The sequence below is a fragment of the Coregonus clupeaformis genome, unplaced genomic scaffold (genome assembly GCF_020615455.1).
Source record: "Coregonus clupeaformis isolate EN_2021a unplaced genomic scaffold, ASM2061545v1 scaf2470, whole genome shotgun sequence".
In the NCBI taxonomy this organism is placed as follows: Eukaryota; Metazoa; Chordata; class Actinopteri; order Salmoniformes; family Salmonidae; genus Coregonus; species Coregonus clupeaformis.
Window position 1 is genome coordinate 1664 of NW_025535924.1, and position 72089 is coordinate 73752.

The window sequence follows — 72089 nt, forward strand, 5'->3', positions numbered from 1 at the left end:
AGCAGCATCTGGTCTCCCATCCAGGGACCGACCAGGACCAACCCTGCTTAGCTTCAGAGGCTAGCTAGCAGTGTGATGCAGGGGAGTATATTGCTGGCAAATATTAATTAGAGCCTATTGAGCATAGGCTATAATATCTCAGACACCCAGAGCATCCACAAGGGATCCCAACCTTTGTCACAGTTGTTAATAAATTGGATGCAGCTGAGAAGCAAAAAAAGAAGATGGTGAATTTAGTGGAAACCTGCCCATTTGTAACCAGCATGGTAACAAGCATTCATTGGTACACTTCTGTAATTACAGACCACAATTACTACCTGGTACATGTTATTACATTGTAACTATGTGTCGTTACAGTTAACTACAATACTTGTTTACAGTGTAGTTACACATGTAATTACACTGTAATAAGGACCCCATAAAAGGAAGTGTTACCGGCATCTCTTCTTTATGTATACGTTGATGTGCTTTAAGAAACCCTAGAGCACCCCTGTGGAAATCAAATTAGCATCATAATAACAATCCCCATCAAAATCTGTCTGTTTAAGCTAGAGATGTATTTATTGCATGGGCTGCGTCTCAATCAACCACATCCGCTGATGTCGGCCTTCCTCATCTGCGGTGGAAAAACGACAGTGTTGTTTGTCAGACCAGGAGACTTCTGTCTGTAGCGTCCGAAAAGTTTGGCCTACACATCTAAAGGTGAGACTCACCAACAAGTTAATGTCTGTTGCTTCGCTCTAGGACGCCTACAAGTGTCTGAAGGTAGCAGGTACCAGTTTAAAACATTTGTGGAAGTAAATATTGAAGTACTGAGTGCCCAAAAAAGGTGTTAAATACAGGTAAATATATATATATATTTACTTATCTTTCTTAATATAGGACAGAAACTTCAAAACCAACTTCCCTTTGAAAATGATTAGCAATATCATCCCCCAATCACTATCACAAGGGTTAGCAAATGTCAGGGTCAATCCCATTTCAATTCACAAAATAACTCAAATTCCAATTCCACATTCCACAAAAGTATTGAAGAGTATTGGAATTGGATGTCAGAATTACAAAATTCAACCTAGCAATAGACTGGGTAATTTATCAAGATAATTTATAGATAGATATAACCTGCTCTTACCATGAGAAACAGATTTCCCAATCTTCTCCTCCTCTTCTTCATCATTAATGTTGACATTCAGCTCCAGTGTTTGACTGCAGTCTTCCAGCTTCACTGATGCCATCTCTAGATCCTGCAGTGCAAACTGGGTCACAATCAGTGTGGAGGGAGGCAGGCTGGGTTTGTCCTCACTGTCAATCTGGTAACTCTGAATAGGATCCCAGTACTAAATAGTACTGAGATCAACTTCCTGGTCCTCCCCCCTACATGCCACAACCCCTCCCATTGTACTGTATGCATGAACACATTTGGAACAATGGCTGCCTAAAATGCTGTAGTTCTACTAACACAATAGGAAAGGTTGTGATAGACGTGGGCCATCACAGGTGAGTTCACAGCTCTTTCTGTTCATAAATGTCAATGACTCACCCTCAAATGGCCCATCAATACCAGAGCTCTACAAAACTATTTACGGTAACGCTTCCTTTTATGGGGTCCTTATTACAATGTAATTACATGTGTAACTACATCGTAACAAGACTATTTACATTATCAACTGGACATTTGAACAGTCTGACCCTCAATATAGTCCTGTGCATATATTGAGCTCCAACAATGGGGGATGGAAAGGGTCTGTTGAGATGAATACTATTGTGGTGTGAGAAAGGTAACACAATCTTCCTCTCTGGTTCCACTCCCCAATAGTAAGTGGGTCATTGTTGATTTGTTGTGGTAATGCTGTCCCTGGACTTTGGTACCGTATAAAACACTTTAAAATGACACTACTTTTCCCCCCATTTTATTTCACTGTTATTTAATAAGAAACATATGTAAGTCCTTTATACTGCAAAACATCTATTTGTATGCATTGTAGCAAATAATGGTGGCCAGCAAATTGGCTTGTCCCAATGGTGATGTGTAAAGGTGTAGTGACATGTTTTGACTAGATAATAGACATGTAAATTATTTTGAATGCCATGAATTAAACAAAAACATTGTATTTTCTGTATAGATAAACCAAAAAACAAAGGTTGACCAGCACAAATTAATGTAGAATGTTTATTTTTCATTACAAGATCAATTACGTTCATTACAGTTATCCAAATATATTTATCAATGACAAAAAGAATGAATGTAGTTTTAAAAGACAATTTAATAAACACATGTAGTCGTTTCATAGCCTGTGTATCATTAAACAAAAGTGATGTAGTAAAAACTAATCCACCCAAAGTAATGGTGAAAACTGATCATCATACCATCTCTATCTGATGCATGTGTCTACGAGCTCATTCCCACAGAATACTGCAGAGGGACAACTTGGTGTCAGAGAAAAATTTACTATATGTTACAAAAAAACATACCACTCAATATAGTATGATACAGTATGTTATGTTACATTACATTGGCCTATGAATGTAATACGATTTCTAGGATGTATAGTATGTTACGAATTACAATTCGTTCAATATGTTACGAATTTGTGATATGTATGATATTTTACAAATTCCAATTTGTTGTTTTTAACATTAATTTACATGCTAAGTAGTATCATGTTAAGCTAACATGCAAAGTACACTACATATACAAAAGTATGTGGACACCACTTTAAAATAGTGGATTCGGCCATCTCAGCCACACACGTTGCTGACAGGTGTATAAAATGGAGCACACCGCCATGCAATCTCCATAGACAAACACTGGCAGTAGAATGACCTCACTGAAGAGCTCAGTGACTTTCAATGTGGCATCGTCACAGGATGCCACTTCTCCAACAAGTCAGTTGGTCCAATTTCCGACCAACCCCCCTCCTTTTGTTTTAGCCTTAAAGGGACATTTCTAAATGTTTCAACTCCATGTTCATCATCTCCAGCACCACCCCAACATCAACATATGTGAAAATTGCGCGTTTCTATGTTTTGTACTAAAAAAATATGGAGAAAATATAATTTCCAGTGACATTCTATATTCCCATCAGCATGAAACAGCAGGAAACGGGATTCATCAGACCAGGCTGTTTTTCTATTTTTCCGGTGTCTAGTGTTTTCATTCCTCAGCCCACTGCAACTGCAGTTTCTTGTTTTCTGCTGAAAGCTAATGGGGATCCATAATAAATACACCACAACTACATCATTAAGGATCATAGCTTTCACCTGGGTTCACCTGGTCAGTCTATGTCATGGAAAGAGCAGGTGTCCTTAATGTTTTGTCCACTCAGTGTATGTTGTGTCTACTAGCTCATTCCCACAGAAAACTGCAGAGGGAAGCAGTACAACCCAGTCAACCATCAGACTCCATTGTGAGACGCCTCAAATAGGATATTCAACCCTAAGGGCAAATCCAAACCCTAGTCCTCCCATCCAAGGTCATCTCAATATCTTTACAGTAGAAGCTATCTAAACACAGCAAAACTGACAAGGTGCAACACTGATCAGTAAAGTAAAGAGAGGCTAACATTCTATAACGCGCTCTTTCCTCTGCACAGTTCTCTCACAGTGAGAAAAATAGGATTACAAGTGTTCTACGCCTTCTTTATTTGATCCAATTAACGGTTACCACTTTTTTTTATGAGATGAGAATTAAGTGGCGTGACTAATCTTAGCTGGTCTGAGAACTGATGAAGCTTCTCTCCTTTATGTATACTTTGGTGTCTTTTTAAATGGCCCAATCTGTAGAATCTCGTCTCACAGTCAGTGCAGTGATAAGTCTTCTCTCCAGTGTGTAACCGTTGGTGTGTTTTTACGTTGCCCAATCAGGAGAATCTCTTGCCACATTAAGATCAGAAGTAAGGCTTCTCTCCTGTGTGTGTTCTCTGATGACCTTGCAGCTTAGCTGTTGTTTTTAGATCAGTGGTAAGGCTTCTCTCCTTTATGTATAAGTTGGTGTCTTTTTAACTGGCCCATTTTAGAGAAACTCTTTCCACAGTGTGTGTGTTCTGCGATGAACTTTTAGTTCAGTTGATGTTGTGAAGCATTTTCCACAGTCAGAACAGGAGTAAGGCTTCTCTCCTGTGTGTGTTCTCCGATGAACTTTTAGTTTAGTTGATGTTGTGAAGCATTTTCCACAGTCAGAGCAGGAGTAAGGCTTCTCTCCTGTGTGCACCCGTTCATGTGTTTTTAAGCGGCCCAGTCGAGAGAAACTCGCCCCACAGTCAGAGCAGGAGTAAGGTTTTTCTCCCGTGTGCACTCTGTGATGAACTGTCAGAGCCTTTGATGTTGTGAAATTCTTCCCACAGTCAGTGCATGAATACAGATTCTCTCCTGAGTGTATTGTTAGGTGTACTTTTAGCTTTGATAGAATTGAGAAACTCTCCTCACAATGTGGGCAGTGGTGAGACCTCTTAGCTCTGTGATCTTCCTGCTGTTGCTCGCTGGATGTAGAGAATGTCTCAACATGGTCTCCTGTGTGAACAACATCAGAAGAACCAGTCAGTTGGTGTGATATACATGTCAATCAAATGTATTTTATGAAGCTCTTTTTACATCAGCAGCTTTAAAGAAACCCAGTCTAAAACCCAAAAGAACAAGCAATGCAGATGTAGAAGCACAGTGGCCACGAAAAATTCCCAGAAAGCAGGAACCTTGGAAGAAACTTAAAGAGGAACCAGGCTCAAAGGGGTGACCAGTCCTCTTCTGGCTGTAGCAGGTGACATAATAATAATAATATGCCATTTAGCAGACGCTTTTATCCAAAGCGACTTACAGTCATGCGTGCATACATTTTTGTGTATGGGTGGTCCCGGGGATCGAACCCACTACCTTGGCGTTACAAGTGCCGTGCTCTACCAGTTGAGCACGGCACTATTCATATCAGTAGGCTGTACAATACAAATGGGGATTAAAACTATTCTAAAAGCAGGTAAGAGTTGAAAGCTAAAAAGGGTCAAAAGTCATGAAAATGATGAGCCATATCATCCTCCACTCACTATCACAAGGGTTAGTAACTACACAGACTCATTTCATAGTACTTTAAAACACTGGCAGTTTGTCTACTGTCAGAGGAATTCTATAGGAAGAGAGACTGCAGATTATTTCAAACAACAATTTCATAAATTTCGCAAAAATGAAGAAATCAACCAGTTGAAAGCTTAACAAATATAGTCGGTCTCTGCTTTTATAGAAAAAGTCCAACCTCTTGTCTATGTGGCAGTTTAGCAGATATGTGGAAACAGGAACATAGTGGAAAAGGCCATTGGTTTGTCTGTGCAGATGAAGACAGCCCGAGGTTGATAGTGGAAAAGGCCATTGGTTTGTCTGTGCAGATGAAGACAGCCCGAGGTTGATAGTGGAAAAGGCCATTGGTTTGTCTGTGCAGATGAAGACAGCCCGAGGTTGATAGTGGAAAAGGCCATTGGTTTGTCTGTGCAGATGAAGACAGCCCGAGGTTGATAGTGGAAAAGGCCATTGGTTTGTCTGTGCAGATGAAGACAGCCCGAGGTTGATAGTGGAAAAGGCCATTGGTTTGTCTGTGCAAATGAAGACAGCCCGAGGTTGATAGTGTAAAAGGCCATTGGTTTGTCTGTGCAGATGAAGACAGCCCGAGGTTGATAGTGTAAAAGGCCATTGGTTTGTCTGTGCAGATGAAGACAGCCCGAGGTTGATAGCACGAGGGCTCAACCGTATAACTGTGTTGTCACAGTTCACACTAAATGTGCTCCTTCCTGCAAGGTTCCACACACCTGACTTCCTGCAGATAGTAAACCCACGATATGTCTCACATGCTGATGTCGCACCTAAACGGATCTTAGCTATACGCCCAGTCTTATGACTAAGTCACACAAAGACAAGTTTATATCAGATTCGAAAAAACACTAGCATATAACAAGAGACTATTCTTTAAGCAGTAAAACATGACTAACTATGACATTTTCCACGACACTACTTCACTTCTTTAGTCTACTCTCTGATCACTCCAGATAGCCCAGTGAATAAAACAAATGCTGGCAATACTGGTGTCAAACCATGCAAGTCTCAGTAGCATGAAATAACATCTACCTTTTCATACAAACCGTTAAAAATGAAACAGTTCTACTGGAAATGTTCATGCAGTGGTAAGTTGGAATGAATAACACAAACTTAGTTAGATAGAATCTGCTCTTACCTTGAGAAACAGATTTCCCAATCTTCTCCTCCTCTTCTTCATCTTTAATGTTGACATTCAGCTCCAGTGTTTGACTGCTGTCTTCCAGCTTCACTGATGCCATCTCTGGATCCTGCAGTGCAAAGTGGGCTCCACTGTCACAATCAGCACCCAGACTGTAGGTTTGGACTCAGTGTGGAAGGAGAGAGGCAGGCTGGGTTTGTCCTCACTGTTGATGTTACCGGCCTCAGATTTAATTATAGTCGTCCTGTAGTAACAATGAGAAACAGACACAAAAAGTTATTGTCTTGACAGTTCTGGCACTTTCTTTATTCTCTAAAAATATATTATATTTCTTCTTGTTAAATCATCTAATTCAGTGCTTGACTTGGACTGAAATAGGTGCCGGTACTCATTTTGGGTGCCGGTACTGTTTATATTTAGGTGCAGGAGCTCCACAATACTGTTGAGCTAACATTCTATAAGAGGAACATGAGCTCAAGCACTATATATTTGAGGTGCCGGTACTTAACCTATAGCAGATTTTCCCAAATTCACATACAGTACCAGTCAAAAGTTTTAGGACACCTACTCTTTCCAGGGATTTTCTTTATTTTTACTATTTTCTACATTGTAGATTACAAAGATTCTACAAAGCTGTCATCAAGGCAAAGGGTGGCTACTTTGAAGAATCTAAAATATATTTGATTTGTTTACACTTTTTGGGTTACTACATGATTCCATGTGTCATTTCATAGGGTAAATGTCTTCACTATTATTCTACAATGTAGAAAATAGTAAAAATTAAAAAAAAAACTTGAATGAGTAGGTGTGTCCAAACTTTTGACTGGTACTGTAAATGCATAAATTACAAAAGCAATTTAGTACAAGGTTACAGTTTGTTTTAGGCAGCACTATGTACTATTTTCCTGAATAACCTTGTCTTTAATGTATTACTTCAATCAAAAACCAATTGTATTTCCTGTTCACACCATATTAACATTTATCGATAAATACAGAAACAACAGAATGTGTCTGAATATTAGTACACATGTAGAAAACTGATAATCATTACATTCAGCTTCAAAACAGTAGTGCAACCGTGAAATTGTCTCTCTGCACTGCACTGAAGTCCGTTGACGCTGACCGAGTGGGCTGCACTATTTTACCAGCTTGTTAATTTTACACAAAACCAAAAATGCAAAAAACAAACTCGGAAATCTAAAATAAATGGATTTACGCCTGTATCTCTCACAGAAATAAAATGACATTCACTTTCTATGATCTCTCTCCCTCTCTGTGCTGTTATAGACATAAGCCGGCAACTCTCTTCTCTCCAGCATTGCACTTCATCATTTATCTCCTAATAGAATAATAGCTGTGGGAAGTGTGCTGGAGGTGCTGGAGCACTCTGCAGTCTGTTTAGAAAGAAATTAAATAATTCCCAATACTACATCATGAGTAAGCCTAGAACTTCGCCACAGAGGATCCATAGCTATTTTAAAAAAATAGCCTAGCTGTGGATTGTGTGTAGCCAAATCACAAGGCATGCCTAACGTGTGGCAAATCTGTCAGTTAACAGCATGCAGCCAAAACAGGCCTTTCACAAATATTTATAATACAGTCGCTGGAAAACACAGGTTGTAAAGCAAATGGATCCTGCTGAAAATAAAATACTAATGTCTCTATGTTACCAAGTTATCAACTTCCAAATAGGCCTATTGAGCGAACAGCATTGTTTAAAAAAGTAAAGCAAGAGAGAGATAAGCTTTTGGCCGGTGAGTGAGCTGCTCATCATTGGGTGAGTCAGTGAAACCGGAAAGCTTTTTTAGGACTGTATCTTCCTGCTCATATTATACAATGTGTTTCTCTGCACACTTAGGGGCCTCGGCTATTGATGGATTATAGACAAGGTCGTTTTTATTGATCTCAGATTCTCAGTGTCAAAGTAGCCTGTCATTTGTAAGATCCATTTCTGCCGTACAATTGACAACCATTGCTATAAATGCTAAAAAGCCCACCTTACTGAAGCACATATTCTTCCCATCACTCTCTCTTGGTCTCTGCCTACTCACAAGAATCCTCTCAGGATCCCTCACCCTGTACCCATCTTCCTCTACCAGTCTCTTCAGATACTCTGTGGTGTTCTAGTGTATTTATTCTCCCACTTGGATGTCACTTCCACAAGCTTTAAATTGAGGGCCAGGTTGTCAGGATGGGTAATGTACTGTACACATTAATTACAAGTACTCCTAAAGATACACTTCATTTTAACTAGCTAAATCCTGTGTAACAACTAGTAATTATATTGTACTTGGCTAACATTACATGTACAATGCTTTGAAATAGTGTCTTATTCTTCATCTGCCAATCAGTGTCTTATTCTTCTGTGCTGCCAATCACAGTGTAAGGTGCGACATTTTGCGGGTGTGGAGAGCTCGTTAGAGGATAGAGGAAGCTTGCATTGAAGAGCTGGGCATCGTGTTATGACCTGCATTATCTGAATTAGGCCCACAGAATTATACCTACGGAGGAGCGGCTTCTATGGAGGAACTTTGAATGTCTGAACTTCAGAGTTGGTTTAACGTTGGACCAGAGCAGATGTTAGCTAGCTAGCTAACAACCTTGTTTGTGCAGTGCAGTGTAGCACTAGAATTAAAAACAGGTCTTACCTTTATGTCGTTAATAAATCCAATGTGAAACGTGGTGACTATAGTATCCTTAACTAGCATTGAAAAAGTTCATCCATTCTTCTCAAATTAAACATATCTCCCTAATTTCTGAATCATGCTTGTAACGTTGTCAGTAGGATACAGTAACCTATGCTTCAGAGGGGAGGAGCAGGTAGTTTCCACACGCACACCCACTGGCAAGGATTTCCATTCCAGCTGGCAGGCAGAAACTGGAATACGTTTCTACAGTGAGCTTTGTTGCGATTTTGTGGCACTGGAGAAAAATACCCGGAAAGTAAACTAAGGTTATTACCTGGATTACATGCTTTTAAAATAACTGCTGTTCCTGAAAAGTATAGAACACTTTAGTTTCCGGTTCTTTTTAACGTTATTTTTCAGTTCTGTTCCCTGAACCGGTTCCAATCCTAGAGAAATTATTTGGATGTAGGTCATGCTTAGCCTAATAAACTATAAAGGGAAATAAATTACTACAGTTTACACTTTTTTAGTAATTTAATGAAATGTTGTAATCTGATCTCGGAATGCACGGACCGTTAGTAGTGGGGGAACAGGAAGTTCCGGGCAGGCGGCACCATTCTTCACAATAAAGAAAGCGTCTGAACTGTGCAGTCAAGAAGATAACCTTTGTGTCCGTTTCTATTTATTACTACAGGTATGTAATAGCACGTTTAAACTTTCTAATGTCGAAAGAACATGTCATACCATGCTAGGTAACACATCCGTTAAGGTATTATCACGTTTGGTAAAGGTTTGGTGTGTTATTTTGTGTCAAACCGAGTGAGTGAAAGAACGTGATAAAAACTATTTTACAAGTCACATAGCTAGAGACTTTGGGTTTGTCTGAGTGGATGTACATTATTTTCTTAAGGTAATTTCATATCTCATGTTATTTTAATAAATAATCAATTTATTTGAGATTTCTGAGTTCGTTTAGCATATTATTGGTTTTGTGTAAAATTCCCAAGCTGGTAAAATGGCGGCTACTCTCGGTCAGCGTCAACGGACTTCAGTGAGGACAGTGCGGGTGCATCAGATAGAGACAATAGGCCCTTTTCACGATGACGTCATCTAACTTCCGCCTTTCCGCGTAGCAGGTTAACTTCACTTCCGTTCGCCCGTAACCTGAGACTTCTCAACGAGTAATAATGTTTACGTATATGCAATGGTTTGTAACTTGCTAACGTTATTGTTAATTCATAATTGTTCACTGCCTTAGTTACTTAAAAGTGGGCTAACGTTAGCTAACAACAACTTAGTACCAGATACCGATAACGTTAAAAGGTAGCGTTACATTGCTGCCTGGCTGTAATGTAACAAGTTTACTTAGCTAGCTATCTAACCCTTTGTTAGGCAGTTAGTTTATTCATGAATGTATAGTAACTCACCTATTCAAATACTGTTGTGCATGATAGCTAGATAAATATTGATTCCTGGTCAAAGCTGAATGTTAATTTAGCTGTTTCTTTTCTCCCGGTGTCTGTATCGCAACAGTATCCCATCCAACACCGAAGCATGGCACAATATTCGAGAAGATGCTATTGCAGTGTACCATTTTGTTCAAACAACAAACAGAACAGGCCATCGCCCGGCTGAGGATTTTAGTCGAGAGGGCCATACGGAGGGTGAAGGAGTACCATATCTGGGATGGGCTTGTTCCTCTTTCCACAGTGGGTTCAGTGAATCAGCTGTGGGCCATCTGCTGCCTCATGTCGAACTATCAGGGACCTCTTGACATTAAAGGAGACAAACCAGTCTGATGTTTTTGTCAACTGGAAGTTGTATATTTCCTGAGTAAGCTAGATGGGCTGTAAATAGAAGTACTTTTATATTACTGTATTGTATGTACAAAAAAATGTAAATATGAATTAACTTTGTTGGTAATTTAATTGATCTAATGTTATACTGTATGTTTTTGTTAAGGGTAATAACTTTTTCATAGCTATTAATGAACCTAATGTGATATATTGTAAAAATATCCAACTATTAACCATGTTATGTGCTTATGTGTCATGGCACTGATGGAACTATTAAATATATGTTTGCAAGCAACTGCTTCCAATCCTTTTTGATTTTGGTAAGAGCATTTACAACATCGCAATCCTTTTCAAAATTTGTATTTCAATACATAGATATACAGTATATAACACAATTAAGTTCATTTGCAGTTAAAGAAAAACATGTCGACATTTACATCACAATCCTTTTCAAAATGTGTGTTTCAGTACATAGGAGATATACAGTATATGACAAGTTAATTTGCAGTTAAAGAAAAAAAATGTCAAAGGTTCACCTTCCACATTTACCTTAACACTATTTACACATAAAATTCTGCCTTATGTTTTATAACTTAAGAAGACATCCATGTAGATGTTATAATAGAAATGATCAAGCTTCTGTCGCATTGAGTGGATAATCTCCTCATCCCTAAAGATTCTCTCAACTGTGAAGTCAGTGCGGGTATCTGTAATGAAGTCACACCACTGAAGTCCGCTTAAGGCGAGTTGGCCTTGAACCTGATAGTAGTATTTGTGGCTCTTCTTAAGGCAGGCCTGGCCTTTAACTGTGATCAGGTGTTTAACTTGGGTAACATTTTCAACATCGCAACTCTTAACCTCAGCAAGACGAAATGGTGGTGCTTCTGTTGGGCAGAAGACTTTAGCATCCGGGCTGGCTGCAAGGTGAGGTGAATCAGGGTGGATGATGACCCCGCATTGTTTCAGAGAGACATCACAAAAATCAGAATATTGCCTCAGTATCTCAGGTTCCAGATCCAACCCTCTTCTCATAGCAGCTGTCTGAGGAGTTCCTCTCAGAATGCGGGTTGCCAAAGCCTTGGCAGACAACTCCCCACGAACATGGCATATTTCACGGAATCTGCTGGCTGTCAGTCGGGGTTTGCGTACCTGGCTCCACAGCTGGCATTCTGACTGCATTCTTGTTTCTGCTTCAATAGCAGCAGACATCTCCTCTGACACAATCAGGCTGTCCAAATGACATTGTTGTATGTAGTTGGGCTCAAAATCAATGGGAAATTTAAAGTTGTAACCTTCAATAGGCAACTGAGGAAACTCACTGGCACCAGGGTGTTTAATAATATCTCTACTTAATTCTAGAGGGCACTGGTAAGAAAGCACAGACCCAAATGGCACAGGGCCAAATTTAGAGTCCACCAAATTAAGGCCCTCAAGCCCGTGCAGCAATTTGCAAATCCCTGGTTGTGGACGGATGTCTTTCAGTTTCTCAGCACTGGCCATGACGTGAGGATCCGGAATAGGCCCTGGCATGAAAGTGAGATATGTCAAGTTTAGATTTCATTAAATGCCACCTTATCTTTTTCACTAAAAAAGACAACCACACTCATCCAGTCTCGTACATGCTTCTAATACAAATAAAAAAATATCCACTGAAAGTCTATATAAAAAGTAACAAATAATAATCACTTTTATGTTTGTATTATTTTAGAAATGCACTAAAGTCTTTGTGCTCTAGTACAGGCGGGGGCTCATTCAGACTCACCATCATAGGCTCGTTACAGTGTGCACTTCACACCAGCTCTGACACTTGTTTTTTTCTTAGCCGCTGGTTTACACACCGCCATATCATTGGTGGCCTCTGGTACAATTCCCTGTGATATAATAATGATGAACAATACATTGTCAAAAGTCAATACAAACTGCAAAGTTCTGCATCAGTGTAACAAATAATATCTGACCTGTGTCCTAGGCCGGTGCCAGGTCTGCAGTGCGCTGGTGCATGACAGAGGCAATGGCACTGTCTTAAAGCCCATGGTAACATAGTGAGCACTTTGAAAAGAAGTGCTACTATGTGATTACATAGTGCTTTCCCAGCAGAGCAGGAACATGACATGTGATTGAGTACCACAGGAACCTCTGCAGAGTCTAGTGTAACCTGTTCATAGAGACATAACAATTAGTGCTGTACTTACAAAACATTTTTTCTGCGTTTCATTATAAACTACTGTACACAATTTTCAAAACCCAATTTCTTTTTTTAATTAAGAAAAATTGGCTGTTCTGAAACCTTTGACAAGTAGTGCCAACACTTATCGAAAATTTGAACATTTTGAGTTATCACAGAATCTTTCCCAGTCTTTATTGCCGTCAACAACCCACATCGGTTTGTAAGAATTTCGTTGTGTATTAAGTTTAATGATACAAAATCAGAGCTCAGACTGAGAAACAAACTGATCCACAGTGGAACTTTGTGGAATCATTCTTATTAAATCTGCAACCGCAGCAAAACACAACAAAAAGAAAACGTATCTATCTTAACCTATCTTATCATAATGTTAGAGAACTGTTTATCTGAGAAACCTGAAGCCGATGAGCCTCCTCATTTTTCTTCATGGACCTGTAACATCGCCCTCTCACTGTCACCTCACCGTTAACTACACTTGAGACTGTTTCAATACAGTGATTGGGAGAAAGGGCGCAGCATTAGCCATTAATACATTACTGACTCTTATCTTACGGTCGATACAAACAGCAGTAATATTAAAAAGAGGCTGCAAAACAGAAACTTCGTCAGCTCATAACCTTCGCTAGCATAGGGCTAATTTAAGCTAAATAAAGATAAACACGTACCTTCATAATCAAACAGGTAACCTTCAACGAAGAACTTGTAGCCTTTATCAAGCTTCGATCTTGAAGTAAGGGACCACTTGTCAGCAAGTCGTTCCACGTCGTTAAGTCGTATTGGTGGCAGATGTGAAAGGGACTGGGTGAACTCCATAATGATGTGCTACTAGCTAAGCGTTCCTAAGCGACACCGGATGTAAACATAACCTGCATCGCGGCAGAACGGAAGTTGTCTGACGTCACGTGAAAAGGGCCTATCACATCAATCTTCCTCTGGTCCTCCTGGGGGGGGTAGGGAGGTACAGGGTTAACATGACCACATGGTCCTCCTGGGGGGGGTAGGGAGGTACAGGGTTAACATGACCACATGGTCCTCCTGGGGGGGTAGGGAGGTACAGGGTTAACATGACCACATGGTCCTCCTGGGGGGGTAGGGAGGTACAGGGTTAACATGACCACATGGTCCTCCTGGGGGGGTAGGGAGGTACAGGGTTAACATGACCACATGGTCCTCCTGGGGGGGTAGGGAGGTACAGGGTTAACATGACCACATGGTCCTCCTGGGGGGTAGGGAGGTACAGGGTTAACATGACCACATGGTCCTCCTGGGGGGGGTAGGGAGGTACAGGGTTAACATGACCACATGGTCCTCCTGGGGGGTAGGGAGGTACAGGGTTAACATGACCACATGGTCCTCCTGGGGGGGGTAGGGAGGTACAGGGTTAACATGACCACATGGTCCTCCTGGGGGGGTATGGGGGTACAGGGTTAACATGACCACATGGTCCTCCTGGGGGGGTAGGGAGGTACAGGGTTAACATGACCACATGGTCCTCCTGGGGGGGTAGGGAGGTACAGGGTTAACATGACCACATGGTCCTCCTGGGGGTAGGGAGGTACAGGGTTAACATGACCACATGGTCCTCCTGGGGGTAGGGAGGTACAGGGTTAACATGACCACATGGTCCTCCTGGGGGGGTAGGGAGGTACAGGGTTAACATGACCACATGGTCCTCCTGGGGGGGGTAGGGAGGTACAGGGTTAACATGACCACATGGTCCTCCTGGGGGGTAGGGAGGTACAGGGTTAACATGACCACATGGTCCTCCTGGGGGGTAGGGAGGTACAGGGTTAACATGACCACATGGTCCTCCTGGGGGGTAGGGAGGTACAGGGTTAACATGACCACATGGTCCTCCTGGGGGGGTAGGGAGGTACAGGGTTAACATGACCACATGGTCCTCCTGGGGGGGGTAGGGAGGTACAGGGTTAACATGACCACATGGTCCTCCTGGGGGGTAGGGAGGTACAGGGTTAACATGACCACATGGTCCTCCTGGGGGGTAGGGAGGTACAGGGTTAACATGACCACATGGTCCTCCTGGGGGGTAGGGAGGTACAGGGTTAACATGACCACATGGTCCTCCTGGGGGTAGGGGAGGTACAGGGTTAACATGACCACATGGTCCTCCTGGGGGGGTAGGGAGGTACAGGGTTAACATGACCACATGGTCCTCCTGGGGGGTAGGGAGGTACAGGGTTAACATGACCACATGGTCCTCCTGGGGGGGTAGGGAGGTACAGGGTTAACATGACCACATGGTCCTCCTGGGGAGGGAGGTACAGGGTTAACATGACCACATGGTCCTCCTGGGGGGTAGGAGGTACAGGGTTAACATGACCACATGGTCCTCCTGGGGGGTAGGGAGGTACAGGGTTAACATGACCACATGGTCCTCCTGGGGGGGTAGGGAGGTACAGGGTTAACATGACCACATGGTCCTCCTGGGGGGGTAGGGAGGTACAGGGTTAACATGACCACATGGTCCTCCTGGGGGGGGTAGGGAGGTACAGGGTTAACATGACCACATGGTCCTCCTGGGGGGGTAGGGAGGTACAGGGTTAACATGACCACATGGTCCTCCTGGGGGGGTAGGAGGTACAGGGTTAACATGACCACATGGTCCTCCTGGGGGGTAGGGAGGTACAGGGTTAACATGACCACATGGTCCTCCTGGGGGGGTAGGGAGGTACAGGGTTAACATGACCACATGGTCCTCCTGGGGGGGGTAGGAGGTACAGGGTTAACATGACCACATGGTCCTCCTGGGGGGTAGGGAGGTACAGGGTTAACATGACCACATGGTCCTCCTGGGGGGTAGGGAGGTACAGGGTTAACATGACCACATGGTCCTCCTGGGGGGGTAGGGAGGTACAGGGTTAACATGACCACATGGTCCTCCTGGGGGGTAGGGAGGTACAGGGTTAACATGACCACATGGTCCTCCTGGGGGGTAGGGAGGTACAGGGTTAACATGACCACATGGTCCTCCTGGGGGGTAGGGAGGTACAGGGTTAACATGACCACATGGTCCTCCTGGGGGGGTAGGGAGGTACAGGGTTAACATGACCACATGGTCCTCCTGGGGGGGTAGGGAGGTACAGGGTTAACATGACCACATGGTCCTCCTGGGGGGGTAGGGAGGTACAGGGTTAACATGACCACATGGTCCTCCTGGGGGGTAGGGAGGTACAGGGTTAACATGACCACATGGTCCTCCTGGGGGGGGTAGGGAGGTACAGGGTTAACATGACCACATGGTCCTCCTGGGGGGTAGGGAGGTACAGGGTTAACATGACCACATGGTCCTCCTGGGGGGGGTAGGGAGGTACAGGGTTAACATGACCACATGGTCCTCCTGGGGGGTAGGGAGGTACAGGGTTAACATGACCACATGGTCCTCCTGGGGGGTAGGGAGGTACAGGGTTAACATGACCACATGGTCCTCCTGGGGGGTAGGGAGGTACAGGGTTAACATGACCACATGGTCCTCCTGGGGGTAGGGAGGTACAGGGTTAACATGACCACATGGTCCTCCTGGGGGTAGGAGGTACAGGGTTAACATGACCACATGGTCCTCCTGGGGGTAGGGAGGTACAGGGTTAACATGACCACATGGTCCTCCTGGGGGTAGGGAGGTACAGGGTTAACATGACCACATGGTCCTCCTGGGGGGTAGGGAGGTACAGGGTTAACATGACCACATGGTCCTCCTGGGGGGTAGGAGGTACAGGGTTAACATGACCACATGGTCCTCCTGGGGGGTAGGGAGGTACAGGGTTAACATGACCACATGGTCCTCCTGGGGGGGGTAGGGAGGTACAGGGTTAACATGACCACATGGTCCTCCTGGGGGGGTAGGGAGGTACAGGGTTAACATGACCACATGGTCCTCCTGGGGGGGTAGGGAGGTACAGGGTTAACATGACCACATGGTCCTCCTGGGGGGGTAGGGAGGTACAGGGTTAACATGACCACATGGTCCTCCTGGGGGGTAGGGAGGTACAGGGTTAACATGACCACATGGTCCTCCTGGGGGGTAGGGAGGTACAGGGTTAACATGACCACATGGTCCTCCTGGGGGGTAGGGAGGTACAGGGTTAACATGACCACATGGTCCTCCTGGGGGTAGGGAGGTACAGGGTTAACATGACCACATGGTCCTCCTGGGGGGTAGGAGGTACAGGGTTAACATGACCACATGGTCCTCCTGGGGGGGTAGGGAGGTACAGGGTTAACATGACCACATGGTCCTCCTGGGGGGGGTAGGGAGGTACAGGGTTAACATGACCACATGGTCCTCCTGGGGGGGTAGGGAGGTACAGGGTTAACATGACCACATGGTCCTCCTGGGGGGGGTAGGGAGGTACAGGGTTAACATGACCACATGGTCCTCCTGGGGGTAGGGAGGTACAGGGTTAACATGACCACATGGTCCTCCTGGGGGGGGTAGGGAGGTACAGGGTTAACATGACCACATGGTCCTCCTGGGGGGTAGGGAGGTACAGGGTTAACATGACCACATGGTCCTCCTGGGGGTAGGGAGGTACAGGGTTAACATGACCACATGGTCCTCCTGGGGGTAGGGAGGTACAGGGTTAACATGACCACATGGTCCTCCTGGGGGGGGTAGGGAGGTACAGGGTTAACATGACCACATGGTCCTCCTGGGGGGGTAGGGAGGTACAGGGTTAACATGACCACATGGTCCTCCTGGGGGTAGGGAGGTACAGGGTTAACATGACCACATGGTCCTCCTGGGGGGTAGGGAGGTACAGGGTTAACATGACCACATGGTCCTCCTGGGGGGTAGGGAGGTACAGGGTTAACATGACCACATGGTCCTCCTGGGGGGTAGGGAGGTACAGGGTTAACATGACCACATGGTCCTCCTGGGGGGTAGGGAGGTACAGGGTTAACATGACCACATGGTCCTCCTGGGGGTAGGGAGGTACAGGGTTAACATGACCACATGGTCCTCCTGGGGGGTAGGGAGGTACAGGGTTAACATGACCACATGGTCCTCCTGGGGGGGTAGGGAGGTACAGGGTTAACATGACCACATGGTCCTCCTGGGGGGGTAGGGAGGTACAGGGTTAACATGACCACATGGTCCTCCTGGGGGGTAGGGAGGTACAGGGTTAACATGACCACATGGTCCTCCTGGGGGGTAGGGAGGTACAGGGTTAACATGACCACATGGTCCTCCTGGGGGGTAGGGAGGTACAGGGTTAACATGACCACATGGTCCTCCTGGGGGTAGGGAGGTACAGGGTTAACATGACCACATGGTCCTCCTGGGGGGTAGGGAGGTACAGGGTTAACATGACCACATGGTCCTCCTGGGGGGGTAGGGAGGTACAGGGTTAACATGACCACATGGTCCTCCTGGGGGGTAGGGAGGTACAGGGTTAACATGACCACATGGTCCTCCTGGGGGGGGTAGGGAGGTACAGGGTTAACATGACCACATGGTCCTCCTGGGGGTAGGGAGGTACAGGGTTAACATGACCACATGGTCCTCCTGGGGGGTAGGGAGGTACAGGGTTAACATGACCACATGGTCCTCCTGGGGGGGTAGGGAGGTACAGGGTTAACATGACCACATGGTCCTCCTGGGGGGTAGGGAGGTACAGGGTTAACATGACCACATGGTCCTCCTGGGGGGTAGGGAGGTACAGGGTTAACATGACCACATGGTCCTCCTGGGGGTAGGGAGGTACAGGGTTAACATGACCACATGGTCCTCCTGGGGGGGTAGGGAGGTACAGGGTTAACATGACCACATGGTCCTCCTGGGGGGTAGGGAGGTACAGGGTTAACATGACCACATGGTCCTCCTGGGGGTAGGGAGGTACAGGGTTAACATGACCACATGGTCCTCCTGGGGGGTAGGGAGGTACAGGGTTAACATGACCACATGGTCCTCCTGGGGGGGTAGGGAGGTACAGGGTTAACATGACCACATGGTCCTCCTGGGGGTAGGGAGGTACAGGGTTAACATGACCACATGGTCCTCCTGGGGGGTAGGGAGGTACAGGGTTAACATGACCACATGGTCCTCCTGGGGGGTAGGGAGGTACAGGGTTAACATGACCACATGGTCCTCCTGGGGGGTAGGGAGGTACAGGGTTAACATGACCACATGGTCCTCCTGGGGGGTAGGGAGGTACAGGGTTAACATGACCACATGGTCCTCCTGGGGGTAGGGAGGTACAGGGTTAACATGACCACATGGTCCTCCTGGGGGGGGTAGGGAGGTACAGGGTTAACATGACCACATGGTCCTCCTGGGGGGTAGGGAGGTACAGGGTTAACATGACCACATGGTCCTCCTGGGGGGTAGGGAGGTACAGGGTTAACATGACCACATGGTCCTCCTGGGGGTAGGGAGGTACAGGGTTAACATGACCACATGGTCCTCCTGGGGGGGTAGGGAGGTACAGGGTTAACATGACCACATGGTCCTCCTGGGGGGGTAGGGAGGTACAGGGTTAACATGACCACATGGTCCTCCTGGGGGGTAGGGAGGTACAGGGTTAACATGACCACATGGTCCTCCTGGGGGGGTAGGGAGGTACAGGGTTAACATGACCACATGGTCCTCCTGGGGGGTAGGGAGGTACAGGGTTAACATGACCACATGGTCCTCCTGGGGGGGTAGGGAGGTACAGGGTTAACATGACCACATGGTCCTCCTGGGGGGGTAGGGAGGTACAGGGTTAACATGACCACATGGTCCTCCTGGGGGTAGGGAGGTACAGGGTTAACATGACCACATGGTCCTCCTGGGGGGGTAGGGAGGTACAGGGTTAACATGACCACATGGTCCTCCTGGGGGTAGGGAGGTACAGGGTTAACATGACCACATGGTCCTCCTGGGGGGTAGGGAGGTACAGGGTTAACATGACCACATGGTCCTCCTGGGGGGGTAGGGAGGTACAGGGTTAACATGACCACATGGTCCTCCTGGGGGGGTAGGGAGGTACAGGGTTAACATGACCACATGGTCCTCCTGGGGGGGTAGGGAGGTACAGGGTTAACATGACCACATGGTCCTCCTGGGGGGTAGGGAGGTACAGGGTTAACATGACCACATGGTCCTCCTGGGGGTAGGGAGGTACAGGGTTAACATGACCACATGGTCCTCCTGGGGGTAGGGAGGTACAGGGTTAACATGACCACATGGTCCTCCTGGGGGGTAGGGAGGTACAGGGTTAACATGACCACATGGTCCTCCTGGGGGGTAGGAGGTACAGGGTTAACATGACCACATGGTCCTCCTGGGGGGGTAGGGAGGTACAGGGTTAACATGACCACATGGTCCTCCTGGGGGGTAGGGAGGTACAGGGTTAACATGACCACATGGTCCTCCTGGGGGGTAGGGAGGTACAGGGTTAACATGACCACATGGTCCTCCTGGGGGGTAGGGAGGTACAGGGTTAACATGACCACATGGTCCTCCTGGGGGTAGGGAGGTACAGGGTTAACATGACCACATGGTCCTCCTGGGGGGTAGGGAGGTACAGGGTTAACATGACCACATGGTCCTCCTGGGGGGGGTAGGGAGGTACAGGGTTAACATGACCACATGGTCCTCCTGGGGGTGGGGAGGTACAGGGTTAACATGACCACATGGTCCTCCTGGGGGGGGTAGGGAGGTACAGGGTTAACATGACCACATGGTCCTCCTGGGGGTAGGGAGGTACAGGGTTAACATGACCACATGGTCCTCCTGGGGGGGGTAGGGAGGTACAGGGTTAACATGACCACATGGTCCTCCTGGGGGGGTAGGGAGGTACAGGGTTAACATGACCACATGGTCCTCCTGGGGGGGTAGGGAGGTACAGGGTTAACATGACCACATGGTCCTCCTGGGGGTAGGGAGGTACAGGGTTAACATGACCACATGGTCCTCCTGGGGGGTAGGGAGGTACAGGGTTAACATGACCACATGGTCCTCCTGGGGGGGGAGGGACAGGGTTAACATGACCACATGGTCCTCCTGGGGGGTAGGGAGGTACAGGGTTAACATGACCACATGGTCCTCCTGGGGGTAGGGAGGTACAGGGTTAACATGACCACATGGTCCTCCTGGGGGGTAGGGAGGTACAGGGTTAACATGACCACATGGTCCTCCTGGGGGTAGGGAGGTACAGGGTTAACATGACCACATGGTCCTCCTGGGGGTAGGGAGGTACAGGGTTAACATGACCACATGGTCCTCCTGGGGGGTAGGGAGGTACAGGGTTAACATGACCACATGGTCCTCCTGGGGGGGTAGGGAGGTACAGGGTTAACATGACCACATGGTCCTCCTGGGGGGTAGGGAGGTACAGGGTTAACATGACCACATGGTCCTCCTGGGGGGGGTAGGGAGGTACAGGGTTAACATGACCACATGGTCCTCCTGGGGGTAGGGAGGTACAGGGTTAACATGACCACATGGTCCTCCTGGGGGGGTAGGGAGGTACAGGGTTAACATGACCACATGGTCCTCCTGGGGGTAGGGAGGTACAGGGTTAACATGACCACATGGTCCTCCTGGGGGGTAGGGAGGTACAGGGTTAACATGACCACATGGTCCTCCTGGGGGGTAGGGAGGTACAGGGTTAACATGACCACATGGTCCTCCTGGGGGGGTAGGGAGGTACAGGGTTAACATGACCACATGGTCCTCCTGGGGGGGTAGGGAGGTACAGGGTTAACATGACCACATGGTCCTCCTGGGGGTAGGGAGGTACAGGGTTAACATGACCACATGGTCCTCCTGGGGGTAGGGAGGTACAGGGTTAACATGACCACATGGTCCTCCTGGGGGTAGGGAGGTACAGGGTTAACATGACCACATGGTCCTCCTGGGGGGGTAGGGAGGTACAGGGTTAACATGACCACATGGTCCTCCTGGGGGTAGGGAGGTACAGGGTTAACATGACCACATGGTCCTCCTGGGGGGTAGGGAGGTACAGGGTTAACATGACCACATGGTCCTCCTGGGGGGTAGGGAGGTACAGGGTTAACATGACCACATGGTCCTCCTGGGGGGTAGGGAGGTACAGGGTTAACATGACCACATGGTCCTCCTGGGGGGTAGGGAGGTACAGGGTTAACATGACCACATGGTCCTCCTGGGGGGGTAGGGAGGTACAGGGTTAACATGACCACATGGTCCTCCTGGGGGTAGGGAGGTACAGGGTTAACATGACCACATGGTCCTCCTGGGGGGTAGGGAGGTACAGGGTTAACATGACCACATGGTCCTCCTGGGGGGGTAGGGAGGTACAGGGTTAACATGACCACATGGTCCTCCTGGGGGGGTAGGGAGGTACAGGGTTAACATGACCACATGGTCCTCCTGGGGGGTAGGGAGGTACAGGGTTAACATGACCACATGGTCCTCCTGGGGGGGTAGGGAGGTACAGGGTTAACATGACCACATGGTCCTCCTGGGGGGGTAGGGAGGTACAGGGTTAACATGACCACATGGTCCTCCTGGGGGTAGGGAGGTACAGGGTTAACATGACCACATGGTCCTCCTGGGGGTAGGGAGGTACAGGGTTAACATGACCACATGGTCCTCCTGGGGGGTAGGGAGGTACAGGGTTAACATGACCACATGGTCCTCCTGGGGGGGTAGGGAGGTACAGGGGTAAACATGACCACATGGTCCTCCTGGGGGAGGTACAGGGTTAACATGACCACATGGTCCTCCTGGGGGGTAGGGAGGTACAGGGTTAACATGACCACATGGTCCTCCTGGGGGGTAGGGGGTACAGGGTTAACATGACCACATGGTCCTCCTGGGGGGTAGGGAGGTACAGGGTTAACATGACCACATGGTCCTCCTGGGGGGTAGGGAGGTACAGGGTTAACATGACCACATGGTCCTCCTGGGGGGTAGGGAGGTACAGGGTTAACATGACCACATGGTCCTCCTGGGGGGTAGGGAGGTACAGGGTTAACATGACCACATGGTCCTCCTGGGGGGTAGGGAGGTACAGGGTTAACATGACCACATGGTCCTCCTGGGGGGGTAGGGAGGTACAGGGTTAACATGACCACATGGTCCTCCTGGGGGGTAGGGAGGTACAGGGTTAACATGACCACATGGTCCTCCTGGGGGGGTAGGGAGGTACAGGGTTAACATGACCACATGGTCCTCCTGGGGGGGTAGGGAGGTACAGGGTTAACATGACCACATGGTCCTCCTGGGGGGGTAGGGAGGTACAGGGTTAACATGACCACATGGTCCTCCTGGGGGGTAGGGAGGTACAGGGTTAACATGACCACATGGTCCTCCTGGGGGGGTAGGGAGGTACAGGGTTAACATGACCACATGGTCCTCCTGGGGGGTAGGGAGGTACAGGGTTAACATGACCACATGGTCCTCCTGGGGGGGGTAGGGAGGTACAGGGTTAACATGACCACATGGTCCTCCTGGGGGGGTAGGGAGGTACAGGGTTAACATGACCACATGGTCCTCCTGGGGGGGTAGGGAGGTACAGGGTTAACATGACCACATGGTCCTCCTGGGGGGTAGGGAGGTACAGGGTTAACATGACCACATGGTCCTCCTGGGGGGTAGGGAGGTACAGGGTTAACATGACCACATGGTCCTCCTGGGGGTAGGGAGGTACAGGGTTAACATGACCACATGGTCCTCCTGGGGGGTAGGGAGGTACAGGGTTAACATGACCACATGGTCCTCCTGGGGGGTAGGGAGGTACAGGGTTAACATGACCACATGGTCCTCCTGGGGGGGTAGGGAGGTACAGGGTTAACATGACCACATGGTCCTCCTGGGGGGTAGGGAGGTACAGGGTTAACATGACCACATGGTCCTCCTGGGGGGGTAGGGAGGTACAGGGTTAACATGACCACATGGTCCTCCTGGGGGGGTAGGGAGGTACAGGGTTAACATGACCACATGGTCCTCCTGGGGGTAGGGAGGTACAGGGTTAACATGACCACATGGTCCTCCTGGGGGGGGTAGGGAGGTACAGGGTTAACATGACCACATGGTCCTCCTGGGGGGGGTAGGGAGGTACAGGGTTAACATGACCACATGGTCCTCCTGGGGGGGTAGGAGGTACAGGGTTAACATGACCACATGGTCCTCCTGGGGGGTAGGGAGGTACAGGGTTAACATGACCACATGGTCCTCCTGGGGGTAGGGAGGTACAGGGTTAACATGACCACATGGTGTTGGTGTTTCTCCTTCGTAGCGGTGAGGTGCCAGTGTGTGTGTTTCGTACCACTGAGGTGCCAGTGTCCAGTGCAGGGGTGAGGTCATGATGAGCGAACTCCTCAGTGTCTCTCTCTGATGTTCTCCATCACCATCTTAGTGACCGCTGCCACGTCCAGACCTGACCACAACACAACAGTTAGATACCTGTACCTTTGAAAAGGCGCAATATGCAGAAATCGCTCCGCCATTTCCTGGATGCTAAAATTCTAATAGTTTGCCTAATTTCAGTTTATATGACAAAACAAGCCAGTATAGTGTAGAGAACCATTGTACCATCTACGGGGAGCATAGAAAAAGCGCACATAGAAGATCTCTACCGCTTCTTAGACTTGCTTTCAATGAGAACGACAGATCTATAACTCAGATTTCTATGTGCATTTGGTCAGGTTGCACAAACATTTACATATTGCAAGTTTAACAGACATTGTTTTTTTCCCCACCTTCCTACAGTCCATAGCTGCAGAAAAGCGAAAGTCTGCATGGTCAATTTTATCATATGTACGAACCTAATTTAATTGCCGGTTGTCGAATCTCAGATGCATGTCAGACTGACTGTAGCTTTAGACCAGGGGGCCCATTCCATCCCCGCTGGAGATTTGAGTATTTAGTATGTGTATTAATTTATCTTCTATGTATTTTTTATTTGCTTTTTGGGGAGATAAACAATCTTAAAATCGACATTGAAATTACTAAAACCTAATCAAAACTGTGTAGAAATGATAATGAACCTACAGTTACAGTCTCTTCACTGTGTCCAGCTTGATAACAGTCATTTATAGTCTCTTCACTGTGTCCAGCTTGATAACAGTCATTTATAGTCTCTTCACTGTGTCCAGCTTGATAACAGTCATTTATAGTCTCTTCACTCTGTCCAGCTTGATAACAGTCATTTATAGTCTCTTCACTGTGTCCAGCTTGATAACAGTCATTTATAGTCTCTTCACTCTGTCCAGCTTGATAACAGTCATCGAACCAAAAGCTAGACAGTCGGGAAGCATCGGATATTCCAGAAGTGATGATAGAGGACTTCTTTCCAGCAAATTTAAATGGCGAGGAAATATAATACATTTTAAGTGCGGTCCTCTGGACCTCTGTGAAGACCAAATGTGGCCCGCGGGGAAAAAATGTGTTTGACACCCCTGCTTTAGACTAAAGGAACCCCCCCACCCATCCCAGCAACCTCTGTGTGAGACACTGACCTGCCTCCCTGGCCAGCTCCAGACAGCGTTGTCTCTGGTTAGCCTCAGTGACCTCCTCTAGGAAGTGAGCGTACTGGGCGGTGGCAATGTCTGACGGCAGGTGACTGACATAGAAGGCGATCAGGTCAACCTGCTTTTCCCTCATCAACAGAGAGACGTAGGCCTTCAGGACATCCACCGATACCTCCTCCTGATTAGGGGTGGGGGGGGAGAACATGAGTGGAGGGATTAGGGGTAGGGGGGGAACGGATATGTGGATTGTGGAAGGTGGTGTGTGTGAGGAATGGTTGATGTTTATATAGGTGTATGACAGCAAAAGTGTGTTTCTCTCTCTCTGTGTGTACATGATACCTTGAGCTGCATGCCCAGGCTACGGTAGAACAGCAACAGGTGAGAGGGCAGAGCTGGACTCCTGGTCAACCAGTTACTGAACTCCTCCAGGAGACCTGACACACAAAATACTGTTTTATACTGGGACCATTTCATAAAGCAGTAACATACCTGCAGTAACCAGAACCACAAAGTCCAACTGGATACTGACTGACTACCTCATGACTTTTGTCTGTCTGTACAGTCTTTCCATAGGCTGACACAGACATGGCCATGGATTTAAAGTAACAGTCCAGTGAAAATCTTCATTGGCTGCTTTTTAACATAATTAAACAATAGTAAGGAAAACTATTTCACTCACATTGTAATTAATTATAGGTCATATTTCATAAATATGTGGAAACACTAAAACCGTTACTTTAAGGTTATTAACAGACTCACCATCCAGGTCTCCCAGGATGACTAACTTCTGGATGATGTGGTAATGTTCTTTAGTCTCCTCCAGGACTTTCTGTGGAGAAGAAGGAAGGAGACATTCAGGGTCTTTCACAGGACTATGGGAGTCCGTAAGACTGGTCGGATGTACATAGCTAGCAGACTGGTCTGATGTACACTACCGGTCAAAAGTTTGGGGTCACTTAGAAATGTCCTTGTTTTCGAAAGAAAAGCAAATTTGTTGTCCATTAAAATAACATTAAATTGATCAGAAATACAGTGTAGACATTGTTAATGTTGTAAATGGCTATTGTAGCTGGAAACGGCTGATTTTTAATGGAATATCTACATAGGCCTACAGAGGCCCATTGTCAGCAACCATCAGTCCTGTGTTCTAATTGCACGTTGTGTTTGCTAATCCAAGTTTATCATTTTAGAAAGGCTAACTGATCATTAGAAAACCCTTTTGCAAAAAAAGCTGGCCTTGAGACTAGTTGAGTATCTGGAGCGTCACCAATTGTGGGTTCGATTACAGGCTCAAAATGGCCAGAAACAAATAACTTTCTTCTGAAACTCGTCAGTCTATTCTTGTTCTGAGAAATGATGGCTATTCCATGGGAGAAATTGCCAAGAAACTGAAGATCTCGTACGACGCTGTGTACTACTCCCTTCACCGGGATGCTGACCTAGGCAGAGTTGAAAAGAAAAAGCCATATCTTAATCTTATCTTTTTATTGGCCAGTCTGAAATATGGCTTTTTCTTTGCATCTCTGCCTAGAAGGTCAGCATCCTGGAGTCGCCTCTTCACTGTTGACGTTGAGACTGGTGTTTTGCAGGTACTATTTAATGAAGTTGCCAGTTGAGGACCTGTGAGGCATCTGTTTCTCAAACTAGACACTAATGTATTTGTCCTCTTGCTCAGTTGTGCACCGGGGCCTCCCACTCCTCTTTCTATTCTGGTTAGAGACAGTTTGTGCTGTTCTGTGAAGAGAGTAGTACACAGCGTTGTACAAGATCTTCAGTTTCTTGGCAATTTCTCGCATGGAATAGCCTTCATTTCTCAGAACAAGAATAGACTGACGAGTTTCAGAAGAAAGTTATTTGTTTCTGGCCATTTTGAGCATGTAATCGAACCCACAATTGCTGATTCTCCAGATACTCAACTAGTCTCAAGAAGGCCAGTTTTATTGCTTCTTTAAATCAGCACAACATTTTTCAGCTATGCTAACATAATTGCAAAAGGGTTTTCTAATGATCAATTAGCCTTTTAAAATGATAAACTTGGATTAGCAAACACAACGTGCCATTGGAACGCAGGACTGATGGTTGCTGATAATGGGCCTCTGTACGCCTATGTAGATATTCCATTAAAAAAATAAAAATCAGCCTTTTCCAGCTACAATAGCCATTTACAACATTAACAATGTCTACACTGTATTTCTGATCAAGTAAGTTATTTTAAAAAGGGACAAAAAAAAAATGCTTTTCTTTCGAAAACAAGGACATTTCTAAGTGACCCCAAACTTTTGAACGGTAGTGTACATAGCTAGTAGACTGGTCTGATGTACACACATAGCTAGCAGACTGGTCTGATGTACAGCAGCACTGGTCTGATGTACACCAGCTAGCAGACTGGTCTGATGTACACACATAGCTAGCAGACTGGTCTGATGTACACACATAGCTAGCAGACTGGTCTGATGTACACACATAGCTAGCAGACTGGTCTGATGTACACATATAACTAGCAGACTGGTCTGATGTACACACATAGCTAGCAGACTGGTCTGATGTACACACATAGCTAGCAGACTGGTCTGATGTACACACACAGCTAGCAGACTGGTCTGATGTACACACATAGCTAGCAGACTGGTCTGATGTACACACATAGCTAGCAGACTGGTCTGATGTACACACACTAGCTAGCAGACTGGTCTGATGTACACACATAGCTAGCAGACTGGTCTGATGTACACACATAGCTAGCAGACTGGTCTGATGTACACACATAGCTAGCAGACTGGTCTGATGTACACACACATAGCTAGCAGACTGGTCTGATGTACACACACAGCTAGCAGACTGGTCTGATGTACACACATAGCTAGCAGACTGGTCTGATGTACACACATAGCTAGCAGACTGGTCTGATGTACACACATAGCTAGCAGACTGGTCTGATGTACACACATAGCTAGCAGACTGGTCTGATGTACACACATAGCTAGCAGACTGGTCTGATGTACACACATAGCTAGCAGACTGTCTGATGTACACACATAGCTAGCAGACTGGTCTGATGTACACACATAGCTAGCAGACTGGTCTGATGTACACACATAGCTAGCAGACTGGTCTGATGTACACACATAGCTAGCAGACTGGTCTGATGTACACACATAGCTAGCAGACTGGTCTGATGTACACACATAGCTAGCAGACTGGTCTGATGTACACACATAGCTAGCAGACTGGTCTGATGTACACACATAGCTAGCAGACTGGTCTGATGTACACACATAGCTAGCAGACTGTCTGATGTACACACATAGCTAGCAGACTGGTCTGATGTACACACATAGCTAGCAGACTGGTCTGATGTACACACATAGCTAGCAGACTGGTCTGATGTACACAGCTAGCAGACTGGTCTGATGTACACAGCTAGCAGACTGGTCTGATGTACACACATAGCTAGTTTGACAGAGCAGACAAACATATGCTCACCTTTGACTGTTGCTAACAGCTCCTCAAACACCTTCTCTAGTGTCCAGCTGGAGTGAAAAGGGAGAAATATTACCATTTGCATTTAGAAATATAAGCTGATGCACTGAGGAAGGTTAGGGTCCTGATACCCAGCCCTCCGCTGCCTCTACTAGAGGATGGGGATCTTACTGGCCTCCAGGTATTATCTACTAGAGGATGTACAGTGGGGAAAAAGAGTATTTAGTCAGCCACCAATTGTGCAAGTTCTCCCACTTAAAAAGATGAGAGAGGCCTGTAATTTTCATCATAGGTACACGTCAACTATGACAGACAAATTGAGAAAAAAATATCCAGAAAATCACATTGTAGGATTTTTAATGAATTTATTTGTAAATTATAGTGGAAAATAAGTATTTGGTCACCTACAAACAAGCAAGATTTCTGGCTCTCACAGACCTGTAACTTCTTCTTTAAGAGGCTCCTCTGTCCTCCACTCGTTACCTGTATTAATGGCACCTGTTTGAACTTGTTATCAGTATAAAAGACACCTGTCCACAACCTCAAACAGTCACACTCCAAACTCCACTACAGCCAAGACCAAAGAGCTGTCAAAGGACACCAGAAACAAAATTGTAGACCTGCACCAGGCTGGGAAGACTAAATCTGCAATAGGTAAGCAGCTTGGTTTGAAGAAATCAACTGTGGGAGCAATTATTAGGAAATGGAAGACATACAAGACCACTGATAATCTCCCTCGATCTGCGGCTCCACGCAAGATCTCACCCCGTGGGGTCAAAATGATCACAAGAACGGTGAGCAAAAATCCCAGAACCACACGGGGGGACCTAGTGAATGACCTGCAGAGAGCTGGGACCAAAGTAACAAAGCCTACCATCAGTAACACACTACGCCGCCAGGGACTCAAATCCTGCAGTGCTAGATGTGTCCCCCTGCTTAAGCCAGTACATGTCCAGGCCCGTCTGAAGTTTGCTAGAGTGCATTTGGATGATCCAGAAGAGGATTGGGAGAATGTCATATGGTCAGATGAAACCAAAATAGAACTTTTTGGTAAAAACTCAACTCATCGTGTTTGGAGGACAAAGAATGCTGAGTTGCATCCAAAGAACACCATACCTACTGTGAAGCATGGTGGTGGAAACATCATGCTTTGGGGCTGTTTTTCTGCAAAGGGACCAGGACGACTGATCCGTGTAAAGGAAAGAATGAATGGGGCCATGTATCGTGAGATTTTGAGTGAAAACCTCCTTCCATCAGCAAGGGCATTGAAGATGAAACGTGGCTAGGTCTTTCAGCATGACAATGATCCCAAACACACCGCCCGGGCAACGAAGGAGTGGCTTCGTAAGAAGCATTTCAAGGTCCTGGAGTGGCCTAGCCAGTCTCCAGATCTCAACCCCATATAAAATCTTTGGAGGGGAGTTGAAAGTCCATGTTGCCCAGCGACAGCCCCAAAACATCACTGCTCTAGAGGAGATCTGCATGGAGGAATGGGCCAAAATACCAGCAACAGTGTGTGAAAACCTTGTGAAGTCTTACAGAAAACATTTGACCTGTGTCATTGCCAACAAAGGGTATATAACAAAGTATTGAGAAACTTTTGTTATTGACCAAATACTTATTTTCCACCATAATTTGCAATTAAATTCATTAAAAAATCCTACAATGTGATTTTCAGGATATTTTTTCTAATTTTGTCTGTCATAGTTGACGTGTACCTATGATGAAAATTACAGGCCTCTCTCATCTTTTTAAGTGGGAGAACTTGCACAATTGGTGGCTGACTAAATACTTTTTTCCCCCACTGTATTCTCTAGGCAGGGCTGCCCACTAAAGGATATTGTCCCTGGGTAAGGCTACCTACTAGAGGCTGGGGATCTTACTTGGCCTCCAGGTATTCTTGTGGCAGCTCCTCCAGCTCCTCGCTGCCCATTCCTGAGGACCTGACCTGTTCCACCAGAGAGTCTACCAGGACCCTGAAGTAGGCCCACACACTGTCCTCCCACGACTCACACACTGGGAGCAGCTAGAGGAGAGAGAGAGAGAGACATATCAGTCCATCACCAGTCGAGGATAGTCCTGGCCATTACCAGTCGAGGATAGTCCTCTCTTATGTGAACATTGCTGTTATAGGTTTACTTTCACAAGGCGTTTCACCTTTCCCTGAGACACACCACCCTCCTCCACCTGACACCACCCTCCTCCACCTGACACCACCCAGAGAGGGGGCTTAGGGAGATACACCACACTACATACCCGTTTGAGGTTCCCACTCAGAGCAGCGTAGATGGCTCTCTCATATCTGCTGACGTGTTCGTCGTCAGCCATCCTCCAGCAGCACACCTTCCATAAACAGTGGTGAGGGTTCCCCTCCACTGGTAGCAGCTCTGCACCGCCTGGACACACACACCCCTCAGTTCCATTCCAGACCATACACAGCGGTGAGGGTTCCCCTCCACTGGTAGCAGCTCTGCACCGCCTGGACACACACACCCCTCAGTTCCATTCCAGACCATACACAGCGGTGAGGGTTCCCCTCCACTGGTAGCAGCTCTGCACCGCCTGGACACACACACCCCTCAGTTCCATTCCAGACCATAAACAGCGGTGAGGGTTCCCCTCCACTGGTAGCAGCTCTGCACCGCCTGGACACACACACCCCTCAGTTCCATTCCAGACCATAAACAGCGGTGAGGGTTCCCCTCCACTGGTAGCAGCTCTGCACCGCCTGGACACACACACCCCTCAGTTCCATTCCAGACCATAAACAGCGGTGAGGGTTCCCCTCCACTGGTAGCAGCTCTGCACCGCCTGGACACACACACCCCTCAGTTCCATTCCAGACCATAAACAGCGGTGAGGGTTCCCCTCCACTGGTAGCAGCTCTGCACCGCCTGGACACACACACCCCTCAGTTCCATTCCAGACCATAAACAGCGGTGAGGGTTCCCCTCCACTGGTAGCAGCTCTGCACCGCCTGGACACACACACCCCTCAGTTCCATTCCAGACCATAAACAGCGGTGAGGGTTCCCCTCCACTGGTAGCAGCTCTGCACCGCCTGGACACACACACCCCTCAGTTCCATTCCAGACCATAAACAGCGGTGAGGGTTCCCCTCCACTGGTAGCAGCTCTGCACCGCCTGGACACACACACCCCTCAGTTCCATTCCAGACCATACACAGCGGTGAGGGTTCCCCTCCACTGGTAGCAGCTCTGCACCGCCTGGACACACACACCCCTCAGTTCCATTCCAGACCATACACAGCGGTGAGGGTTCCCCTCCACTGGTAGCAGCTCTGCACCGCCTGGACACACACACCCCTCAGTTCCATTCCAGACCATAAACAGCGGTGAGGGTTCCCCTCCACTGGTAGCAGCTCTGCACCGCCTGGACACACACACCCCTCAGTTCCATTCCAGACCATACACAGCGGTGAGGGTTCCCCTCCACTGGTAGCAGCTCTGCACCGCCTGGACACACACACCCCTCAGTTCCATTCCAGACCATACACAGCGGTGAGGGTTCCCCTCCACTGGTAGCAGCTCTGCACCGCCTGGACACACCCCTCAGTTCCATTCCAGACCATACACAGCGGTGAGGGTTCCCCTCCACTGGTAGCAGCTCTGCACCGCCTGGACACACACACCCCTCAGTTCCATTCCAGACCATACACAGCGGTGAGGGTTCCCCTCCACTGGTAGCAGCTCTGCACCGCCTGGACACACCCCTCAGTTCCATTCCAGACCATAAACAGCGGTGAGGGTTCCCCTCCACTGGTAGCAGCTCTGCACCGCCTGGACACACCCCTCAGTTCCATTCCAGACCATAAACAGCGGTGAGGGTTCCCCTCCACTGGTAGCAGCTCTGCACCGCCTGGACACACACCCCTCAGTTCCATTCCAGACCATACACAGCGGTGAGGGTTCCCCTCCACTGGTAGCAGCTCTGCACCGCCTGGACACACACACCCCTCAGTTCCATTCCAGACCATAAACAGCGGTGAGGGTTCCCCTCCACTGGTAGCAGCTCTGCACCGCCTGGACACACACACCCTCAGTTCCATTCCAGACCATACACAGCGGTGAGGGTTCCCCTCCACTGGTAGCAGCTCTGCACCGCCTGGACACACACACCCCTCAGTTCCATTCCAGACCATACACAGCGGTGAGGGTTTCCCCTCCACTGGTAGCAGCTCTGCACCGCCTGGACACACCCCTCAGTTCCATTCCAGACCATACACAGCGGTGAGGGTTCCCCTCCACTGGTAGCAGCTCTGCACCGCCTGGACACACACACCCCTCAGTTCCATTCCAGACCATACACAGCGGTGAGGGTTCCCCTCCACTGGTAGCAGCTCTGCACCGCCTGGACACACCCCTCAGTTCCATTCCAGACCATAAACAGCGGTGAGGGTTTCCCCTCCACTGGTAGCAGCTCTGCACCGCCTGGACACACCCCTCAGTTCCATTCCAGACCATAAACAGCGGTGAGGGTTTCCCCTCCACTGGTAGCAGCTCTGCACCGCCTGGACACACCCCTCAGTTCCATTCCAGACCATAAACAGCGGTGAGGGTTCCCCTCCACTGGTAGCAGCTCTGCACCGCCTGGACACACCCCTCAGTTCCATTCCAGACCATAAACAGCGGTGAGGGTTCCCCTCCACTGGTAGCAGCTCTGCACCGCCTGGACACACCCCTCAGTTCCATTCCAGACCATAAACAGCGGTGAGGGTTCCCCTCCACTGGTAGCAGCTCTGCACCGCCTGGACACACCCCTCAGTTCCATTCCAGACCATAAACAGCGGTGAGGGTTCCCCTCCACTGGTAGCAGCTCTGCACCGCCTGGACACACCCCTCAGTTCCATTCCAGACCATAAACAGCGGTGAGGGTTCCCCTCCACTGGTAGCAGCTCTGCACCGCCTGGACACACCCCTCAGTTCCATTCCAGACCATAAACAGCGGTGAGGGTTCCCCTCCACTGGTAGCAGCTCTGCACCGCCTGGACACACCCCTCAGTTCCATTCCAGACCATAAACAGCGGTGAGGGTTCCCCTCCACTGGTAGCAGCTCTGCACCGCCTGGACACACCCCTCAGTTCCATTCCAGACCATAAACAGCGGTGAGGGTTCCCCTCCACTGGTAGCAGCTCTGCACCGCCTGGACACACCCCCCAGTTCCATTCCAGACCATAAACAGCGGTGAGGGTTCCCCTCCACTGGTAGCAGCTCTGCACCGCCTGGACACACCCCTCAGTTCCATTCCAGACCATAAACAGCGGTGAGGGTTCCCCTCCACTGGTAGCAGCTCTGCACCGCCTGGACACACCCCTCAGTTCCATTCCAGACCATAAACAGCGGTGAGGGTTCCCCTCCACTGGTAGCAGCTCTGCACCGCCTGGACACACCCCCTCAGTTCCATTCCAGACCATAAACAGCGGTGAGGGTTCCCCTCCACTGGTAGCAGCTCTGCACCGCCTGGACACACCCCTCAGTTCCATTCCAGACCATAAACAGCGGTGAGGGTTCCCCTCCACTGGTAGCAGCTCTGCACCGCCTGGACACACCCCTCAGTTCCATTCCAGACCATAAACAGCGGTGAGGGTTCCCCTCCACTGGTAGCAGCTCTGCACCGCCTGGACACACCCCCTCAGTTCCATTCCAGACCATAAACAGCGGTGAGGGTTCCCCTCCACTGGTAGCAGCTCTGCACCGCCTGGACACACCCCTCAGTTCCATTCCAGACCATACACAGCGGTGAGGGTTCCCCTCCACTGGTAGCAGCTCTGCACCGCCTGGACACACCCCTCAGTTCCATTCCAGACCATACACAGCGGTGAGGGTTCCCCTCCACTGGTAGCAGCTCTGCACCGCCTGGACACACCCCTCAGTTCCATTCCAGACCATACACAGCGGTGAGGGTTCCCCTCCACTGGTAGCAGCTCTGCACCGCCTGGACACACCCCTCAGTTCCATTCCAGACCATAAACAGCGGTGAGGGTTCCCCTCCACTGGTAGCAGCTCTGCACCGCCTGGACACACCCCTCAGTTCCATTCCAGACCATAAACAGCGGTGAGGGTTCCCCTCCACTGGTAGCAGCTCTGCACCGCCTGGACACACCCCTCAGTTCCATTCCAGACCATAAACAGCGGTGAGGGTTCCCCTCCACTGGTAGCAGCTCTGCACCGCCTGGACACACCCCTCAGTTCCATTCCAGACCATAAACAGCGGTGAGGGTTCCCCTCCACTGGTAGCAGCTCTGCACCGCCTGGACACACCCCTCAGTTCCATTCCAGACCATAAACAGCGGTGAGGGTTCCCCTCCACTGGTAGCAGCTCTGCACCGCCTGGACACACCCCTCAGTTCCATTCCAGACCATAAACAGCGGTGAGGGTTCCCCTCCACTGGTAGCAGCTCTGCACCGCCTGGACACACCCCTCAGTTCCATTCCAGACCATAAACAGCGGTGAGGGTTCCCCTCCACTGGTAGCAGCTCTGCACCGCCTGGACACACCCCTCAGTTCCATTCCAGACCATAAACGGCGGTGAGGGTTTCCCCTCCACTGGTAGCAGCTCTGCACCGCCTGGACACACCCCTCAGTTCCATTCCAGACCATAAACAGCGGTGAGGGTTCCCCTCCACTGGTAGCAGCTCTGCACCGCCTGGACACACCCCTCAGTTCCATTCCAGACCATACACAGGGACCTGCGTTTAGGGCTGTTATGGTGACCGGATTACCGCCACAAGTCATGACCGCAGTCACATTTCACGTGAGTGTTTTTAGTCACGGTAATTAGGCTTCTCCAAGCTCTGATGCTGCTGCTGGTCATTAGTAGCCTACCAAACTTGCTAACAACCTGGTCCTCAGCACTCTATTGTCCCTCTAATCACTCTGACATTAATGCAAATGTAATCGAAAATCTAATCAAACACTTCATGAGAGCCCATGAGCTCACGTTGCTCAACATTTCTATAGGCTATGCAATTGCGTGAGAAAACATAGTGATGGCCTCTATTAAAAAGAGGAGGATCCCATCAGCTTTCTATAGGCTAGGCCTACTATATTTATTTCTCAACTTTCCTAATATTAAGCACATGGCTTCTCTTTACAACAGGAGTATAGCCTACCTGGCTGGCATGAAACTGAACCACTGGAAAATGATTTATTTTGCCGCATGTGCGCACTCCCTCAAATCGTTTGGAGAAAATATCCTCTCTATTCTATTCAGCTTTGTTCAATTGTATTCTTCATTACTATAAAATAATATAAAATAATGCCACAGGATTTCTAAGCAGATCTTGTCTGCTAAATGAACTAGTGTAGCCCACAGCCATATGGCATAGCCAGATCAGGGCATAACATAAGGACGACTCAGAGTATGCTATTCTGTTCTTCTGAAATAGACTACATTTTCTTCATATCATATTTCTTTAGACCTGTCTAAAATTAATAATGGATTTATTGTGACGGTGTAGGCTATATTACATGGATTTAGTAGACTTTTTTAAAATATAGATGTTCCAAAAGGTCTGCATCAATGGCTTGTAGGCTATGAATGTTAGCCAGGAGATGCTAAACATTTGTATGTTAATTAAAACAGTCAATTACCGTGAGACCGGCAGTTATTTGCTTGACAATCACCGGCTGACAAAATGTCATGACCGCCACAGCCCTACTTGTGTTAAACATCTGTTGGGGTGAGAGTGTAAGGTTGAGAACTGACCTCCGTTGATGTTGGGGTCGTGGTAAAGCTTCCACCCCTCCAGAGTAGCAGCCCTCCATGCCTGTCCACAGCGCTTACAAAGCCTCTGGGCCTACACACAAACACGTCATTGAGACTAGAAATCAGCTCAGTATACCCTCCCGTCCACCAGGTGGCGCCGTACTGAGATCTGTCTCAAATAACACCCTATTACCTGTATAGTGCAGTACTTTTGACCAGAGCCAAGAGGTCTCTGGTCAGAAGTAGTGCACTACACAGGGAATAGGGTGTTATTTGGGAGGCGGCCGGTGTCTCACCTCGTCAGTCATGCCCGCTCTGAGGAGGGTGAACAGGTACTTCAGCAGCCTGGCGTCATTCTCTCTGTCCAGGTCTGCCAGGGGACGCTTCTGTCTGATGGGGGCGTCAGGGTCCTAAAGACAGACAGAGTTAGTTTACGTTCAAAGTAAACAACGTATTCCCTATCATGGCACAAGAGCATGTGTCTGTAGGAGAGGGAGTGTGTGAGAGTGTGTGGGAGTGTGTGTGTATGTATGAGAGCTAGATAGTCCCTCCTACCAGCTCAGTAACCAGGGGAACATTGAAGCCTGTGCTGGATGCGTTTCTCCTCTGTTTCAGAGCATGAAGGGTATTCTCCCTGAAAGTCAAACACACAGAATATTAGCCAAGTCACACGGGGTCTTCCTAAACTACATACAACACTGAGAAAACACGGAAGTGCTTGTCTCTCAAAATGACTCCAGCTACTTACCAGTACACAGACTTGGCGTAGTATTCATTTACATTTTACATTTTAGTCATTTAGCAGACGCTCTTATCCAGAGCGACTTACAGGAGCAATTGGGGTTAAGTGCCTTGCTCAAGGGCACATTAACGTCATTTAGCAGACGCTCTTAGCCAGAGCGACTCACAAATTGGTGCGTTTACCCTATAGCCAGTGGGATAACCACTTTACAATTTGGGGGGGGTAGAAGGATTACTTTATCCTATCCCAGGTATTCCTTAAAGAGGTGGGGTTTCAAATGTCTCCGGAAGGTGGTGAGTGACTCCGCTGTGGGGTGGGGGGGTAGAAGGATTACTTTATCCTATCCCAGGTATTCCTTAAAGAGGTGGGGTTTCAAATGTCTCCGGAAGGTGGTGAGCGACTCCGCTGTGTGTGTGGGGGGAGGGGGTGAAGGATTACTTTATCCTATCCCAGGTATTCCTTAAAGAGGTGGGGTTTCAAATGTCTCCGGAAGGTGGTGAGTGACTCCGCTGTGGGGTGGGGGGGGTAGAAGGATTACTTATCCTATCCCAGGTATTCCTTAAAAAGAGGTGGGGTTTCAAATGTCTCCGGAAGGTGGTGAGTGACTCCGCTGTGGGGTGGGGGGGGTAGAAGGATTACTTTATCCTATCCCAGGTATTCCTTAGAGGTGGGGTTTCAGATGTCTCCGGAAGGTGGTGAGCGACTCCGCTGTGTGTGTGGGGGGGGGGGGGGGGTAGAAGGATTACTTTATCCTATCCCAGGTATTCCTTAAAGAGGTGGGGTTTCAAATGTCTCCGGAAGGGGGTGAGCGACTCCGCTGTGTGTGTGTGGGGGGTAGAAGGATTGCTTTATCCTATCCCAGGTATTCCTTAAAGAGGTGGGGTTTCAAATGTCTCCGGAAGGTGGTGAGTGACTCCGCTGTCCTGGCGTCGTGAGGGAGCTTGTTCCACCATTGGGGTGCCAGAGCAGCGAACAGTTTTGCCTGGGCTGAGCGGGAACTATGCTTCCGCAGAGGAAGGGAGCCAGCAGGCCAGAGGTGGATGAACGCAATGCCCTCGTTTGGGTGTAGGGACTGATCAGAGCCTGAAGGTACAGAGGTGCCGTTCCCCTCACTGCTCCATAGGCAAGCACCATGGTCTTGTAGCGGATGCGAGCTTCAACTGGAAGCCAGTGGAGTGTGCGGAGGAGGGGGGTGACGTGAGAGAACTTGGGAAGGTTGAACACCAGACGGGCTGCGGCATTCTGGATGAGTTGTAGGGGTTTAATGGCACAGGCAGGGAGGCCAGCCAACAGCGAGTTGCAATAGTCCAGACGGGAGATGACAAGTGCCTGGATTAGGACCTGTGCCGCTTCCTGTGTAAGGCAGGGTCGTACTCTCCGAATGTTGTAGAGCATGAACCTGCAGGATCGGGTCACCGCCTTGATGTTGGCGGAGAACGACAGGGTGTTGTCCAGGGTCACGCCTAGGCTCTTCGCACTCTGGGAGGAGGACACAGCGGAGTTGTCAACCGTGATGGCGAGATCATGGAACGGGCAGTCCTTCCCCGGGAGGAAGAGCAGCTCCGTCTTGCCAGGGTTCAGCTTGAGGTGGTGATCCGTCATCCATACTGATATGTCTGCCAGACATGCAGAGATGCGATTCGCCACCTGGTTATCAGAAGGGGGAAAGGAGAAGATTAGTTGTGTATCGTCAGCGTAGCAATGATATGAAAGGCCATGTGAGGATATGACAGAGCCAAGTGACTTGGTGTATAGGGAGAAAAGGAGAGGGCCTAGAACTGAGCCCTGGGGGACACCAGTGGTGAGAGCACGTGGTGCGGAGACAACTTCTCGCCACGCCACTTGGTAGGAGCGACCGGTCAGGTAGGACGCAATCCAGGAGTGAGCCGCGCCGGAAATGCCCAGCTCGGAGAGGGTGGAGAGGAGGATCTGATGGTTCACAGTATCAAAGGCAGCAGACAGGTCTAGAAGGACAAGAGCAGAGGAGAGAGAGTTAGCTTTAGCAGTACGGAGAGTCTCCGTGACACAGAGAAGAGCAGTCTCAGTTGAATGACCAGTCCTGAAACCTGATTGGTTTGGATCAAGAAGGTCATTCTGAGAGAGATAGCAAGAGAGTTGGCTAAAGACGGCACGCTCAATAGTTTTGGACAGAAAAGAAAGAAGGGATACTGGTCTGTAGTTGTTGACATCAGAGGGATCGAGTGTTGGTTTTTTTGAGAAGGGGAGCAACTCTCGCTCTCTTGAAGACGGAAGGGACATGGCCAGCGGTCAGGGATGAGTTGATCAGCGAGGTGAGGTAGGGGAGAAGGTCACCGGAGATGGTCTGGAGAAGGGAGGAGGGGATGGGGTCAAGCGGGCAGGTTGTTGGGCGGCCTGCAGTCACAAGTCGCAGGATTTTATCTGGAGAGAGAGGGAGAAAGAAGTCAAAGCATAGGGTAGGGCAGTGTGAGCAGGACCAGCAGTGTCATTAGACTTAACAAACGAGGATCGGATGTCGTCAACCTTCTATTCAATGTTGTCAGAGAAGTCCCCGATTTCATCTTTGGCGATACTCTCCAACCAATCCACTACCAGCTAAGAGAGAGGAAGTGAAACCATAATGTAAGACTGTACAATGTCTCTATTACAACCATCCATCAGACTAAACAGGACGCCAAGGATTTACTCCAGATACCAGACCAGGCCCAAATCCCTGTCATTCACATGAAGAGAAGACACCGATACAGGGGGACGCAGGTCCGGGTGCCTTGTGAGAATTAGTCGGCGAGTGGGTAACCCGCCTCTACCATCCGTCCTATTGGCCAACGTGCAATCATTGGAGAATAAACCGGATGAGCTCCGTTCAAGACTATCCTACCAACGGGACATTAAAAAACGGTAATATCTTATGTTTCACCGAGTCGTGGATGAACGACGACATGGATAATATACAGTTGGCTGGGTTTTCTGTGCATCGGCAAGACAGAACAGCTGCCTCTGGTAAGACAAGGGGTGGCGGTCTGTGTCTATTTGTCAATCGAATATTAAAGAAGTCTTGAGGTTTTGCTGGCCTGAGAAAGTACCTCGTGATAAGCTGTAGACCACACTATTTACCAAGAGAGTTTTCATAGCTGTCTATTTACCACCACAAACCGATGCTGGCACTAAGACCGCACTCAACGAGCTGTATAAAGCCATAAGCAAACAAGAAAAATGCCCATCCAGAAATGGCACTCCTAGTGGCCGGGGACTTGAATGCAGGGAAACTTAAATCCGTTTTACCTCATGTCTACCAGCATGTCACATGTGCAACCAGAGGGGAAAAAAAAAAAAACTCTAGACCACCTTTACTCCACACACAGAGACATGTACAAAGCTCTCGCACGTGCGGGGTGCTCGCACAGGACGTACCGGACTATGCCGGACCACTCGTGGCACAGTGCGCAGCTCCGCATACCGCGGAACCTGCCCAGTCTCATGCTGCCATGCCTGAGTACGGGGAGTTGGCTCTGCTCTCCATCCAGGCTCCGCCAACCTGCCTTCTGGCCCCCAAAACCCGGTGGCCTCCTCTCCTTATATCCCAATTCGCCCTCTGGCAGTCTCCTGCTGCCCAGTCGCCCATGCCGTGTGCCCCCCCCTAAAAAATTCTTGGGGGTGCCTCTCGCCTGTCCGACCACGGCCCGGTTGACGCCGCTTCTCCACTCCTGCCTGGGTCTCCCCCTTCATCGCCTTCCGGTACCGGACGGCCTCCTCCTCGGTAATCTGCCCCCAACCGAGGAGGACATCCACAAGAGTCACCTCCTGCGTGTGTTCCTGGACACGCTGCTTGGTCTTGGTATGGTGGGTTTTTCTGTCACGATCGTCTGGGTAAGGAGTAGTAGACCAAGGCGCAGCGTGTGAAATAAACATGACTTTATTTAATTAAAGTTTCTAAATATAAACAAAACACGATTCGTGAAGTCCACGAATCGTGTCCTCTCACCGTCAGGGAGAGAAGTAGACCAATGCGCAGCGTGTTGAACGAACATGTTAGACTTTATTTAATAAAGCACGAACAAAACAATAAACGACTCGTAACGTCCAACGGTAACAAATACCGACACGGAACAAAAACCCACAACACCCAAGGGAAAACATACAGATTAAATATGGCTCCCAATCAGAGACAACCAGCCGACAGCTGACACTCGTTGCCTCTGATTGGGAGTCACACAGGCAAACATAGAAACAGACAACATAGAACACCCAAACAAAGAAACAGAACACATAGAATGCACACACCCTGGCTCAACATATAGAGTCCCAGAGCCAGGGTGTGACAAATACGCGCATTCACACTGCTGCAGACACAACAGCCTTTGAATATCAAATTGAAACGTTTTGATGGTGAGTTACACCTTCCAAGATAAATGGTAGACCTTTGACCAATCGCGTTATAGGAAACACAATCCCGCCTTCTTTTTGCCTTACTACCCAATCAAATTTAAATTATAGTCAATTGGGAAGTGATGCGTTGATTCTGGCACACCTGGCTGCTGGGTGATTGAGATATTAAGTGATGTCACATAAGAGCTAACATGCTGACTACCCGGGCACTTAGAAAAAACGTACAAAATTAAAAAGCTATTCTTTCGAGATGCTGATGGAGAAGAACTTTTAACTTTAAATGTCGATTCTTTCTCTTTGGGTGCTGCAGTTTTTAAATAACTTTTTCTTTTCGGGTACAGGTCCAAGAAATTAACATCATAGCTCTTAGGGGGTGTGACGCTTCTGCCGTGGTGAAGATATGATTGGGGGGGATATCCTCACGGTGGTTAGTTGGTTCACAGTCACTGATTGTTTTTAGCTTTAGCGTGTGTGAGGATGTGAGACTTGAGGTTGGTGGATTGGGCAAACTTCTTGTTGCAGCCGTCGAATGGACAGACGTAGGGTCGGTCTCCAGTGTGAATCCGCACATGCGTGCGTAAGTTAAAGTTCAGGGAGAACCGCTTTCCGCAGCCCTCAAATGTGCACTAAAAGAAAGAGAGATTTTATTACGAGGCTTCATTGCTGGTTGACAACCTGGGCCCCTATGGGTGTCTGGGCAGATACAGTTGAAGTCTGGAGTTTACATACACCTTGGCCAAATACATTTTAAACTCAGTTTTTCACAATTCCTGACATTTAATCCTAGTAAAAATTCCATGTCTTAGGTCAGTTAGGATCACCACTTATTTTAAGAATGTGAAATATCAGAATAATAGTAGTGATTTTATTTCAGCTTTTATTTCTTTCATCACATTCCCAGTGGGTCAGAAGTTTACATACACTCAATTAGTATTTGGTAGCATTGCCTTTAAATTGTTTAACTTGGGTCAAACGTTTCGGGTAGCCTTCCACACGCTTCCCACAATAAGTTGGGTGAATTTTGGCCCATTCCTCCTGACAGAGTTGGTGTAACTGAGTCAGGTTTGTAGGCCTCCTTGCTCACACACACTTCAGTTCTGTCCACATTTTCTATAGGATTGAGGTCAGGGCTTTGTGATGGCCACTCCAATACCTTGACTTTGTTGTCCTTAAGCCATTTTGCCACAACTTTGGAAGTATGCTTGGGGTCGTTGTCCATTTGGAAGACCCATTTGCGACCAAGCTTTAACTTCCTGACTGATGTCTTGAGATGTTGCTTCAATATATCCTCATGATTTTCCTTTCTCATGATGCCATCTTTTGTGAAGTGCACCAGTCCCTCCTGCAGCAAAGCACCCCCACAGCATGATGCTGCCACCCCCGTGCTTCACGGTTGGGATGGTGTTCTTTGGCTTGCAAGCGACCCCCCTTTTCCTCCAAACATAACAATGGCCAAACAGTTCTATTTTTGTTTCATCAGACCAGAGGATATTTCTCCAAAAAAGTACGATCTTTGTCCCCATGTGCAGTTGCAAACCGTAGTCTGGCTTTTTTGATGCCGGTTTTGGAGCAGTGGCTTCTTCCTTGCTGAGCAGCTTTTCAGGTTATGTTGATATATGACTTGTTTTACTGTGGATATAGATACTTTTGAATTGTTTCCTCCAGCATCTTCACAAGGTCCTTTGCTGTTGTTCTGGGATTGATTTGCACTTTTCACACCAAAGTACGTTCATCTCTAGGAGACAGAACGCGTCTCCTTCCTGAGCGGTATGACGGCTGCGTGGTCCCATGGTGTTTATACTTGCGTACTATTGTTTGTACAGATGAACGTGGTACCTTCAGGCGTTTGGAAATTGCTCCCAAGGATGAACCAGACTTGTGGAGGTCTACAATTATTGGCTGATTTCTTTTGATTTTCCCATAATGTCAAGCAAAGAGGCACTGAGTTTGAAGGTAGGCCTTGAAATACATCCACAGGTACACCTCCAATTGACTCAAATTATGTCAATTAGCCTATCAGAAGCTTCTAAAGCCATGACATCATTTTCTGGAATTTTCCAAGCTGTTTAAAGGCACAGTAAACAGTGTATAAACTTCTGACCCACTGGAATTGTGATACAGTGAATAAGTGAAATAATCTGTCTAAACAATTGTTGGAAAAATTACTTGTGTCATGCACAAAGTAGATGTCCTAACCGACTTGCCAAAACTATAGTTTGTTAACAAGACATTTGTGGAGCGGTTGAAAAACTAATTTTAATGACTCCAACCTAAGTGCATGTAAATGTCCGACTTCAACTGTACGTGCCATGTAGACATTAAGCTGGAAGTGTTGTGATTCAAACTAAATGTATACAGTGAAACTAATTGTTTAGACAAGTACATCTCTCAATATGAAGTCATTTTGAAAGGGGTTGGGGGGGAAACATACTTGGAAAGGCTTCTCTCCGGTATGAACAAGTTGATGCCTCTTCAGTTTGGAGCTTTCGACAAAGGCCTTTCCACATTCGGCGCAGACGTGAACACGTGGTCCGTGCGTGTGTAAGTGCTTCCTCATCGCACAGTTATCCCTGAACATTTTAGTGCATCCCTGCAGAGGCAAAGGTAGCAATAAATCACTTGGAACTTCAGAAATGACTAAACCAATTGGTCCACATCAGAGCACTTAATAAGCTATAGGCAACCCCAGAGCATAGCGGCTAATTGACTACCATTATTCACCCAAACAACTGTTCTAGTGGCTTTACCATTGTGTTCTAGTGGCTGCGTTACCATTGTGTTCTAGTGGCTGGTACATGCTACCATTGTGTTCTAGTGGCTGCGTTACCATTGCGTTCTAGTGGCTGCGTTACCATTGTGTTCTAGTGGCTGCGTTACCATTGTGTTCTAGTGGCTGCGTTACCATTGTGTTCTAGTGGCTGCGTTACCATTGTGTTCTAGTGGCTGCGTTACCATTGTGTTCTAGTGGCTGCGTTACCATTGTGTTCTAGTGGCTGCGTTACCATTGTGTTCTAGTGGCTGCGTTACCATTCTCTCTAATGCCAGTTAGACTAGTAGAGCATACGTACTTTGTGGGGGCAAGCTATCGTCCTGGGAGAGTCGTCCTCCTTTATTTTCCGTGGCTTCATCCTGCAAGATATGACAGATCGTGCTCCACTGTAGTTCAGTTGGTAGAGCATGGCGCTTGCAACGCCAGAATAGTGGGTTTGATTCTGGGACCACCCATGACTAAGTCGCTTCGGATAAGTGTCTGCTAAATGGCATATATTATACACTGTATAAAATTGAGCACACAGACATGCAATCGCCATAGACAAACATTGGCAGTAGAATGGCCTTACTGAAGAGCTCAGTGACTTTCAACGTGGCACCGTCATAGGATGACACCTTTCTAACAAGTCAGTTCGTCAAATTTCTGCCCTGCTAGAGCTGCCCCCGCTCAACTAAATGTTGTTATTGTGAAGTGAAAATGCCTAGGAGCCACAACGGCTCAGCCGCGAAGTGGTAGGCCACACAAACTAGAATCCACTAATTTAAAGGGGTGTCCACATACTTATGTATAAATTGAACAAACAAACAGGCTTTGCCAAAACGTGAGTCTGTATGTCCCCTCAATAAATCTCAGATCAAAGCAGACAGAGTGCTCCTTTCACTTTATTTTCCTAGGTAGTCAGTCACCCATTGAAGTGTCCTGGAGTAAGGAATGTTTTGGGGGATGTTCAAGTGCCTCAGCTGAGCAACTGAACAATTGTTTTGTTCAAGCTGAGCTGAAGCGCATTTGGGAACACTTTCTTTCCATACTTGTGGAGAGTTCAACAGGAAACAGTTCTAATAGTACATAGGCCTACATAGGGACGCAACGGGAAATGTTTTTCAACAGAAAACGAAAAAAATATTTAAATATAAGCCTTCCACAACCATAAAACCCACTAATAATTTATTTTATCTAAGTAGTTTAACCTGTTTTTTGCAATAATCACTTATCTGGCTTTCAAGTCGGTCTATGAAAATTGCATTTTTGTTACACATTTCACCAGAACCATGCATAATGCACATTCACTTCTTGTAGCAGGCACTATAGAAAATGAACACAAGACTCATAAACCATCTCTTAAGCCCACATGCTAGTGAGTAGCTAGCTAATATTTATATTTCAAGTTTAGCCAACTTGGATCTATTTGCTAGCTAAGAAGGCAGAGCAGTTGGATTGTTATGAACACACCCTTCTATCCATCCCCAACTGTTTGAACAGCATGCTAGCCTGTCCACTTTGTTCAGATGTTGAAATAAATTCTCAGAATGAGAATGAATTGTCAATTCCTTATAAGTGTTTTATGCTTATTGCACATTTATAAAACACATACTAGACAGCTAGTATAACAGTCTTTGGCTAAAATGCTGCTAGTGGTACCCCAATGCCACGCATGACAAATTGAGCATACATTTTCCAGAATCAATGTTAATTGAACTCCCGTTTTAGTAGTGTCTGCTCTGCGCACAATTTAAGCAGTTGAGATATAAGGGTATCGTTAGAAAAGTTAAGTTCTCCTCTATTACAGTAAAAACATGTCTCAATGTGTTTCGGTGTACATATGACCGATTCTGTTGGACCAAACCTCAAATGCAAATAGCGAGTTAAAACTCAGGAAGAAGTGATCTCTCATCTTTGTTGTTGTGAGTGGCAGGGGGAGGGGCTTGGTGCGTGTAGCAGAGAGGAAGAGATGAAGGAGAGGTTTCACTCTTGCCAAAATCTATTCAAAATAATCCAGTTTCTGTTCAAATATTTTTTATTGAACACACACAAGAATGGTGTATAGGTATGAAAGACATGTGTACAGTTCTTATCTAAACATAAGAGAACAGACATGAACAACAAGACCCAGAGTTCTGGACATAAAACAAATATTACAAAACACGACATACAGAACAGGGACAGGTAGAAAGAAAAAGGGTAGATGTAACCCCCCCACTTATACCCCCCTTTATCCCCCCCCCCATTCCACCCTATTCCCCTCCCGACTGCTCGAGTGTCGGGGCCAGCACACGCTGCCCAAAGGTGTATATAAATATGACAATTGAGAGTGCGTTAAAAAGTACAAATTCACAGCGCCGACTGGTCCAGGTAAGAGAGGAAAGGCTGCCAGATTTGATCAAATGTTGATAATTTATTGTTCAGAATATATCTAATTCTTTCTAAGTGTACAGTTTTTGCCACTTCGCTGAGCCATAATTTGGTAGAGGGTGCTTCCCTCCTTTTCCAAAACAACAAGATTAATTTTTTTGCCGAGATGAGACTGTAAGAGATGAGTTGTTTTTGGGAGTTGGTTAATCCGTTTAGGGAGTCGGACACTCCCAGGATTATCAGAAGCGGGTCTGGGTCTATTGAAGTCTCCAGAACTTCAGAGAGGACCCCAAATATTCCACACCAATAACCATACAGACTAGAGCATAGGGCAAAGCAGTGGAGTAGTGTACCCTGCTCAGCCTGACATTTATCACACATAGGGGATGTATCAGGAAATATCCTATGCAGTTTAGTTTTGGAATAGTGTATTCTGTGTAATACCTTAAATTGTATGAGACGATGTCTGGAGTTAATGGAGCAGGTGTGGATATACTCCAAGCTATCCTCCCAGTCTGCCACCGAAATATCAGTCCCTAGTTCTTCCTCCCATTTTGCCTTAATGGCATCTGTAGAGGGTGCGCTAACAGATTGAAAAGCGTCATATAGACGAGATATCAGTTTGTCTGAGGTGGGGCATATTTTTATGCATCCGTCAAACATGGAAGGTTTAGCATTCTCAAATGTTGGGAGGTGTTTTCTAACATAGTCTCTAATTTGTAGGTATCTGAAAAAGTTACTTCTGGGAAGGTTATAAGTTTCCCTCAGCGCTTCAAAGGAAGCAAAGGTCCCTCCTATATATAAATCCCCTATGGTACTTATCCCCAGCTCTCCCCATCGCTCAAAGGTGTTATCAAGGTTAGAGGGGGCAAAAGAGGGATTCCTGGCAACAGGGAGCATGAATGATATTGGTCTAAGCTCAAAGTGGACTTTAATTTGCTTCCAGATTCGGACTGTGCTATGTATAATAGGATTGTTATGGTAAAGTGACATCTCCAGATTAACAGGTGACAAAATCACGGCACCAATAGAGAAGGGGTGACACTCCTCCCGCTCCATGCTAAGCCAGCTGGGTGGCGGGGTTGCGTCATCCAGCAAAAACGTAACAGCGCGGAGGTTAGCGGCCCAATAGTAAAATATAACATTTGGGAGAGACAATCCTCCTTCCATCTTGGATTTACATAGGTGTTTTTACCTATCCTGTGTGTTTTATAATCCCAGATGAAAGGATTGATAATAGAGTCCAGTTGTTTATGAAAGGATTTAGGTATGAATACTGGGATGTTCTGGTATAGGTAGAGCAGTTGTGGGAGGAAGACCATTTTAATGGCATTAATTCTTCCGAGCAGAGAAATTGGGAGAGTTCTCCAAAACTGTATGTTTGCCTTGAGATTTTGCATCAGAGAAGGGAAATTCTCTTTAAATAGTGAGGAGTATTGTTTGGTAACTACAATTCCAAGGTAGATAAATTTTTCTGAAGATAATTTAACTGGAAGATGTTCTAGCCAGGAGGTGTTTTGCAACCGTATGGGCATTAATTCACTCTTGTTCCAATTTATTCTGTATCCCGAGAAGGTACCAAACAAATTAATCACCTCAAGAATAGCTGGAATACTAGCTTGGGGTTCTGTTACATAGAGGAGAATATCATCTGCATATAGGGAAATCTTATTTAGAGTATCTTTAGTATTATAGCCGTGTATTGCTGAATTAGATCTGATCGCTTGAGCGAGAGGTTCAATAATTAGGGCGAAGAGCATAGGCGACAGCGCACAACCCTGCCTTGTCCCTCTGTGAAGATTAAATCGGGCGACATTGATTGGTTAGTGAGTATTCTCGCACAGGGGTTCCTATATAAAAGCTGGATCCAATTTATGAACCCATCTCCAATATTAAATTTCTGTAGGACCTTGAATAGATAGGGCCACTCAACTTGGTCAAAGGCCTTTTCAAGCGTCAAGAGATATAACGGCAAGGTCCACGTTAGGTAACCTCTGAGAATACATAATGTTGAAGAGGCGCCTGAGATTGAAGAATGAGTTTCTATTAGGGATAAAGCCGGTCTGGTCCGAATGGACCAATTTGCCAATTAAAGTGCTAAGCCTGATAGCCAGAGTTTTTGCTAAAATCTTTTGGTCTGTATTAAGGAGGGATATTGGTCTGTATGACCCTACCTCTTCCGGATCTTTACCCTTCTTATTATAACTGTAATGAACGCCTCATCCAAAGTAGATGGGAGAGCTCCATCCTCATTGGCCCGAACCAACATTTTGTGCAGGTAGGGAGATAGCATGTTGCTGAATGTTTTATAGAATTCACCAGGGTATCCATCTGGGCCCGGGGTCTTGCCACTCTTTAGAGATTTTATTGTTCCTCTAATTTCTTCAAGAGATATTTCCTTATTCAGGAAGTTAGAGTCTTCCTGGTTCAGGGCAGGAAGATTACAGTCCTCCAAAAAGTTTTGCATAATTAAGGGGTTAGGATCCGCTTTAGATGTATATAGAGTCTCATAAAACTGACGGAATCTGTCATTGATGTCTTTGGGGGAGGAGAGTAATTCCCCAGATGCAGATTTAACTTTGTGAATCATTCGGTCACTCACGTTTTTTCGAAGTTGTCTGGCGAGTAATTTGTGTGGTTTGTCACCAAACTCAAAATATTTTTGCTTGGCATAGAGAAAAGATTTGGCAATTTTAGCCGAGAGGATCTGATTGTATTTACATTTTAAAGACATAATTTGTTTATGTTTCTCCATAGATGGATGTCTAGCATTCTCCCTATCCAGTAAGTGAATTTGTCCCTCCAGTTCTACCAATTTTTTTCTGTTTTGCCTACTCCTGGCAGTCTGAAAGGAGATGATACAGCCTCTCAAATAAGCCTTCAGCGTTTCCCACAATAATGCTGGGGAAGTCTCTGTGTTGTCGTTGGTATCAAAGAAAAATGTAATTTGGTCTTTAAGATGTTCACAGAATGTTGGTTCTGTGAGGAGCTGAGGATTCAACCTCCAGACCCTCTCGTTTGGTACGATGTCACCCAATCTCAGGGAGAAGGTGAGTGGACTGTGGTCAGAGATTATAATATCATGATATCTCACATTACAGGTATAGGGGAGTAATTTAGCATCAACCAAAAAGTAGTCAATTCGAGTATATACATTGTGGACATGAGAGTAAAAGGAGTATTCCCTACCCGTAGGTTAGAGATCCTCCATATATCAAATAAGTTAGAATTTTTTATGTAGGTATTCAAGAATTCGCTTGAATAGGAGGTAGGGGTTCGCTGGGTAGAGGATCTATCCAGATATTGGTCTAGTACACAGTTAAGGTCCCCTCCAATGACCAGATTAGTATGGGAGATATCTGGAATCAGGGCAAGGACTCTTTTGAAAAAGAGGGGTTATCAATGTTTGGCCCATAGATATTTAGTAGAGTTACAGAAGTAGAATGGATCTCTCCTATTACGATCACATAACGACCCTCTTTATCCACAATAGTGGTTTTATGTAGAAAGGGAATTCCTTTCCGTACCAGAATCGCTGTGCCTCTCGTTTTGGCAGAGAAGTTAGAGTGATACACTTGTCCCACCCACTTACATTTAAGTCTGTTATGAGATTTGTTTTTCAGATGGGTTTCTTGCAAAAATATAATATCAGACGAAAGTGCTTTCAAATGGGCTAGGACCCTGCCTCTCTTAATTGGTTCGTTTAAACCCTTGACATTCCAGGAAGTGAATGTAAGTCCCGCCCTCCTCTCATTTGTAGTTCCTATGGTGGCCTGCATAACTTGTAACTCACTAAAAAGGTAAGAAAGCGCACCAAACCATCACGATCAGCATATGTAGCACCTACACCCGAGCAGTATCCAACCCACCCCTCCCCCCCCGCAAGCACCTTTACTCTCCACCCTGTTCCCCTACTTTCCCCAACCTTTACCCCCCCATCAACCCGCATTTAACAGGCATAACACATAGGACAGAAAAAAAATATGAAAATAAAAATAACAAACACATTGTCTGGCCGATGCCAAAAAAGCACGGCGCGACCTCGAACAAGAGGTAAAACACAAATAAAATTCCAACTATGCGCTCACCTCTCACTATCCTAGAACTTCTACTAACATATGAACTGAGGAGGCTCCCGCACTTAAAGTGTTCAATTAGCATCTAATAAACCTAAACAGAATAAGTTGCAACTTAAACATATTGCGCACTTAAGGTTCATCTTTGGTCAATCCCTGAGATAAGCAAGATGTAACATCACAAGATTCTATTGCTAAGCAATACCGGTCTAAACATAAACCATCAGTAACCGACATAGACAGCAGTACAGTTACATATTGTGGGTTAGGAGATGGGAACAAGGATTTTGATAAATTGAACGTACCCCCCAATCAAAAAAATAACAAAGTAAATAAAAATGTAAAAAAATTAAAAATACATATGTGCACACATACACATATACACATACGCACACACACACATACATACATACATACATGTGCATACCTACATACATACACACATACGCACACACACATATACACGTATACACGCACACATACATACACACACCCCAAAAAAATATACATATAAAATAAATATTCTTAAATATATACAGATACATACACACGCATACACACATACATCCATACACACATCTACATACACAAACATGCATATCCCAGAATAATAATCTATACAAATTTAAAATATACACATACATAATACTAAAATGCTAAAGAGAAAATAATAATAAAGTACAAATAATTATTATTATATGTACGCACAGGAATAATGTAAGAATTGAAAAATAAATAACGAAACAAAACAAAAATAGGGGAATATAAGTATATCCATCCGAAAGTGTCAATGATCCGACCTGGAAGGCGTCCCAAACAGGCATCGCTCTAAACCCAGTCGGAATGAAAGTGAAATTAACGTTAAGTGAGAGCTCTGACCACCCTCCATTGGTCAGCACATCGTATTACATGTTCGGTAGCCCTTGCTGAGACCGTTGAATACGGTTTCACCCGTTATGGTATGGTATGGATTCGAGTCCGTGAGCAGACCTTAACACACAATGACAAGGCACTCTAACCTGTACGGGGGATTGGTGTATATTCCCGGACAAACTTCTCTGCGTCCAGAACCGAGGAGAGCCAGATCTTCTCCCCGGAAGGCGGGGTAATTCTTAGTCTTGCAGGGAAGAGCAAGGCTGGGCGAAGATGGAGTTTGTAGAGTTTGGTCATGACATCTCTGTAGCCAGCGCGGTGCTTTGCCACATCGGGCGCATAGTCCTCATAGACACGAAAGGGGTGCCCTTTATGTAACAGGTTGCCCCTCATTCGAGCCTCGCGCAGGATAAGATCCTTGGTCTTGAAACTGTGACAACAGATGATTACTGGGCGAGGACGCTGGCCCGGTCCAGGCACTGGGACAAGGGCGCGATGTGCACGGTCCAGTAGGGGATCCGACGCCAAAACATCCGGTCCCATTGCATCCTTCAGTAGCTTGGCGAAGAAGTCGGTTGGGCGAGAGCCCGCCTCCACCCCTTCTGCCAGACCCACCACGCGAAGATTATGACGCCTGGATCTGCCCTCCAGGTCGACTACTTTCACAGAAAGCTTCTGCACATTATCCTGCAATGACGTGCATAGTTTCTCTAACTCGTCGATCCTACCAGCGTTGAATTCTGAAGCTTTCTCAAGGTCCACAATACTCTGGCCCTGCGAAGCGACCGTTCGAATGGTGCTCTCGATTTTAGTGTCCAGTTCAGCAATAGTAGCCTTAAGATCCTCCGCTATAGCAACACGTAGTTCTCCCAAAGCCCGGGTAAGTTCTGTAAGTGTCACGTTGTTACCTGTGCCTTCCGCCATGTTTGTCTCGTTGTTTGGTGGGGAGTAGGCCTCTGATGTGGATTTATTGTCCTTTGGTCGCTTATTACTAGGCATTTTCACATAGAAAGTTACAATATTGTATTAGAAAGAAAAGTTTGTTGTAACAAGTGCAATAAAGTAAGTTAGGTTAGATTATTTCGCAAAAAAGTTGCGGGAGCCTCTCACACACAGCCGTTCACTCCAACATGCTAGCTCCGCCTCAAAATAATCCAGTTTCTATGGACTTATTTTGGACCTAAGCTTGTCGCCTGCCTTCCCGCCTTTGGGACAACGACTACCATTGTTAGGGCGGAGACGTGAGCATCTTGACATACACAGATCTCTGGTGTAAATGAAAAGGTGCACAGCACAAGCGGACAAACACTCATAAAATAATTATTGTGAATATCGCGCAAAAACATATGGGACAGTTTTATGCAATAATATTGAGATGATCTGACTGTTTAATGCTGAAATAGTGCGGTGATTGGTCAAATTTGCAAGCCTTCGCATGATATGATATAATATGCCATTTAGCAGACGCTTTTATCCAAAGCGACTTACAGTCATGCGTGCATACATTTGTGTATGGGTGGTCCCGGGGATCGAACCCACTACCTTGGCGTTACAAGCGCCGTGCTCTACCAGCTTATATGCAGGGAATAGTTGATTTTGCACACAAAAAATGTGATCCTGGAGTGACTGACAAATGAACATGTCTCTGTAACTCACCTAGCGAACTCTGCCAGCTGTTTGGGGTCTGACAGGTCGATCCCTGGGATGCCCCCGGGCGGGAGCTTCTTCCCTGTCATGTACTCTGAGTAATCGGGAGGGGAATTATCCCCAATGACGTGCTCCTCCACCATAGTGTCATGGTCAATGTCCTTCTTGTCATCTGAGATGGAGCACAGGAGCAGAGTTAAAACAGATCAACAGGCATATGTTTTGTGATGTCTGACCCAAATGGTCAATTAGAATACCAATCTTTCAACCATGCTGCACAATCACCAGGAAAATGTATAAAGGCTGGGAGCTTAATTGTGTTCAAGCACAAGGTCTGCACAGCTGAACAGAAAGTGAATGCACATTTTGGGTAGTTTCATTTGAAGGGCCCTATTTTTTTTATGGAATGTGTGAATAGCCCTAGTTTTTGATTTTTTTTTTTATGTTTGACGTCGGAACTCCGGTCCGCCCACTCTAGTTGCTACTGAACTCCATCGTAAATCGTTGAGTTGGTTAGTTTACTAAACTAGCTAAATAACTGGTCAACAAACGTAGTAACCATTTTAATACCACTTCTATTCGCTAAATTTCCAGACTAGTCGCCGCTCAACGCCATCGTAAATTGTTGTTTAGTCGGGCTACAGTCAGTATGGCTAATCAAATTAGCTAGCTAGCTAACGTTAACTGTCTGACGAAAGCCAATCTTCTCAGGTCTGGCGGTCTCAAATGTAACAATGTAAACTTTGCTAAAAATGTAATGACTAAAATATCTATTGAGATGCCATTCTTGCAACTCTTCCCCAACGATTAGAAAACTAACTAGCAGTAGCACATCCACACAGTCTTGTGACATCTTGCTAGTTGTTACCCTCCCCCCGCTCTTCGAGCAGAGGCCCGGTGCTTGCAAAAACACAATTTCGACAGAACTCTAAACTTACCCGATGCCCACATCGTCACCGAAAACTCTCCTTCCAAAGTCTTTATCTGGACTTGTTTCTGTTCCCATTTTCTACCACTGGACTCCGGTGCACCCAAGTAGCTCTTTTTATTTCTCTTCCCGCTTCCCCCCTTCTTCATCCGCCCCGAGCTCTTCCCAGCGACAGTCACCAGAGTCTGTTCGATGTATTCCTCTTCCGCGGCAGGGACTGGGACAGGTATAAGAATTTGGTCCTCGTAATCATCGTCCCCGTGCATGTCCGAATCATCTTCACCAACCACCTCTTCTCGGGTTTGCACCAATATTACCTCCTGGTGATGCATTGAGTGTGGATCATCTGAGTCGAGGGGCTGTAACGCGATCATAGGCTGTTCATCGTCGTCCTCTCCAACAACTGTTGTCTCGATTGTCTCCACTTCGATTTCATGAAGTTCCACTATTTCGGCTGGCATCTCCGAGCCGTCCGTTTCGATGTACAGGGTATCATCTGAGGCCATGTTGAAAACCCCTAAATTCCTCACAGTTATGTTTTCAATAGCAGTTCCCCCCCTCTATACTGCCTTCCTCCCCTCTACACTGCCTTCCTCCCCTCTACACTGCCTTGCCTTCCTCCTTCTTCGACAACAAACTCCACTCTGTTCTACTCCCGTCGCCACTACGCTTTAGCTACATAGTCTCGCGAGACTTCATGGGTTACAGACTTATGCCTCATTCATGTCATGTCGAAAACTCGGAATTTTCCACTGGCTAACCTAGGAGGAAGTATCAGATCTCGAGTTTCCAATTGGGAGGCACCAGAATCAACCAATATGAAGCACTACGCAAATAACTTACGTTCATTTGAACTCGGAGGTCCCGAGTTTCTGACATGAAGTGAACGCTGCATTAGGTTAGGTTCCCCTGCTCAGACGTTGTATGCGTCATTAACCAATGGTTGCGTGCGACGTAATCGATTGACAGATTGCTATAACATATGTGGTTAGCTGATACTTAAAATACCTATCCAGGCGTTGTAAGATCTGGCAGGCATCAGCAACTCCTGGGCATAGGAGCGCGCCCATTTACAGCCAGTGGGCTTGTTCTACATTGCAGACGATCAGCGAGGTGACTGCCGACTGACTGATCTACAGCCCGACATTGCAGATGATCAGCGAGGTGACTGCCGACTGACTGATCTACAGCCCGACATTGCAGATGATCAGCGAGGTGCCTGCCGACTGACTGATCTACAATCACCTTGCATCATAAATAACTACCATTATTTGTAGATCAGTCAAATCAAAATGTATTTGCCACATGCGCCGAATACAACAGGTGTAGACCTTACAGTGAAACGCTTCATTACAAGCCCTTAACCAACAATGCAGTTAAGTAAGTGCAAATAGTCCGGGTAGCCATGATTAGCTGTTCAGGAGTCTTATGGCTTGGGAGTAGAAGCTGTTGAGAAGCCTTTTTGACCTAGTCATTCAACATTTACCCACTATGCATCATATGTATCATATGCACAAACAAATTGACATTTATTATAGTTTAATTTATTGTCACAATATCGACAATGTAAATGTATTGGGTTGTTAATGTGTTTGTTTGTACAATAAAGGATTCGTGAAAATGTATTCAGATCAATGTGTATAATCAACTCATGCATCTTGTTGAGATTAATTTACAAAGTCTAAATTGTGCAACAATATTCTGTTATATCTATAATTGAAGGAGTTTAAAAATAAATAAAATCTATTAGCCTAATGTCACAGGCTATCATTGATATGGAAGGTTTTCACTGTGGAACCCCTTTTAAACACTGCGAACTAAACATGGGTAGTTAATATAACGTTGACTTTTCCTCATAGCCTATGCTTGTATATTTTTTATCAATTCTTGCAGTTCTGTGTTTTGGCTTATGAATACAGACTACATTAATATTGCCTGCTGAATTCGATCACCTCAGTTAAAAGTGTATTTAAACTTGACAAACGCAGGAACTACTATCGGCTAGGGAGGAGCTTTTTTGGTCACACACCTTTCACCTTTACCTTTGATAGGGTGTGTTTTTAAAGACGTGTGTGTAGGTGAGGCACACATAGCCGCTGCGCTCCCGCGGGCTTGAAGAGCATCGAAATGGGAAAGACAGGTGAACGGGGAGACTTTGAATGGGTCTACAATGATCAGCCTCATACTTCACGAAGAAAAGAAATATTAGGTAAGCTGGTGTCTTAAAACGTAAACGAAATAACTACGGTTTAAAGTAAAGTTGTACTGCTTATACAAAGTCATACTGTTCCTTTTTAATTTTACTTCTTTTTAAAATCGTAACCGGTTTTACCTGTTTTCAAATGGACAACTTACGTCTTACCTGTCAGAAATGTCGCAACCTGGAGTTTAACACCCTGGAAGTATATGATTTATTGGAGTAGCCCAGTTCATTCACCATGAAATGAGACTACAGTACTAGGCTATTTGCCAATGCTGAAACTTAAGGGAATATGGACTCCTATTTTTTCACAAGCAAAGAAGCCTACTAGATTTGCCAAACAAAACCACCTGTCCTACTTTTAGCTTCTTATGAATTCATATTGTAATATTATCTTGTGAATTAAAAACAGCTTATTTTTTATTTGTATTTTTTTATTTCACCTTTATTTAACCAGGTAAGCCAGTTGAGAACAAGTTCTCATTTACAACAGCGACCTGGCCAAGATAAAGCAAAGCAGTGCGATTAAAAACAACAACAACACAGAGTTAACATGTGGAATAAACAAAACGTACAGTCAATAACACAATAGAAAATATATAAGCAGTGTGTGCAAATGTAGTAAGTTATGGAGGTAAGGCAATAAATAGGCCATAGTGCAAAATAATTACAATTTAGTATTAAGTGATTGGTAAGATGCTGTGACAACTGATGCTTCAAGTTAGTGAGGGAGATAAGTGTCTCCAGCTTCAGAGATTTTTGCAGTTCGTTCCAGTCATTGGCAGCAGAGAACTGGAAGGAATGGCGGCCAAAGGAGGTGTTGGCTTTGGGGATGACCAGTGAGATATACCTGCTGGAGCGCAGACTACGGGTGGGTGTTGCTATGGTGACCAATGAGCTAAGATAAGGCGGGGATTTGCCTAGAAGTGATTTATAGATGGCCTGGAGCCAGTGGGTTTGGCGACGAATATGTAGTGAGGACCAGCCAACAAGAGCGTACAGGTCACAGTGGTGGGTAGTGTATGGGGCTTTGGTGACAAAACGGATGGCACTGTGATCGACTACGTCCAATTTGCTGAGTAGAGTGTTGGAAGCTATTTTGTAAATGACATCGCCAAAGTCAAGGATCGGTAGGATAGTCAGTTTTACGAGGGCATGTTTAGCAGCATGCGTGAAGGAGGCTTTGTTGCGAAATAGGAAGCCGATTCTAGATTTAACTTTGGATTGGAGATGCTTAATGTGAGTCTGGAAGGAGAGTTTACGGTTTAACCAAACACCTAGGTATTTGTAGTTGTCCACATATTCTAAGTCAGACCCGCCGAGAGTAGTGATTCTAGTCGGGTGGGCGGGTGCATGCAGCGTTCGATTGAAGAGCATGCATTTAGTTTTACTAGCGTTTAAGAGCAGTTGGAGGCTACGGAAGGAGTGTTGTATGGCATTGAAGCTCGTTTGGAGGTTTGTTAACACAGTGTCCAATGAAGGACCAGATGTATACAAAATGGTGTCGTCTGCGTAGAGGTGGATCTGAGAGTCACCAGCAGCAAGAGCGACATCATTGATATACACAGAGAATAGAGTCGGCCCGAGAATTGAAACCTGTGGCACCCCCATAGAGACTGCCAGAGGTCCAGATGACAGGCCCTCCGATTTGACACATTGAACTCTATCTGAGAAGTAGTTGGTGAACCAGGCGAGGCAGTCATTTGAGAAACCAAGGATATTTAGTCTGCCAATAAGAATGCGTGATTGACAGAGTCAAAAGCCTTGGCCAGGTCAATGAAGACGGCTGCACAGTACTGTCTTTTATCGATCGCGGTTATTATATCGTTTAGGACCTTGAGCGTGGCTGAGGTGCACCCATGACCAGCTCGGAAACCAGATTGCATAGCAGAGAAGGTACGGTGGGATTCGAAATGGTCGGTGATCTGTTTGTTAACATGGCTTTCAAATACTTTCGAAAGGCAGGGCAGGATGGATATAGGTCTGTAACAGTTTGGATCTAGAGTGTCACCCCCTTTGAAGAGGGGGATGACCGCGGCAGCTTTCCAATCTCTGGGGATCTCAGACGATACGAAAGAGAGGTTGAACAGGCTAGTAATAGGGGTTGCAACAATTTCGGCTGCTAATTTTAGAAAGAAAGGGTCCAGATTGTCTAGCCCATCTGATTTGTAGGGGTCCAGATTTAGCAGCTCTTTCAGGACATCAGCTATCTGAATTTGGGTGAAGGAGAAGCGGGGGGGGGGGCATGGGCAAGTTGCAGTGGAGGGTGCAGAGCTGGTGGCCGGGGTAGGGGTAGCCAGGTGGAAAGCATGGCCAGCCATAGCAAAATGCTTATTGAAATTCTCGATTGTCGTCGATTTATCGGTGGTGACAGTGTTTCCAAGCCTCAGTGCAGTGGGTAGCTGGGAGGAGGTGCTCTTATTCTCCATGGACTTTACAGTGTCCCAAAACTTTTTTGAGTTAGTGCTACAGGATGCACATTTCTGTTTGAAAAAGCTAGCCTTTGCTTTCCTAACTGATTGTGTATATTGTTTCCTGACTTCCCTGAAAAGCTGCATATCGCGGGGGCTGTTCGATGCTAATGCAGTACGCCACAGGATGTTTTTGTGCTGGTCAAGGGCAGTCAAGTCTGGGGTGAACCAGGGGCTATATCTGTTCTTAGTTCTGAATTGTTTGAATGGGGCATGCTTATTTAAGATGGAGAGGAAAGTACTTTTGAAGAACATCCAGGCATCCTCTACTGATGGAATGAGGTCAATATCCATCCAGGATACCCGGGCCAGGTCAATTAGAAAGGCCTGCTCGCTGAAGTGTTTTAGGGAGCGTTTGACAGTGATGAGGGGTGGTTGTTTGACCGCGGATCCATTACGGACGCAGGCAATGAGGCAGTGATCGCTGAGATCCTGGTTGAAGACAGCGGAGGTGTATTTAGAGGGTAAATTAGTCAGGATGATATCTATGAGGGTGCCCATGTTTATGGATTTAGGGTTGTACCTGGTTGGTTCCTTGATGATAATTTGTGAGATTGAGGGCATTTAGTTTTGATTGTAGGATGGCCAGGGTGTTAAGCATATCCCAGTTTAGGTCACCAAGCAGTACGAATTCTGAGGATAGATGGGGGGCAAGCAATTCACATATGGTGTCCAGGGCACAACTGGGGGCTGAGGGGGGTCTGTAGCAAGCGGCAACAGTGAGAGACTTATTTCTGGAAAGGTGGATTTTTTGAAGTAGAAGCTCAAACTGTTTGGGCACAGACCTGGATAGTATGGCGCAGTGGTCTAAGGCACTGCATCGCAGTGCTAGCTGTGCCACTAGAGATCCTGGTTCGAATCCAGGCTCTGCTGTAGCTGGCCGCAACCGGGAGACCAATGGGGCGGCGCACAATTGGCCCAGCGTCATCCAGGGTAGGGGAGGGAATGGCCAGCAGGGAGGTAGCTCAGTTGGTAGAGCATGGCGTTTGCAACGCCAGGGTTGTGGGTTCGATTCCCATGGGAGGCCAGTATGAAAAAAGAAAAAAAATGAATAATGTATGCACTAACTGTAAGTCGCTCTGGATAAGAGCGTCTGCTAAATGATGTAAATGTAATAGAGCTCTGCAGGCTATCTCTACAGTAGATTGCAACTCCGCCCCCTTTGGCAGTTCTATCTAGACGGAAAATGTTGTAGTTCGGAATGGAAATGTCTGAATTTTTGGTGGCCTTCCTAAGCCAAGATTCAGACACTGCTAGAACATCAGGGTTGGCAGAGTGTGCTAACGCAGTGAATAACTCAAACTTGGGGAGGAGACTTCTGATGTTAACATGCAAGAAACCGATGGCTTTTACGGTTACAGAAGTAAACAAACGATAGCGCCTGGGGGGTAGGAGTGATACTTGGGGCTACAGGGCCTGGGTTAACCTCTACATCACCAGAGGAACAGAGGAGGAATATAATAAGGATACGGCTAAAGGCTTTAAGAACTGGTCTTCTTGTGCTTTGTGTGCAAAGAAAAGGGGCAGATTTCCGGGCGTTGTAGAATAGATTCAGGGCATTATGTACAGACAAGGATATGGAAGGATATGAGTACAGTGGAGGTACACCTAAGCATTGGGTAACTATGAAAGAGATAGCATCACTGGAGGTACCGATTGAGCCTGTCTCCGCGTGTATGGGGGGTGGGACAAAGGAGCTCTCTGAGGCTGGTTGAGCTGAACTTGGGGCTCTACAGTGAAATTGTATAATAAGAACTAACCCAAACAACAGTAGGCTAGGCATATTGACATGGGAGAGAGGCATAACGCAATCACAGGTGTTATTGGAGAGGGCTAAGACAACAACTGGTAATGGCGACGAAAGTTTGGGCTGAGGCTAAACAGATAAACAGGATGGGATACCGTGTAAAGGAACAGTCCAGCAGGCATCAGCTGTGTAGCTGAGTGATCATACGGTCCAGTGAACAGCACTAAGTAAGTCCGGGAGCAGATCATTGGCTGCTAAAGCACAGGCGAGCAGGAGGCACGGCTGTTGATTGCGCGTGCTAGCGAGCTGGGGCTAGCAGATGGATCTTCGTGGTCGTCGCAACGGGAAGCCTGTTGAAACCACATCAGATGATTACGTCAGCAGACCAGTCGTGATGGATCGGCGGGGCTCCGTGTCGACACTAGGAGATCCCGTTCGGTTGACAGAGAGGTAGATAGCTGGGAGATGGGCCTGGCTCGAGGCTAGCTCAAGGCTAACTGGTACGTCGGGAAGTGGTGATTAGCCAACAACAGCCATTCGGTTGCAGCTAGCTAGTTGCGATGGTCTGGTGTTAAGGTCCAGTTATTCAGTGATTCTGGCAGAAAATCCGATATGCTCTGGGTCGATAGCATGCTGTGCAGACTGGCCGATAATTGTCCAGGCTAGAGCTGGCTGGTAGGTAGTGCAGGCCACGGACAGTGGTGAAGACCGCTAACGGTGGCTAATAGCAAGTAGCTAGTAAGTTGGCTAGTTTCAGCCGTAGGTGCTTGATAAAAATAAAGAAATAAAAGAATCCGTTCCACATTGGGTGAGGCGGGTTGCAGGAAAGTATATTTAGTTAAAGGATGGAAAGTGAGATAGAGGTGTGTGATGACAAGCACAACAGAAGCAAATGAACGCCAGTATTGTCATTATGACAAAATCGAAGCTGACCGTGATCAACAGTGGATCTCTTTCTTAAGACACATAATAAACGTTACATAAAATGGTTGACATTCGGAGGATGGGGTCCTCCACCATTCATATGTAAACCAGTGGAGGCTGCTGAGGGGAGGACAGCTCATAATAATGCCTGGAATGGAGCTAATGGAATGGCATCAAACACATGGAAATCATGTTTTGAAGTATTTTTAACCATTCCGCTCCAGCCATTAGCACAAGCCCGTTCTCCCCAATTAAAGATGCCACCAACCTCCTGTGATGTAAACTGATTCCCTGTTTTATCTTTTGGACATGTAGAACAATGGGCAACATGTTGATAACAGGTGCAGCTGACTAGGACCATTGGCGTTGCTAGGTAACAAGACACATTCCCCTCTAATGGCCCAATGTCAAAGACCGATGCAAAGGATAGCGCGACAGTCACCAACCATTAAGTCACAGGGTCAGACCCTCAGAGGAGCCATAAATAAAATGAATAGGTTAATGAGTAATTATATTTCTATGAGAGGAGCTCGCTATTCGTTCTATCCAGAATGCTCTATCGTTATACAACAGCCGTAATGCCCACATTGTGGTAACGCTTTAGGCTCCACAAGCCTGGTTTTTCAAGAGGGTAATTCCATGTTGTTTGATCAAGCCATGACACCCACCGTCTCAGGTTGTTCGGAAATCGTTTCTGTATTTAGAAAAAGATGGGATTAGCATTCCTGCAACATTATTTAGTTGAAATATAATTTTATATCTGAGAAGATAAGGTAATTGATTGCACCCAAATTGGCAATTTTTTATTTATAGGATTCATATAATATTCAATCAATATAGTACCTTACATCCGATTTGGACCAAACTTTTTTTCTAACAATGAGTAAGACAAGATATGAGGAATCCAAATAAATTGTCAAAGTTAGTGTTTGAAACAGTGGCCAACAAAACCAAAGCATGGGTTGTTGTCATACCTTGTTGGGGATTCCTCATGTCTTGTCTTACTCATTGTTAGTAAAAAGTTTGGTCCCCTCCAAATCAAATGTTAGGTACTATATTTATTGAATATTATATGAATCCTATACATTTCATTTCCCAATTTGGATGCAATCAGTTAGCTTAATTTCTCCAAGATCAACTTATATTTCAACAAAATAATGTTTTAGGAATACTACTCTTATCTGTTTCTAACAACAGAAATGATTTCAGTTCAATCTGAGATGGTGGGTCAAACCTCTTTCTTGTGCTTTTTGAGGTGGAACGAAACCCAAGACATACTTTTATTGTAGTGTCTTACTTGGTCTAATATCTGAGCAATCAACATTTTCTTAAACTCATCCTTGAAGTCATCTAACTTGAACACATATTTTTGCAATAATTCATATGTGTATTTAATGTGGCCCATGGCCATCCCCTTTATCGTTCCCCGTGAATGAAAAGGCCAAATGGTGATCCATCCGTTGCTAGGCTCCTAAATTATTAAAAGCTTTTGGTTTTTATGATCCAACAGGACTGAGGAAATTAGGCTCACAATGAGAGAGGTGGCCAGCCGTCTGCTGGTGCTTGTATCTTAGCCAGGGTGTTTTGGCTCCATCACACCATACTGTTACATACATTCATAGACGTACTTTTCTGTTTCATGAAATTATGTTGTTTATCGATCAAGTTCTCATTTGGGTATTTATTGAAATTTTGTTTGTCTCATGTTTTCAAGTATTTTTTAAATTTAATTTTAGTTAATTTTAGTGGGCCTGGTTTCCCAATAGTAATGGAATGTAGGCTTGAGAGTGTTTTTAACAACGGCCGAATATGTAACATGCGTTTCCCAAAACACCACGCGGAGAAAACGGTCGCTAAGGGCATGGTTGGTGCATTCAAATCTTACCTTAACATTATAATTATTGCACAATACTGAGGACGGATCCACTCCTAGACAAATATTACCACCTACGGCTGCAAATATTGACAAGGCTTATTCTAATGCTAACCCAATAAAATGCATTACATCACCGATTGGGCACATCATGTTAGGCTTCACATCATAACAAATTACAGACAGTAGCCTAGCCTACAAGTAACAAAATAGAACTCAATTGATTGAACATGAAATGTCTTTCAATATGATTAAAATACATTTACATTTTTAGTCATTTAGCAGACGCTTTAGTCATTTACCAGAGCGACTTACAGGAGCAATTAGGGTTAAGTGCCTTGCTTAAGGGCACATCGACAGATTTTTCACCCAGTCGGCTCGGGGATTAGAACCAGCGACCTTTCGATTACTGGCACAACGCTCTTACCCACTAAATAGGCCTATATAGCCTACTGTTTATATTTTAATGCGGTCATCTCGGTTTTCATTTTAATCATATTTTTATATGTCGCTTGTTTATCAAAAATACCCATATACTGCATGTACACTAAGTGTACAAAACATTATGAACACCTGCTCTTTCCATGACCTGACCAGGTGAATCCAGGTGAAAGCTATGATCCCTTATTGATGTCACCTGTTGAATCCACTTCAATCAGTGTAGTTGAAGGGGAAGAGACAGGTTAAAGAAGGATTTTTAAGCTTTTAGACAATTGAGACATGGATTGTGTACGTGTGTCATTCACAGGGTGAATGGATTACGAAAGATAGTGTGCCCTTTGAACGGGGTATGGTAGTAGGTACCAGGTGTACCGGTTTGTGTCTGGCAAGAACTGCAACACTGCTGGGTTTTTCATGCTCAACAGTTTCCCGTGTGTATCAAGAACGGTCCACAGATAATGGTCCACAGACTAAATTAAACGGGCCTATTTATATAATGAATGTGAATTCGGAGGACGGATACTATTAAATATTAAAGCATTAGACCTATCACTAAAAGCTTCAGTCATACAAAAGTTATACTTAAATCCGAACTGGTTCTCTACCAAATTAGTAAGATTGTCTCACCCCATGTTCAAGAATGGCCTTTTTCCCTTTATTCAGATTACAACCTCTCACTTTCAGTTATTTTAAAAGGAAATCGTCTCCCAAATATCACTATTTCTTAAACAAGCCATAGAAAGTTGGTTGTAATTTCAATTTAATCCTCCAGAAACGACAGAACAAATAATGCAACAAATATTGTGGGTAAACTCAAATATACTAATTGATAAAAATACATGATTTTTTTTATTTAAAAAAAAAAAGTATAATCTTCGTTAATGATGTCATAGGTAAGACTGGTGGAGTTATGTCGCACATGCAGCTAACAAAAACATATGGAAATGTCTGCTCTACCCAAAATTACAACCAAATAATTGCAGCATTACCGCAAAAATGGAAGAGGAAAGTGGAAGGGGGAAATAGTAAGGAACTTGTCTGTCGGCCGCATTAAAGACCATCATTGGTTAAAGAAAATGAGTGATAAATAAAAAAAAGTATACCAGTTTCATTTAAGGACCAAAGGATTGACAGCCGTCCCCTATAGATTGCAAAATAGTTGGGAAGAGATTTTTGACGTACCGATTCCATGGCATAGTGTTTATGAACTGAATTTTTCAATTTAAATTATGATATAAAATTCTTGCTACCAATAGAATGTTATTTATATGGAGGATACAATCTTCCCAGCTCTGCAGATTTTGCTGCGAAGAGACAGAATCATTAGATAATTTGTTTTGGTACTGTCCATTTGTAGCTTGTTTTTGGTCACAGGTCCAGGAATGGCTGAAGGACTGCAATATTTACCTGGAGCTAACCCTGCAGATGGCACTACTGGGTGATCTGAAAAGTCATAGTCAATCGATCAATAATATAATTATACTTTTAGCAAAAAGTTTATTTTCAATTTACAATCTGTAGAAACAATGAGAATAGAAGGGTACAGAACGTTTGAAATATCACAGTACAGTTGAAAAATATATGGCAAATAGAAATCCAATATGGATGGTGTTAAGAGATAGATGGGAGGTGTTGAATGGAGCTGAAGGATGGGACTAATAACAACTAACAACAACTAATAACAACAACATAACTAATGTAAAGCATACGGTGTCCATAATAAGTATATAGGTTATAGGTTGAGAGCGTTTGTGAATGAGCACAGTTAGAAAGATATGGCATATAGAAGCAAACATGAAAATGATCAGAGAGGTTGAGGGTAGAGGAAGTTCAGGAGTAAAAACAAACAAAATATAATTATTGTAAAATTGACTGCGTCCATAAAATGTATATAGTATGTATAAGCTGGAAGTAGAGGCCTAAGCGTTATTGTTCACTAGTTTACTCCAATTAGAGGAGGGGTGGTGGGGTTGGAAAGTAATAAAAGGAAATATATATTTTTAAAAGGACGTGTGTGTGTACACTACCGTTCAAAAGTTTGGGGTCACTTAGAAATATCCTTGTTTTCCATGAAAACATATATGAAATTAGTTTGAATAGGAAATATAGCAAAATGAATAGGAAATATAGTCATTGACAAGGTTAGAAATAATGGTTTTTAAATTGAAATAATTGTGTCCTTCAAACTTAGCTTTCGTCAAAGAATCCTCCATTTGCAGCAATTACAGCCTTGCAGACCTTTGGTATTCTAGTTGTCAATTTGTTGAGGTAATCTGAAGAGATTTCACCCCATGCTTCCTGAAGCACCTCCCAATAGTTGGATTGGCTTGATGGGCACTTCTTACGTACCATACGGTCAGTGGCGGTTCTAGACACATTTTACTAGGGGGGCCAAGGAGGGGCCAGTGTTTACTCAGGGGGGCACACATAAAAAAACTGGCAACACATGATATTCAAAGATTATAAACTTTATTTTACTTTAAAATCATATGACATTTATTATAACACGTATTTTGTACAAGAGTGCAGATGCAAGAGAGATAGTGCCATAAAAATGAAAATATTTTTTTTTTAAAAAAATTAAGAAGTACAGGGTACAAATACAGGGTTCATATTCAATGTGAACAAAACTCCAGGATACAACAAAGGGTACAACAATGTGCCATTTCCTATTTATGGAAGCCCCACTACTGTGGACAGTTGATTCCACATTTTGTTTTAAGAAAGAAATCTTTCTGAGTGATTTATAAACAAAACACACTACCCTGTATCCATTTAGGTAAAGTTGACAATGATTGAAACGAATGTTAACTTAATGAGGCTTTACTGCATCCTATTGACTACAGTATGCTAATGCACATGTAACACGTTTCCGTGTTTATGTGCTTTAGCATACTGTAGTCAATAGGATGCTAGAATAAAGCTTTGAAGTGAATTTCGATTGGTTTAAGATTTCATGTTAACACTATTTTGGTAGTAATATGAACAACACTGATGGATATCAGCAACAACATGAAAACAAGAATATTACAGGTGTCTGTGTGTGTGTGTGTGTGTCTGTGTCTTTGTGTACTTCACTGTCAGTTGATGAGCAGGTGTACAAAAAAGGCTTTACAACATATATGGGCAAGTCCATTTAGGACAGCACATTTCCACCATAGTTCACATTAGGAAAAAATGACAGCATGAATGCTCACTAAACAAACATATACTACATATACCTTTTTATACACATTTTTTTTCAGTAATTTTTTAAGAGTGAAAGGGAAGTAAGCAATCGCTCATCATAGGATCATACATATTTCAGTTACAATATTAGTTACAATATTAGTGTTAGTTAGATCATCATGTCAAAGCTGGACCTGCAAAGTCTGAACGACACAAGTGTGCAATGATTGGAGTGATTTTGTTTCTTTTTTTTCTTGCTTTGCTTGTTTTCAAAAGGAAAAATCATAGTTGGTAAAAAATAAAATAAACTTTAGTTGAAAGGTATCACACTGTATAATTTACAAATATCTAAAGAGGTTTAGTGGATGCCATAAAACATCTGTGGAGCTTGAAGATTTGTAGTACATAGATGTTTGGCAGAGATAATTCAAAAGAATAAAATCATAAACTCTATCTATCTATCGAGAGAGAGAGAGAGAGAGAAGTGTTTCCTTAGAGCAGTACATGCAGCAATCACTTAATGGAGTGATGTCATAATGGGCCACAAAACTTTGGGGATGTGGATGGAAAGTTACAGGCAGGAGAGGGGAACCAACAGAAGCAGGTCTTGAGACATGAGTTTGCCCCTTTTTGAAAACCTCTTGAGAGAGGATTGGTGGGATATATATACATACATACAAACATACATACACTCTAGTAGTGTGTGGAACTACTGGTACTGTGAGGAAAAAAAGATAGATGATGTAAAATGAAAAATAAAACAAGCTTCAGCTTCTTAAGACACGGTGGGTTCATCTAAGTAGACACATGTAACTTCATGTGGACACCAGACTGTCTTTGTCTACACATCTAACTTCATATGGACCCCAGACCGTCTCTGTTTACACATGTAACTTCATGTGGACACCAGACTAACTCCATTCATTTTACCGGTGGTATTGAGAACAGATAAACCCACCGTGTCTTAAGAAGCTCAAGCTTGTTGTTTTATTGTTCATTATATCTCTTTTTCCTCACAGCGGCACTCATACGCTACTAGCGTATATATCATATAGATACACTACAGCAACAGGATACGGCGGTTGTGCTGTCTGGCAAAACGGTCCACAAATACATCAAGATCCAGAGCCTTGGCCCTTCTGGACTCTATGCTCAGGACACCAAGATCACTGAGTCTCTCATCACTAGTGGTGGACCGCAGGAAGGTTTTTATCAGTTTCAGTGTGGAGAAACTGCGTTCGCAAGAGGCTGAGCTTTTGGGTGCGCCACTCTAATTTACCCGTGTAGAACGTTGCCGTGTAGAGCGTTGCATTAGTTCCGCTTTTGGCGCTCGCGTGTAAAATAGTTATAAATTCATAATTTTTTATTTGGTCAGCACGGGGGGGCCACAGGGGTGGCCAGGGACATTTCCAGGGAGGCACGGGCCTCCCCCGGCCTCCGTGTAAAACCGCCACTGCATACGGTCAAGCTGCTCCCACAACAGCTCAATAGGGTTGAGATCCGGTGACTGTGCTGGCCACTCCATTATAGACAGAATACCAGCTGACTGCTTCTTCCCTAAATAGTTCTTGCATAGTTTGGAGCTGTGCTTTGGGTCATTGTCCTGTTGTAGGAGGACATTGGCTCCAATCAAGCGCCGTCCACAGGGTATGGCATGGCGTTGCAAAATGGAGTGATAGCCTTCCTTCTTCAAGATCCCTTTTACCCTGTACAAACCTCCCACTTTACCACCACCAAAGCACCCCCAGACCATCACATTGCCTCCACCATGCATGACAGATGGCATCAAGCACTCCTCCAGCATCTTTTCATTTGGTCTGGTCTCACCAATGTTCTTCTTTGTGATCCGAACACCTCAAACTTCGATTCGTCTGTCCCTAACACTTTTTTCCAATCTTCCTCTGTCCAGTGTCTGTGTTCTTTTGCCCATCTTAATCTTTTCTTTTTATTGGCCAGTCTCAGATATGGCTTTTTCTTTGCAACTCTGCCTAGGTCAGCATCCCGGAGTCGCCTCTTCACTGTTGACGTTGAGACTGGTGTTTTGCGGGTACTATTTAATGAAGCTGCCAGTTGAGGACCTGTGAGGCGTCTGTTTCTCAAACTAAAAACAAACAACCTTTATAACAAAGCATTGCATGCATTATCATGGCTTTCGCGTACGGGCATAGAGCAGTGGTGTGGAGCCGCTTGCAGAAACATTTTTTGTAGTTTAGAGTCCGGGAAAAATGTGTTATTTTTATAAATGGATTTCATGCAATTCTACATCAGTTTAGATGATGAGACTTTTGCAGAATCTTTTTGAATACCTCACAAATGACCAAAATGACAGGCTACTTTGACACTGAGAATCTGAGATCAATAAAAACGACCTTGTCTTGAATCCATCAATAGCCGAGGCCCCTAAGTGTGCAGAGAAACACATTGTACAATATGAGGAGGAAGATATAGTCCTAAAAAAGCTTTCCGGTTTCACTGACTCGCCCAATGATGTGCAGCTCACTCACCGGCCAAAAGCATATCTCTCTCTTGCTTTACTTTTTTAAACAATGCTGTTTGCTCAATAGGCCTATTTGGAAGTTGATAACTTGGTAACATAGAGACATTAGTATTTTATTTTCAGCAGGATCCATTTGCTTTACAACCTGTGTTTTCCAGCGATTGTATTAGAAATATTTGCGAAAGGCCTGTTTTGGCTGCATGCTGTTAACTGACAGATTTGCCACACGTTAGGCATGCCTTGTGATTTGGCTACACACAATCCACAGCTAGGCTATTTAAAAAAAATAGCTATGGATCCTCTGTGGCGAAATTCTAGTCTTACTCCTGGTGTAGTATTGGGAATGATTTAATTTCTTTCTGAACAGACTGCAGAGTGCTGCAGCACCTCCAGCACACTTCCCACAGCTATTATTCTATTAGGAGATAAATGATGAAGTGCAATGCTGGAAAGAAGAGAGTTGCCGGCTTATGTCTATAACAGCACAGAGAGGGAGAGAGATCATAGAAGGTGAATGTCATTTTATTTCTGTGAGAGATACAGGCGTGCTTCTCTCTCTCACCACAGCAATGGCCACGCCTTGGTCTAGGCTACAATGTTGCGCAAACCATAAACCTGGGACGGCCCAACATTAACCAATTCTTAGAATATCATGCACGTTTTCACATTACGTTTTTTTAGGGGGCATGACAATTACAGAATAATCGAAATGTAATTACTCTGATTGCTTTTATTAGAATTTTTACATTGCAAACAGTGGAAATTATTTTTCTTGCCACAAGAGGTAGGCTACCTGATTCTGGCAAATGGGTTCCGGAACGAAAGACTACAAAACTGAGAGGTAAAACAAACAGTGACCTTGTACTAAATGGCATTTTTCATTTATGCATTTACTGTACCAGTCAAAAGTTTGGACACACCTACTCATTCAAGGGGTTTTCTTAAATTTTACTATTTTCTACATTGTAGAATAATAGTGAAGACATTTAAACTATGAAATAACACATATGGAATCATGTAGTAACCAAAAAAGTGTTAAACAAATCAAATATATTTTAGATTTTAGTTTCCTCAAAGTAGCCACCCTTTGCCTTGATGACAGCTTTGTAGAATCTTTGTAATCAACAATGTAGAAAATAGTAAAAATAAAGAAAAACCCTGGACTGGTACTATATGTGAATTTGGGAAAATCTGCTATAGGTTAAGTACCGTCACCTCAAATATCTAGTGCTTGAGCTCCTGTTCCTCTTATAGAATGTTAGCTCAACAGTATTGTGGAGCTCCTGCACCTAAATATAAACAGTACCGGCACCCAACATAAGTACCGGCACCTATTTCAGTCCAAGTCAAGCACTGAATTAGATAATTTAACAAGAAGAAACATAATATATTTATAGAGAATAAAGAAAGTGCCTGAACTGTCAAGACAATAACTTTTGTGTCTGTTTCTCATTGTTACTACAGGACGACTAGAATTAAATCTGAGGCCGGTAACATCAATAGTGAGGACAAACCCAGCCTGCCGCTCTCCTTCCACACTGAGTCCAAACCTACAGTCACTGGGTCCTGATTGCGACAGTGGAGCTCAGTTTGCTAAGCAGGATCCAGAGATGGCATCAGTGAAGCTGGAAGACTGCAGTCAAACACTGGAGCTGAATGTCAACATTAAAGATGAAGAAGAGGAGGAGAAGATTGGGAAATCTGTTTCTCATGGTAAGAGCAGGTTCTATCTAACTAAGTTTGTGTTATTCATTCCAACATCCCAATGTGCATGAAAAGTTGTTTCATGATGAACTGTTTCAATGAGAAGGTAGATATTATTTCATGCTACTGACATGGTTTGACACCAGTATTGCCAGCATTTGTTTTATTCGCTGGGCTATCTGGAGTGATCAGAGAGTAGACTAAAGAAGTGAAGTAGACAAACTGCCAATGTTTTAAAGTTCTATTAAATTAGTCTGTGTAGTTACTAACCCTTGTGATAGTGAGTGGAGGATGATATGGCTTCTTCATCTGCATTGCTTGCTCTTTGGGGGTTTTGGCTGGGTTTCTATAAAGCCCTTTGTGACAACTTCTGATGTAAAGAGGGCTTCATAAAATACATTTGATTGACATGTATATCACACCAACTGATTTGTTCTTCTGTTGTTGTTCACACAGGAGACCATGTTGAGACATTCAATACATCCAGAGAGCAACAGCAGGAAGATCACAGAGCTAAGAGGTCTCACCACTGCCCACATTGTGAGGAGAGTTTCTCAATTCTATCAAAGTTAAAAATACACCTACAAATACACACAGGAGAGAATCTGAATTCCTGTACTGACTGTGGGAAGAATTTCACAACATCAAAGGCTCTGACAGTTCATCAGAGAGTGCACATAGGAGATAAGCCTTACTCCTGCTCTGACTGTGTAAAATGCTTCATAACATCAACTGAGCTAAAACGTCATCAGAGAACACACACAGGAGAGAAGCCTTACTCCTGCTCTGACTGTGGGAAGCATTTCTCTCAATGGGAACACTTAA

General features: G+C 45.6%; 1 protein-coding gene and 1 pseudogene across 3 annotated transcripts; both read right to left on the bottom strand.

The window, feature by feature from the left end:
* Window positions 1–24074: 24074 nt before the first annotated feature.
* Window positions 24075–37263, bottom strand: LOC123481184 (annotated as a pseudogene).
* Window positions 37264–39586: 2323 nt separating this feature from the next.
* LOC121561490 (transcriptional repressor protein YY1-like) lies at window positions 39587–54848 on the bottom strand. Of its 3 annotated transcripts, none has more exons than XM_045219553.1 (5): window positions 54250–54848; window positions 53321–53483; window positions 44662–44722; window positions 44025–44183; window positions 39587–39628 (listed from the first exon to the last, which is right to left on the bottom strand). In XM_045219553.1, exons 1-5 carry the CDS (start codon window positions 54743–54745, stop codon window positions 39608–39610), a joined length of 900 nt encoding a protein of 299 aa, XP_045075488.1. In that variant the 5' UTR covers window positions 54746–54848; the 3' UTR covers window positions 39587–39607. The 3 variants fall into 3 exon arrangements, with proteins under 3 accessions (XP_045075488.1, XP_045075487.1, XP_045075486.1); XM_045219552.1 differs by lacking the exon at window positions 39587–39628 and adding an exon at window positions 39671–39802; XM_045219551.1 differs by lacking the exon at window positions 39587–39628 and adding an exon at window positions 41458–42219.
* Between the last annotated feature and the right edge of the window lie 17241 nt (window positions 54849–72089).

Excerpts from the sequence above, each read along its gene's own strand:
- LOC121561490 (XM_045219551.1), bottom strand. The coding sequence starts at position 54,745 with ATGGCCTCAGATGATACCCTGTACATCGAAACGGACGGCTCGGAGATG. Across the intron at positions 53,484-54,249 it reads GGTGACGATGTGGGCATCGG|ATGACAAGAAGGACATTGAC; the intron begins GTAAGTTTAGAG and ends GCTCCATCTCAG. Across the intron at positions 44,723-53,320 it reads CAGCTGGCAGAGTTCGCTAG|GATGAAGCCACGGAAAATAA; the intron begins GTGAGTTACAGA and ends CATATCTTGCAG.